Below are 72,089 nucleotides of genomic sequence, written 5' to 3' on the forward strand. Positions count from 1 at the left end.
TGTCCGGATCAAGCTATTAACTAAGGAAGGAGAATCCAGCACCATGGGGGTAAACTATTATTCATGTGATAACGTACATCATAAAAACAACTTAATATACCTGAGGTGCCCCAAGGGTATGAATTATGAAGGCATTTATGGGCGCCTCGTACACGGCTGTGTTTATTCTCAATTTATGGCTGACAGAGTCGAGAGCCGGAAAGCCACTTTGAAACCCCTAAAAAACCTTGTGTTTTATTACGCCGTGGCAGCACTGCACAGTTACAGTAGGACCACAAACGACTCCCCGTGGACCCGCCTGCACAGCCATCCCTACCTTTTTTCTTTTTAGGACATAATTATTTTCAAAAACACTCAGCCTCTCTGGAAGACCACATTCATAAAGGTGATGAATTACTCTCATAAAGACACCTTTTTTTTTTCTCACCAAAAAACATCGAGGAGGAGAATGTTTTGGGGGCTCAAAATAAAGAGCGACCTCGTGGCAAGATGTGATGATCCAAAGGAGGAAGCATTAGCATATTTTGGATAAACTTTTGTACCAACACCCCAACAACACAGGCGGATGTTATCCTGTAATGAGAGAGCAGGCGAGAGAAAGAGAGAATGAGTGAGAAAGAGACAGAAAGCACCATTGCGCTGGTGAGCACAAAGCAGTGGTGTAAACATTGGGTATCAAGTATTCATCCCCCTTGGATTTTTTTCCACATTCTATTGTGTTACAGCGGTATTCAAATGGATTCACACCGAACGAAAAAGGAAAACGCTTATTCCTCAAAAATTTTGTGCACAAATTTGTTAAAATCCCTGTTTAATGAGAATTTCCACTTTGCCAAGATAATCCATCCACCTGACAGGTGTGGCATATCAAGAAGCTGATTAAACAGTAGGAACATTACACAGGTGCACCTTATGCTGAGGACAATAAAAGGCCATTCTAAAATGTGCAGTTTTGTCACACAACATAATGCCACAGATGTCTCAAGTTTTGAGAGAGCGTGCAATTGACATGCTGACTGCAGACATGTCCACCAGAGTTGTTGCCAGAGAATTGAATGTTAATTTCTCTACCATAAGCCACCTCCAAAGTCATTTTAGAGAATTTGACAGTAAGTCCAACCGGCCTCACAACTGCAGATCACATGTAACCATACCAATCCAGGACCTCCACATCTGGCTTCTTCATCTGCAGTGCCATCTGAGACCAGCTACCTGGACAGCTGAAGAATCTGTGGGTTTGCACAAGCACAGAATTTCGGCACAAATTGTCAGAAATCGTCTCAAGGAAGCTCATCTGAGTGCTCGTTGTCCTCACCTGGTCTTGCAGTTTGGCGTTGTAACTGACTTCAGTGGGCAAATGCTCACCTTCGATGGCCACTGGCATGCTGGAGAAGTGTGCTCTACACGGATGAATCCCGGTTGCAACTGTGTGGGCAAGCAGTTTGCTGATTGCCCTATGGTGGCGTGGGGTTATGGTATGGGTAGGCACTCCACCAATCAGGCATTTATGGTAGAGTGGCCAGACAGAAGCCACTCCTCAGTATAAGGCATATGACAGGCCACTTGGAGTTTGCCAAAAGGCACCCAAAGGATTCTCAGACCATGAGAAAGAAGATTCTCTCAAAGATTGAACTCTTTGGCCTAAATGCCAAGCGTCACGTCTGTAGGAAACCTGGCTATATGATCTCACCGGTAATAGATCAGTTGTTGTATTACTTGTGAGGCACAGCTGAGTGAGTATACATTTAAATAATTTGCTTTTTATTTTACTGGGCTGATTTTGCCTGCATCTGATGGTCAGTCTCAGCAGAGGGAGAGAGCAGCCGACTGAGGGTTCGCTTCTCAACATCCCTTCTTTCACTCTCTCCTCCGCTAGACTAACCAAAAAGGGACACTGTCTTCCAGCTGATGGCGAAACTCAAGTTATTTATGCCTTGTGCACAAATTCATATTGTTACTTCTATGAACAGAGAAAGTGAAATTCCTCAATATAAAAAAAAGACCCAAGCCGCTAATAAAAACAATGGAAGCCTATCAATATGCTTTCCTACTCATTCATTACAGCTGCAGTGCTGGTTGTAGCACGAAGAAGGAAGAACGTGCAATTTATGGCATAAAAGTGTTGAATAAAAAGTGTTGCTGAGTAAGAAAAAAAGTGGTGCTGAGTAAGAACTTAAACATGAACTCACTCATAAAAACAGAAGCTCTTTGCTGTATTCGATGACAGTCTCTAGTTATGTTTTAAAACTTCTTCGGGATAGCCCCCTTTTTTTCAATTTCCACCTAAAATGACATATCAAATCTAACTGCCTGTAGCTCAGGCCCTGAAGCAAGGATATGCCAATTCTTGGCACCATTTGAAAGGAAACACTTTGAAGTTTGTGGAAATGTGAATTGAATGTAGGAGAACATAACCCAATAGATCTGGTAGAAGAAAATACAAAGAAAAAAGCTACCTTTTTTTCTACAACAATCTTTGAAATGCAAGAGAAAGGTCCCAGTTCTAGCCATCACCCTGGTTGTAATTCCGATGGTGTCCACAAGATGACAGCAGTGCATGTGCAAAGTTTCAGATTGATAACTTGAAGTGTGCGCGTTCTCCATGACATTTAGTGTGAAGTCACCAAGGTACATTTGGTCAAATCGTGAAGGAGACAGTTGCATTCATATTACATTTTTCTGCAAGAATATAATCAAATCTGTATACTTGGACTTTGATTTAGCTTTTCCAGTATTAGTAGCCATATTATAAGTTCAACATTTGCAAAACAACCAGTTTTCATAACTTCATAACTCTGAAAATTCTTATAATTTTTGTCCAATAGGAAAAGGCATGCTGTCACAAAAGGTTAGCACCTACATTTTGCAGCAGACACGGGGTTTCCAGATACTCCCATAAAGGCCAGCTCATTGGCTATCTAGCTAGCTTTGTTTGACCCCGATTGGCGCTGCATGATTTACAACTGTCCCATTTTGAAATCTCACAGTATTAACGTTGCTGTAGCTTTTATTTATGCCTGCTATATTTCGGCAGACACTGTAATCTGAGCCATCCCATTGGCCAGCGGTAGGCCTATAGTGCACCTGATTATCTCTCCAGGTCGAGTTTGTACCTTCAGACACATGAAATGGTTCAAAATGGGAACACTTCACCTTTTACAGAAATGTTTGGCGATCGACTAGAAATGCCTTGGAGATCGACCAGTCGATCGCAATCGACCGGTTGGTGACCACTGGTATGGACTATGGAATTTCCTTGCCTGCACTTAGGATAGGTGGCTGTCTTTTAATTGACAGTCAGGGGTGGTGATTATTGGCCCATCATTCATAACCTGTCTGCCTTGCACCAGCTCCAGCGACTGTGCCCCTGACATGCCTGGACGAATTAAACATATATTCAGAGTGGGTTGGAAATAATTGGAGGAATGTCAATTTGTGACCATGAATGATGACCCCATGGCTGCAACCAGTCCACATGTCAGACATATAGGCCTACAGGTCTTTGCTCTCATTCACAGACAGAAGGAAAATACAGCTCTGCTGCTGTCATTATTACCTTACCCAATGTTTACAGCAGATCATCATGACACATCGTCAACATTAGCTGTTGACCAGGTCTATGTGTCAACATGTGCTAAACTAAGCATACAAACGTTGACAGATACTCATCATTAATGTGTTTAGATACAACCTGAAATAAACCAATCACAAATAGTTGTGTGGGCTATTAAATAATGCAATTTGACATGGACATTTTGTACAAACCAAAAATGATGATCATCGTTGATAGAAAGTGGGAGAACTGGGAGGAAAGTAACACTTTTAGTTTCCTAATTAGAGCTACAGACACCATATTTGATGACAATGAACTTATATATTTCCCCTAATATTAGTCATTTCTTTTCTAGGGTTTAATTTGAACAAGTTTAAATTAAATAGGCCGAGAATAGAACTACCGCAACGTTACTTTTGTACCTGTCGTTTGGGGCGGGAGTAACACAGCCTTGGGGCGGGAGTAACGGCTAGCGAGAAGCGCACAATATCTGTCTTCTCTCCATGTTTCTGGTTTGTAATGCCCTTTACTTTCAACAAATGTACTATCAGCCATAATTTCATGTTTGTATTGATTCGAAAAATGAATCATAATATTGCGCAACCACACTATTTTGGATTTACTCAAATTGATCACATAATTTTCTCATCTCACTTTTAATAGGAATGTAGTAGGAGATGTTTTTCACCATTTTCAATTACTATTCATGCATAGCTCTACCAATCAGGTGTGCTCCAGCTGTCCTTGTCATGCGTGCTCCTGGTGTCATGATAGAATAAACGTCTTTAAACTCTTCACAAATGTCAAACTCATCATGCTGATCACATTTCCATGGCTTGACATAAGGAAAAGGGTGGCTATTTGAAGAATCTCAGATATAAAATATATTTTGCTTTGTTTAACACTTTTTTGTTTACAACATGATTCCATATGTGTTATTTCATAGCTTTGATGTCTTCACTATTATTCTACAATGTAGAAAATAGTAAAAAAATAAAGAAAAACCCATGAATGAGTAGGTGTTCTAAAACTTTTAACCGGTAGTGTGTATGTAAAAAACAATATTATATAAAAAAAACTATTGATAATCGATTAAGGTTCAAAATAGTATGACCCCCCTTAACTAGGTCTGTGCCCCTCCTTGGCCACCCCATTCAAAATGTTCTGGATCTTCATAGTGAGCACAGAAAACCTATAGGCTTTGCATACTATCCTCCTCTGCTGCCTAGGGCTGTGCCCTAAGTTGGCCAATTCTTCTAAGGGGCCTATGCAAAACTATGAAACACAGCCCCAGACCATTATTCCTCCTCCACTAAACTTTACAGTTAGAACTATGCATTCGGGCAGGTAGCGTTCTCCTGGCATCCGCCAAACCCAGATTAATTTATTGGCTTGTCAGACGGTGAAGCGTGAATCATCACTCTAGAGAACACGTTTCCAATGGCGGCGAGCTTTACACCACTCCAGCCAATGCTTGGCATTATGCTTGTGTGCGGCTGCTCGGCCATGGAAACCCATTTCATGAAGCTCCAGACTAACAGGTCTTGTGCCGACGTTGCTTCCAGAGGCAGCTTGGTACTCGATAGTGAGTGTTGCAACCAAAGACAGATGATTTTTACACACTACACGCTTCAGTACTCGGCGGTCCCATTCTTTGAGCTTGTGTGGCCTACCACTTTGCGGCTGAGACGTTGTTGCTCCTAGATGTTTCCACTTCACAATAACATCAGTTACAGTTGACCGGGTCAGCTCTAATAGGGCAGCAATTTGATAAACTGACTTGTTGGAAAACTGCCATCCTATGATGGTGCCATGTTGAAAGTCACTAAGCTCTTCAGTGTGAACCATTCTACTGCCAATGTTTGTCTATGGATATTTCATGGCTGTGTGATCGATTTTATACACATGTCAGCAATGGTTGTGGCTGAAATAGCTGACTCCACTAATTTGAAAGGGTGCCCACAGACTTTTGGCCATGTAGTATATGTTACTTTGAAGTTGCATGCATTTGAAATTACATTTTAATTCTGTTATTATGGAAATAAATATATTTCCTGTTACCAAGTAATTTATCGTTTCTATGCCTTTAGTTTTCCATGTGGACCATTTCTGAAAAGCAATCCAAGGATTGTTCCATGAGGTTGTTTTCAGGGAGTGATATTGGTTATTGTAGAATTCGTTTAATGTTTTTCCATATTTTTACAGTATTCTTTTAAATATAAAGTTATTCATGTTCTTAGCTTTGAAAATAGACACGTAAAAAGATTCTGGGGATGAGGATGCGCATCTTCAATTTGTACCCATTGTCCCTCTTTAGTGCATTTAACTATATATGGCAAGTAAAATCCTTGGGTAGCGAGTTGATACAGTTCCATGTCTGGAAGGTTAAAACCACCCTTAGACTTTGGAAGATGTAAAACTTTCCTTTTTACTCTATTAATTGTATTTGCCCATATAAAACTTGTTATGACCGAGTACACTTTTTTAAAGAATATCTTCGGTGGGGTAAATGCTATTACCGAAAATAAATGCAAAACTTTGGCAGCAATGCCATTCTAAAGAGGTTTATTCTACCTGTAAGATTTATGGAAAGATTATTCCTTTTGATTAAATTTGCTTTCATATTGTTGAGAAATGGAATAAAGTTATCTTAATATGTTTGTTATCACTTATTAAGCATCCTAAGTATTTACTATTTTTTGTGGTCCACTTCAAGGATTGCTGTAGATTGTGAGTTCATTTTCTTTTTTTTTGCCATTATTTAGTTTTTTTCCACGTACATTTTATACCCCAATATTTTTTGTATTCCAAAAATATTTTTTAGCAAAGGGGGCATTAAGTTTTCAATATTGGTCAGGAATATCAAGAGATCATGTGCAAATTAGTTTAGTTTATATTAATGTATACCAAAGCTGATAGCTGTTACATTTGGGTCCTGTCTAATTATTTCTGCAAGCGATTCAATTGCCAGTGCAAACAGGAGAGGGGAGAGGAGACATCCCTGTCTTGTGCCCCTTTCTAAAGCAATTTCATCAGATAATGTATTAATTTTGTATATTTCTCCTGGTTGTAATTCAACTTAAATAAACGTTTGATACATGGAACAAGAAACTACTGAATTGAGTGACATGTGTGTTGTCATTTATGTAAACAGGGGGGCTACTTTGTCCCAAAGTGTTGAATGTAAATATATGGGAAAGCCACACATTTAATATCTAATATTTCTTATTGGGTGATCCCTGTTTTTAGTGATTGTTTTTTTGTTGAGTGTAAGATGGCTACAGTTTCCATCCAACTGTTGTTTAATTCTGATTTACAGTATATACATTAGTATGCTTTATTTGAGTTTAACCTGTAGTTGTTGGCTCTCTTCAAAAGTAAAATATCATATTCCTGCTTAAGATCAGAAAATGTATTTTCCTCTTTACCTTGTAAAGATTTTTTTTAAGACAGTGATAAAAAAAATCGGATTAAAATGTTGCAGATTAGAAGATAATCATTCCCTTAATGTACGCCTTAAAAGCATCCCAAATTGTATGGCGGGACGGATATTTTCTGTCCTCTATGGCTACATTTGTAATGTTAAAGTTTTTTAGTTTTATGTATTTAATACATTTTGGGCCCAGAAGATGCAGTTCATTCCCCAAATTCTGTCGCTAAGTGTATTTTTTATTGGTGTAATTATGCATGATACCGGAGAATGATCAGATATCACTACATCGTACATTATTTAATCTGGTAAATTGTTGAGTGCATTTGGAAAGAAAATGTTTGTTAATTCTTGTATAGATTTTCTTACTTTGAGAAAAAAGGGATCGTTTTTTGTAGTTGGGAAAAATATCTCCAGGTGTCCTGTAATATATTTGTAGAGATTACATTTTTCAGCCTAAAATAATAGTTCCAGTGTGGATTTGATCTAATATACAGTATCTTGAATTCGGAAGTTGAATTCGGAAGTTTACATACACTTAAGTTGGAGTCATTAAAATTAGTTTTTCAACCACTCCACAAATTTCTTGTTCACAAATTATAGTTTTTGCAAGTCGGGTAGGACATCTACTTCGGTGCATGACACAAGTCATTTTTCCAACAATTGTTTACAGACAGATTATTTCACTTATAATTCACTGTATCACAATTCCAGTGGGTCAGAAGTTTACATACACTAAATTGACTGTGCCTTTAAACAGCTTGGAAAATTCCAGAAAATTATGTTATGGCTTTAGAATCAAATCAAATTGTATTTGTCACATACACTTGGTTAGCAGATGTTAATGCATGTGTAGCGAAATGCTTGTGCTTCTAGTTCCGACCATGCAGTAATATCTAACAAGTAATCTAACAATTTCACAACGACTACCTTTTACACACAAGTGTAAATGAATTAATAAGAATATGTATATATAAATAAATGGATGATCGAAGGCCGAACGGCATAGGCAAGACGCAGTAAATGGTATAGAGTACAGTATATACATATGAGATTAGTAATGTAGGGTATGTAAACATTATATAAAGTGGCATTGTTTAAAGTGACTAGTGATACATTTATTGCATCCAATTTTTAATTCTAAAAATGGCTAGAGATTTGAGTCAGCATGTTGGCAGCAGCCACTCGATGTTAGTGATGGCTGTTTAATAGTCTGATGGCCTTGAGATAGAAGCTGTTTTTCAGTCTCTCGGTCCCAGCTTTGATGCACCTGTGCTGATGCACCTGTGCTGACCTCGCCTTCTGGATAATAGCGGGGTGAACAGGCAGTTGCTCCGGTGGTTGTTGTCCTTGATGATCTTTATGGCCTTCCTGTGACATCGGGTGGTGTAGGTGTCCTGGAGGGCAGGTAGTTTGCCCCCGGTGATGCATTGTGCAGACCTCACTACCCTCTGGAGAGCCTTACGGTTGTGGGCGGAGGAGTTGCCGTACCAGGCGGTGATACAGCCCAACAGGATGTTCTCGATTGTGCATCTGTAAAAGTTTGTGAGTGTTTTTGGTGACAAGACAAATTTCTTCAGCCTCCTGAGGTTGAAGAGGCGCTTTAATCCTTCTTCACCATGCTGTCTGTGTGGGTGGACCATTTCAGTTTGTCCGTAATGTGTACGCTGAGGAACTTAAAACTTTCCATCTTCTCCACTACTGTCCCGTTGATGTGGATAGGGGGGTGTTCCCTCTGCTGTTTTCCGAAGTCCACGATCATCTCCTTTGTTTTGTTGTTGTTGAGTGTGAGGTTATTTTCCTGACACCACACTCTGAGGGCCCTCACCTACTCCCTGTAAGCCGTCTCGTTATTGTTGGTAATCAAGCCTACCACTGTTGTGTTGTCTGCAAACTTGATGATTGATTTGGAGGCATGCAGGGCCACGCAGTCATGAGTGAACATGGAGTACAGGAGAGGGTTGAGAACGCACCCTTGTGGGGCCCCAGTGTTGAGGTTCAGCGGGTTGGAGATGTTGTTTCCTACCCTGCACCCCCCCAGGATCTCCAGATGAATGACGAGTTTAGAAGGTACTATGGTGTTAAATGCTGAGCTGTAGTCGATGAAGAGCATTCTTACATGGGTATTCTTTTTTTTCAAATGGGTTAAGGCAGTGTGCAGTGTGATTGTGATTGCATCTTCTGTGGAACTATTGGGGCGGTAAGCAAATTGGAGTGGGTCTAGGGTGTCAGGTAGGGTGGAGGTGATATGATCCTTGACTAGCCTCTCAAAGCACTTCATGATGATGGAAGGGAGTGCTACGGGGCGATAGTCGTTTAGCTCAGTTACCTTAGCTTTCTTGGGAACAGGAACAATGGTGGCCTTCTTGAAGCATGTGGGAACAGCAGACTGGGACAGGGATTAATTGAATATGTCCATAAACACACCAGAAGTTTCCGATAGGCTAACTGACATAATTTGAGTCCATTGGAGGTGTACCTGTGGATGTATTTCAAGGCCAACCTTCAAACTCAGTGCCTCTTTGCTTGACATCATTGGAAAATCAAAAGAAATCAGCCAAGACCTCAAAAGAAATTTGTAGACCTACACAAATCTGGTTCATCCTTGAGAGCAATTTGTAAATGCCTGAAGGTACCACTTCATCTGTACAAACCATTGTACACAAGTTTAAACACCATGGGACCACGCAGCTGTCATACCGCTCAGGAGGGAGACGCCGTCTGTCTCCTAGAGATGAATGCACTTTGGTGCGAAAAGTGCAAATCAATCCCAGAACAACAGCAAGGGACCTTGTGAAGATGCTGGAGGAAACAGGTACAAAAGTAACTATATCCACAGTAAAACGAGTCCTATATCGATTTAACCTGAAAGGCCGCTCAGTAAAGAAGAAGCCACTGCTACAAACCGCCATAAAAAAGCCAGACTACGGTTTGCAACTGCACAAGGGGACAAAAGATCATACTTTTTGGAGAAATGTCCTCTGATCTGATGAAACAAAAATAGAACTGTTTGGCCATAATGATCATTGTTATGTTTGGAGTAAAAAAGGAGGAGGCTTGCAAGCTGAAGAAGACCATCCCAACTGTGAAGCACTGGGGTGGCAGCGTCATGTTGTGGGGGTGCTTTGCTGCAGGAGGGACTGGTGCACTTCATAAAATAGATGGCATCATGAAGCTGGAAAATTATGTGGATATATTGAAGCAACATCTCAAGACATCAGTCAGGAAGTTAAAGCTTGGTCGCAAATGGGTCTTCCAAATGGACAATGACCCCAAGCATACTTCCAAAGTTGTGGCAAAATGGCTTAAGGACAACAAAGTCAAGCTATTGGAGTGGCCATCACAACGCCCTGACCTCAATCCCATAGAAAATTTGTGGGCAGAACTGAAAAAGCGTGTGCGAGCAAGGAGGCCTACAAACCTGACTCAGTTACACCAGCTCTGTCAAGAGGAATGGGCCAAAATTCACCCAACTTATTGTGGGAAGCTTGTGGAAGGCTACTCAAAATAGTTTGACACAAGTTAAACAATTTAAATGCAATGCTACCAAATTCTTAAAAATACTTGAGGGCAAATATATCAGATTTAACTGTTCAGACACAAGTCGCAAGACCAGGAATCAGATTTGTAATAATGAAGACATCAAAACTATGAAATAACACATATGGAAGTAACCAATAAAGTGTAGTAACCAAGAAAGTGCTAAACAAATCAAAATATATTTCGTATTTTAGATTCCTCAAAGTAGCCACGCTTTGCCTTGATGACAGCTTTGCACACTCTTGGCATTCTCGCAACCATCTTCATCAGCATTTCAATTAACAGGTGTGCCTTGTTAAAAGATCATTTGTAGAATATATTTCTTTCTTAATTAATGAGTTTAAGCTAATCAGATGTGTTGTGACAAGGTAGGGGTGGTATACAGAATATAGCCCTATTTGGTGAAAGACCAAGTCCATATTATGGCAAGAATAGCTCAAATAAGCAAAGAGAAATTACAGTCCATCATTACTTTAAGACATGAAGGTCAGTCAATCCGGAAAATGTTAAGAACTTTAAACGTTTCTTCAAGTGCAGTCGCAAAAACCATCAAGTGCTATGATGAAACTGACTCTCATGAGAACTGCGACAGGAAAGGAAGACCAAGAGTTACCTCTGCTGCAGAGGATAAGTTCATTAGAGTTACCAGCCTCAGAAATTTCAGCCCAAATAAATGCTTCACAGAGTTCAAGTAACAGACACATCTTATCATCAACTGTTCAGAGGAGACTGCATGAATCAGGCCATCATGGTCGAATTGCTGCAAAGAAACCACTACTAAAAGACACCAATAAGAAGAAGAGACTTTCTTGGACCACGAAACATGAGCAATGGACATTAGACCAGTGGAAATCTGTTCTTTGGTCTGATGAGTCCAAATTTGAGATTTTTGGTTCCAACCGCCGTGTCTTTGTGAGACGCAGAAAAGGTGAATGGATGCTCTCCGCATGTGTGGTTCCAACCATGAAGCATGGATAAGGAAGTGTGATGGTGTGGGTGTTCTTTGCTGGTTACACTGTTAGTGGTTTACTTACAACTCAAGGCACACTTAACCAACATGGCTACCACAGCATTCTGCAGCGAAACACCATCCCATCTGGTTTGCGCTTAGTGGGACTGTCATTTGTTTTTCAACAGAACAATGACCCACACACCTCCAGGCTGCGTAAGGGCTATTTGACCAAGAAGGAGATTGATGGAGTGCTGCATCAGATGACCTAGCCTCCACAATCCCCAGACCTGAACCCAGTTGAGATGGTTTGGGATGACTTGGACCACAGAGTGAAGGAAAAGCAGCCATAAAGTGCTCAGCATATGTGGGAACTGTTGGAAAAGCATTTCAGTTGAAGCTGGTTTTGAGAATGCCAAGACTGTGCAAAGCTGTCATCAAGGCAAAGGGTGGCTACTTTGAAGAAAAATATATTTTGATTTGTTTAACAATTTTTTAGTTACTACACTGTGTTATTTCATAGTTTTGATGTCTTCACTATTATTCTACAATGTTGAAAATATAACAAAATAAACAAAAACCCTTGAACGAGTAGGTGTGTCCAAACTTTTGACTGGTACTGTATATCATATTAATTTATCACCCCCCTAATGGTGATAAAGGAACCACTTGGGGTGGAAACTCTGGCACACCCTGTCAAGGGTGATGCCCTAAATGTTTTTCTCCCCAATGCCTAGCCCCCCCCCCCCCCCCCCCCACACTCTGATACAGTACAGTGAAATGCCTAGCACCCCCTACTCTGATACAGTACAGTGAAATGCCTAGCACCCCCCACTCTGATACTGTACAGTGAAATGCCTAGCACCCCCCACTCTGATACAGTACAGTGAAATGCCTTTCTTGCAAGCTCTTTCCCAACAATGCTGTAATCAATACCCGTAGTACTATAAAATAAAATAAATTAGGACAAAAGCACACTAGAAATAGAAGTAAGAAAAACATGAGAAAGAAAGTAAGCTACAGTGGGGCAAAAAAGTATTTGTGCAAGTTCTCCCACTTAAAAAGATGAGAGAGTCCTGTAATTTTCATCATAGGTACACTGCAACCCAGACAAAATGAGGAAAACAAATCCAGAAAATCACATTGTAGGATTTTTAATGAATTTATTTGCAAATTATGGTGGAAAATAAGTATTTGGTCAATAACAAAAGTTTATCTCAATACTTTGTTATATACCCTTTGTTGGCAATGACAGAGGTCAAACATTTTCTGTAAGTCTTCACAAGGTTTACACGCACTGTTGCTGGTATTTTGGCCCATTCCTCCATGCAGATCTCCTCTAGAGCAGTGAAGTTTTGGGGCTGTTGCTGGGCAACACGGACTTTCAACTCCCTCCAAAGATTTTCTATGGGGTTGAGATCTGGAGACTGGCTAGGCCACTCCAGGACCTTGAAATGCTTCTCACGAAGCCACTCCTTCGTTGCCCGGGCGGCGTGTTTGGGATCATTGTCATGCTGAAAGACCCAGCCACGTTTCATCGTCAATGCTCTTGCTGATGGAAGGAGGTTTTCACTCAAAATCTCACGATACATGGCCCCATTCATTCTTTCCTTTACACGGATCAGTCGTCCTGGTCCCTTTGCAGAAAAACAGCCACAAAGCATGATTTTTCCACCCCCATGCTTCACAGTAGGTATGGTGTTCTTTGGATGCAACTCAGCATTCTTTGTCCTCCAAACACGACGAGTTGAGTTTTTACCAAAAAGTTATATTTTGGTTTCATCTGACCATATGACATTTTCCAAATCTTCTTCTGGATCATCCAAATACTCTCTAGCAAACTTCAGACGGGCCTGGACATGTACTGGCTTAAGCAGGGGGACACGTCTGGCACTGCAGGATTTGAGTCCCTGGCGGCGTAGTGTGTTACTGATGGTAGGCTTTGTTACTTTGGTCCCAGCTCTCTGCAGGTCATTCCCTAGGTCCCCCCGTGTGGTTCTGGGATTTTTGCTCACCGTTCTTGAGATCATTTTGACCCCATGGGGTGAAACCTTGCGTGGAGCCCCAGATCGAGGGAGATTATCAGTGGTCTTGTATGTCTTCCATTTCCTAATAATTGCTCCCACAGTTGATTTCTTCAAACCAAGCTGCTTACCTTTTGCAGATTCAGTCTTCCCAGCCTGGTGCAGGTCTACAATTTTGTTTCTGGTGTCCTTTGACCGCTCTTTGGTCTTGGCCATAGTGGAGTTTGGAGTGTGACTTTTTGAGGTTGTGGACAGGTGTCTTTTATACTGATAACAAGTTCAAACAGGTGCCATTAATACAGGTAACGAGTGGAGGACAGAGGAGCCTCTTAAAGAAGTAGTTACAGGTCTGTGTGAGCCAGAAATGTTGCTTGTTTGTAAGTGACCAAATACTTATTTTCCACCATAATTTGCAAATAAATTCATTAAATATCCTGCAATGTGATTTTCTGGATTTTGTTCCCTCATTTTGTCTGTCATAGTTGAAGTGTACCTATGATGAAAATTACAGGTCTCTCTCATATTTTTAAGTGGGAGAACTTGCACAATTGGTGGCTGACTAAATACTTTTTTGCCCCACTGTATATACAGGGTCAGTTCCAAGGTCAGTGCCAATACCATATTTACAATGCGAAGGGATACTGGAGGGGTAGGGATAGATATGTCTACTGTAGGTGTAAGGTGACTAGGCATCAGGATGTATGATGACAGAGTAGCCACAGTATATGATGATTGTATGTGAGTGTGTGTGCACGTGTAGAGACAGTATGAATGTGTGTGCGTATGAGTCAATGAAGTTTGTGTGTGTGTATGTCTGTGTGTGTCTGTGTGTATGTGTGTACTGTCCTCTGTGTGTGCATAGTGAAAATAAAATAAAAGGGTCAATGCAGATAGTTTGTGTAGACATTTTTAAAGCTATTTAGCAATCTTATGGCTTGGGGATAGAAGCTGTTGAAGAGCCTGTTGTTGTCAGACTTCTTGCTCCAGTACTGCTTGCTATGCGGAAGTTGAGAGAACCGTCTAGGGCTTGGGTGGCTGCGGTCTTTAATCATTTTCCGTGCCTTCCTTTCAAACCGTGTGATGTAGAGGTCCTGGATGGCAGGGAGCTCAGCCCCGGTGAGGTACTTTGCTGTCCCCAGGGGGAAGAGGGGCTGTTGCTCATTCTTCATAACTGTGTGCATGTGTGTGGACCATTTTAAGTCCTTTGGATATTGAGGAACTTGAAGATCTCGGCCCACTCCACTACAGCCATGTCGATGTGGATGGGGGCGTGCTCGCCCCCTGTTTCCGGTACTCCATGATCAGCTCCTTGGTCTTATTGACACTGAGGGAGAGATTGTTGTCCTGCACTCTTAGAAAAAAAGGTTCCTTATCGAACCTTAAAGGGTTCTGTCGCTTGCTTTATATATGGAACCCCTCAAAGTTCTATATAGAACCCTACAGGTTCTTCTTCAATGAACCAAAATATATTTTGATGTAGAATATAAATCAATTAAATTATAGACAAAATAATATCAGCATAGTTTGTAGAATGTTTTGTATGCAATGTTTTATATGTGTCACGAGTCCGACCGAGGGTGTTTCCCTTTCCCGGGCAGGTGGCGCTCGGCGGTCGTCGTCACCGGCCTATTAGCTGCCACTGATTGTTTTTCCTTCCCCTCCTTGTATGTTGAGTGGTAGCACCTGTGAATGTGTAATTAGTTTGTCTTTATTAGACAGCCGGCCCGCCTGGTTGTTGTGCGGGATTATTTCATTGTAAACCTTCGGCTCTGTGGTATAGGCACGTTGTGTCCCATTTGTACATTTTGATTCCCTGTGTTTTGGGAACGTAACGTTTTTGTGAGCACCCTGTGGTGCATTGGTGCGATTAAAGGACGCGCAGCATTGAACTCTCTGTCTCCTGCATTTGACTCCACACCCACGACACCCGGAGCATTACAATATGCAAACATAGTTTGTAAATATGCACTTGTGGCCAGGGTGGCATCTCTTTACACGCTGTTGCTGGTATTTTGGCCCATTCCTCCATGCAGATCTCCTCTAGAGCAGTGATGTTTTGGGGCTGTTGCTGGGCAACACGGACTTTCAACTCCCTCCAAAGATTTTCTATGGGGTTGAGATCTGGAGACTGGCCACTCCAAGACCTTGAAATGCTTCTCACGAAGCCACTCCTTCGTTGCCCGGGCGGTGTGTTAAGGATCATTGTCATGCTGAAAGACCCAGCCACATTTCATCGTCAATGCTCTTGCTTCTTGCTGATGGAAGGAGGTTTTCACTCAAAATCTCACGATACATGGCCCCATTCATTCTTTCCTTTACACGGATCAGTCGTCCTGGTCCCTTTGCAGAAAAACAGCCACAAAGCATGATTTTTCCACCCCCATGCTTCACAGTAGGTATGGTGTTCTTTGGATGCAACTCAGCATTCTTTGTCCTCCAAACACGACGAGTTGAGTTTTTACCAAAAAGTTATATTTTGGTTTCATCTGACCATATGACATTTTCCAAATCTTCTTCTGGATCATCCAAATACTCTCTAGCAAACTTCAGACGGGCCTGGACATGTACTGGCTTAAGCAGGGGGACACGTCTGGCACTGCAGGATTTGAGTCCCTGGCGGCGTAGTGTGTTACTGATGGTAGGCTTTGTTACTTTGGTCCCAGCTCTCTGCAGGTCATTCCCTAGGTCCCCCCGTGTGGTTCTGGGATTTTTGCTCACCGTTCTTGAGATCATTTTGACCCCATGGGGTGAAACCTTGCGTGGAGCCCCAGATCGAGGGAGATTATCAGTGGTCTTGTATGTCTTCCATTTCCTAATAATTGCTCCCACAGTTGATTTCTTCAAACCAAGCTGCTTACCTTTTGCAGATTCAGTCTTCCCAGCCTGGTGCAGGTCTACAATTTTGTTTCTGGTGTCCTTTGACCGCTCTTTGGTCTTGGCCATAGTGGAGTTTGGAGTGTGACTGTTTGAGGTTGTGGACAGGTGTCTTTTATACTGATAACAAGTTCAAACAGGTGCCATTAATACAGGTAACGAGTGGAGGACAGAGGAGCCTCTTAAAGAAGTAGTTACAGGTCTGTGAGAGCCAGAAATGTTGCTTGTTTGTAAGTGACCAAATACTTATTTTCCACCATAATTTGCAAATAAATTCATTAAATATCCTGCAATGTGATTTTCTGGATTTTGTTCCCTCATTTTGTCTGTCATAGTTGAAGTGTACCTATGATGAAAATTACAGGTCTCTCTCATCTTTTTAAGTGGGAGAACTTGCACAATTGGTGGCTGACTAAATACTTTTTTGCCCCACTGTATATACAGGGTCAGTTCCAAGGTCAGTGCCAATACCATATTTACAATGCGAAGGGATACTGGAGGGGTAGGGATAGATATGTCTACTGTAGGTGTAAGGTGACTAGGCATCAGGATGTATGATGACAGAGTAGCCACAGTATATGATGATTGTATGTGAGTGTGTGTGCACGTGTAGAGACAGTATGAATGTGTGTGCGTATGAGTCAATGAAGTTTGTGTGTGTGTATGTCTGTGTGTGTCTGTGTGTATGTGTGTACTGTCCTCTGTGTGTGCATAGTGAAAATAAAATAAAAGGGTCAATGCAGATAGTTTGTGTAGACATTTTTAAAGCTATTTAGCAATCTTATGGCTTGGGGATAGAAGCTGTTGAAGAGCCTGTTGTTGTCAGACTTCTTGCTCCAGTACTGCTTGCTATGCGGAAGTTGAGAGAACCGTCTAGGGCTTGGGTGGCTGCGGTCTTTAATCATTTTCCGTGCCTTCCTTTCAAACCGTGTGATGTAGAGGTCCTGGATGGCAGGGAGCTCAGCCCCGGTGAAGTACTTTGCTGTCCCCAGGGGGAAGAGGGGCTGTTGCTCATTCTTCATAACTGTGTGCATGTGTGTGGACCATTTTAAGTCCTTTGGATATTGAGGAACTTGAAGATCTCGGCCCACTCCACTACAGCCATGTCGATGTGGATGGGGGCGTGCTCGCCCCCTGTTTCCGGTACTCCATGATCAGCTCCTTGGTCTTATTGACACTGAGGGAGAGATTGTTGTCCTGCACTCTTAGAAAAAAAGGTTCCTTATCGAACCTTAAAGGGTTCTGTCGCTTGCTTTATATATGGAACCCCTCAAAGTTCTATATAGAACCCTACAGGTTCTTCTTCAATGAACCAAAATATATTTTGATGTAGAATATAAATCAATTAAATTATAGACAAAAGAATATCAGCATAGTTTGTAGAATGTTTTGTATGCAATGTTTTATATGCAAACATAGTTTGTAAATATGCACTTGTGGCCAGAGTGGCATCTCTTTATTTGAATGATGGCCCACGTCAACTCTCTGTCTGACTTCTTTGCAATACAATACAATACAACTTTGTCTATTAGTTACAGCAAACATCAAAAATGAGTCTTCCGCTCCATTCTCAACCCCCATCAAAGAGCAGACCTCACACATACTGTTGAGTCGAGCACAGGTTCAACCTGTGTGCATAGCATGCTGTGGGTTAAGGGCCTTGCTCAATGGCCCAATGGTAGGAGAATGTTTTGAGAATGTGAACCCAACAGCCCTCCACTTGTCAGATCAATTTCTCCTGTTTTTTCCTGTGCCAAACCCAGTATTCAAACGGGATAACTTCCACCCACAGGTTCAACTTCTGCCACAGGTCCAACTCCTTACAAAGTATTTGAGCAGAATTGAGCAGTCGGCAATCCTGCTCATTGCTCATGGAGCGGTGCATACCGCTCCAGCGCTCCACATCCTTTCCTACAGCTCCACTGAAAACCACTCTGCACTCACAGGGACAGAAACTGCCTCTCCAAATTCATGCCATTCATTAAAATCACAATTTAACCAACACCCTTCTATTGTGACCCCCTGGACCTACCATTTGGTTTTGAAGTATTGAAAACAAGCCATATGGTTTGAATGAAAAGTATTTTAATAAACATGAAAAGGTGAATGTAAGAAGCGCTCATCATTTCAAATAGGCTACATGTCACGTCAAACAGCATATAAACACTCTAAATAGGTCAGGAGCCAGACAGGGAGCCAGAGAAAATGAATTATTTAGGCTAGATTATTACAATTATTTCAAGGCTAGAGCCTACAAAGAAATACACTGTGAAGCATTTGTGAGTATGACACACTAGGCTGGTAGGGAGTCAGGAACATTAACCGCTCAGCATTTAAACAGCATTTCATCGTATTAAATCATTATACAATTAAATCATTACAAATCATCATTGCACATAATAGGCTGTGACTTAAATTAAATAATTAAATACAAATTAAATGAAAAAATGCCTTATTAGGCAAATTCATTTGTAGAAACATGAGTTTGGCCAGAGTCTGTGGCATCTGGCACATGCAACGGTGCCTGGAGAGCAGGCCAGCAGTGGACAATGTCCTCGCCGTACTTGCAAAGCCACTGGGGATGCTTAACATCCTTTTGGCCACTCTTTCCAGGCTGTGCAGGGATAGGTAGGCCTAAAAGTTTTTAGGCAAAATAACCAAGTCAAAACGGAAAGCTCCTTGAATGTTGGAATATGCCAGGCCTATTGGGCCAAAATGATGGCCTATTGAATATATAATAGAACAAAAATGATGGAAACTTTTAAGAGATCTGCTTTTTTGTTTATTAATACTTTGCTACAATGACACACTTAATTAGCTCCCCACCTACTTCATTTATTTTAGAATGTGCACAAGTGGAGGCTTCTCAGAAGAGGAAGGTGGAGGACCATACTCCTCAGTGACTTTCGTGAACTTAAAATAGTGAAGAGTTATAAAGATACCCTTTTAGATAAATCTATACTAAATATATTCACGTCACCAAATAATTGATTAAAACACATTGTTTTGCAATGAAGGTCTACATTAGCCTTAACAGCACTCTTTAGGGTATTTTTTTATTTTTTTATTTCACCTTTATTTAACCAAGTAGACCAGTTGAGAACAAGTTCTCATTTACAACTTACAATTTACGACCTGGTCAAGATAAAGCAAAGCAGTGCGACACAAACAACAACACAGAGTTACACATGGAGTAAACAAACGTACAGTCAATAACACAATAGAAAAATGTCTATATATAAACTTGTATATATACAGTGTGCGCAAATGGCGTGAGGAGGTAAGGCAATAAATAGGCCATAGTAGCGAAGTAATTACAATTTAGCAAATTAACACTGGGATGATAGATGTGCAGATGATGATGTGCAAGTAGAAATACTGGTGTGCAAAAGAGCAGAAAGTAAATAAAAACAATATGGGTATGAGGTAGGAATATTGGATGGGCTATTTACAGGTGAGCTGTGTACAGCTAAAACGATCGGTTAGCTGCTCAGATAGCTAATGTTTAAAGTTAGTGAGGGAGATATAAGTCTCCAACTTCAGTGATTTTTGCAATTCGTTCCAGTTATTGGCAGCAGAGAACTGGAAGGAAGGCGGCCAAAGGAGGTGTTGGCTTTGGGGATGACCAGTGAGATATCCCTGCTGGAGCGCGTGCTACGGGTGGGTGTTGTTATCGTGACCAGTGAACTGATATAAGGCGGAAGGAAGTGAGTGAAGGAAGCTTTGTTTATGAAATAGGAAGCCGATTCTACATTTCATTTTGTATTGAAAATGTTTAATATGAGTTTGGAAGGAGAGTTTACAGTCTAGCCAGACACCTAGGTATTTGTAGTTGTCCACATATTCTTGGTCAGAACTGTCCAGAGTGGTGATGCTAGTCGGGCGGGTGCTGGCAGCGATCGGTTGAAGAGCATACATTTAGTTTTACTAGCGTTTAAGAGCAGTTGGAGGCCACGGAAGGAGTGTTGTATGGCATTGAAGCTCGTTTGGAGGTTTGTTAACACAGTGTCCAAAGAAGGGCCAGATGTATACAGAATGGTGTCCTCTGCGTAGATGTGGATCAGGGAATCACCCGCAGCAAGAGTGACATTGTTGATATATACAGAGAAAAGAGTCAACCCGAGAATTGAACCCTGTGGTACCCCCCATAGAGACTGCCAGAGGTCCGGACAACAGGCCCTCCACACTGAACTCTATCTGAGAAGGAGTCGGTGAACCAGGCGAGGCAGTCATTCGAGAAACCGAGGATGCTGAGTCTGCCGATAAGAATACGGTGATTGACAGAGTCGAAAGCCTTGGCCAGGTCAAGGTAAGGTTTTGGTTTTATTAATTTATTGCCACTGGGGCCCGCCAGTGTAACTTTTAAACTGCAAACTTACTGTAGACTGTTCTGCATGATTGTAAAGGGTTTACTAACGTGTTAGTTCTATTAGCTATGTTGACTATGATGTTACTTTAGCTAATATTGTGACAATGGTGTAGGCTGTGTGAGTAGCGGTTAGCAGTTATGTTAGGATGGTTTGGTTTGGAAATGTTTCTTCGCCTGGTCACAGACAGCTGATGTGTTGTGCTTTGAAGTCCACAAGCGAAGGGAAAATGTGAGCACGTAGATGTGAGAATGAATACAATGAGCTGTTTGTATGTGGCTGCTATGAAAGTTAACTGTGTTTATGTGGCCTGGGGATTGCAACTGTTGGACTAATGATTACACCCTAGATTAGCTAGATGCAGGCAACAGTGTGCAAGGCGGTATTGAATGTGTCACTGTCTGTCCATGTGTCACTGTCTTTCACCTCAACATTTTCTCTGGACCTGTGTCATCTAAGTTGTGATCTTTCATTCATAGGCTAGGTTGTAGCAGCCTTATGATGGTTATAGGGACATTTGAGTATCATGTAGTAGCCTAAACCTATCGAAGTTACGTTTAACTAGGTGAATGGAATACGCACAACAGTCATCCAATATGCTGCAATAGAAATAAGGCCATGCTCATTAAAAAAAAAGAATCATCCTCCCTCATCTTAAACGGCACTGACTGCCACTGATGTGCACGTACTAAGTATCCTACACCATTATGCTTTCGGGATATGTCTCTTTTCAGATTCAACAATGATTATTTAGTTGTGGACACTACACCACCGCACTTCCTCTCTTGCTCTTGGTCCTCACCTTGATTTAGCACCTGTGTGTTTTATCAGTTTCTTTTTTAAACTATTTAGCAAACTCCATGACATAGCTAAAACAAGGGGCTTTAACAGCACACAAATAGACTACAAATGCATGCTGAGTCTAGGGTTTGTTGGATGATGGAGTTGATGTGTGCCATAAAACCAGCCTTTCAAAACACTTCAGGATTGCAGATGTGAGTGCTAGACGGCGGTAGTCATTGTGGCAGAAAGTCTTAGAGTTCCTGGGAACAGGAATGATGGTGGTCAGCTTGAGACGTGGGGATTACAGACTGGGACAAGGAAAGGTTGAAAATGAGATTGAATATGCTTGCTGTCTCTGGAATACCGTCCGGCCCGTGGCTTTGCAAGTGTTAACCTCATTAAAAGCCTTACTCACGTCAGCCTTCGGAGAGTGAGATCACCCAGTCCTATGGGTCGACGGGGTCTCTCATCCACGACTCTTTGTTGTTTTTGGAGAAGCATGCATGAAATGCATTGAGTTCATCTGGTAGAGAGGCATCGTTGGACAGATCACGGCTGCGTTGTCCTTTGTAATCTGTAGACTCTGCCAATTGCAATGAGCGTAAGAGCCTGTGTAATAGGACTCCATCTTGTTCCCATATTGTCCTTCTGCTTGTTTGATGGCTCTGCGGAGGTCGTAGGAGGACTTCTTGTACTTGTTCGTGTCCTGAGCCGTATGTAGAATATTTACAAGGATGTAGGCTGGGTAAGTGCAATTTGATAATAAAAATGTCAAAATGGGCTACATGTTGAAGTGCAAGTGTTATTAGTCCAACATTTCGTTAAGTTGCAGAATTGCATTCGGAATGAAAGAGTACTTGGCCCTATTTTTTTAACCTCAGGTAGTCTGTACTTGAGGCGCGAGGGGAGGGACTGGATTTTGGGTTGGAGTGGAGGGGAAGAGTCAAACGCAATTTTGTTGGCCTTCTGGGGGGCTTTGACCAGGTAGAGAGATGACAGCTCTTACTGTTGCTGTCCCATGATTTTTCCGCAAGTCCTGACTATCTTGCCCAAGCTATTTTTCTGTGCAAGCTTTGCATTCCCAAACCAGCAGGTCTGGCAGTAGGACAGAATGCTCTCAATGAATGCTTTATAAAAGAGAACTATGATGGTTAGGTCAACATTGAAAAAGTGCAGCTTCCGTATGAAATACAGTCTCTTGCCTTTCTTAAAAATAATGTCAGTACACTGATCCGAGGACAGCTTGTTGTCAATGACTAGCCCAAGACATTTGTACTCCTCCATTAGTTCAATGGGCTTCCCCTTTTGCAGTGATGGTGTGTGCATGGTAGTGTTCCTTCAAAAGTCAATCATCATATCCTTTGTTTTTTATGTGTTTACATTTAGATGGGACGACTCACACCAAACAGTGAAATAATTCAGAGCCGGTCTGTGCTCGGTCTCATCCCGTTCGAGGAGACTGACCAAAGCAGCGTTGTCAGCATACTTGATCAGGTGGCACCCTGGGAACTGGCTTCGGCAACTGTCGATATACACTATGTACAGTACCGGTGAAAAGACGCTGCCCTGTGGGGTTCCAACTGAAGTAGTGTGTACCTCCAACAGTGTGTTGACAACTCGTACCTGCTGAGACCTTTCAGTTAGGAAGTTGGGGATCCATGTGATAAGCATCAAGTCTGAAGTCTCCTCCCAGTCTGTCTGAGCGGACAAATGGATTGATTGTGTTAAATGCCGAGGCGAAATCTGCGAACATGATACGCATATGGGTTTTGTTGCCCTCCAAATGCATGTACATCAAATGTAAGAGAGAGAGGATGGCATCCTCTGTTCCTCTCTCCTCCCGGTATGCAAATTGGAGGGGGTCAAGTAGGTGTTTGTTGGTGTTGATGATGTATGCTTTGATGATCATTTCAAGAGGTTCAATCTATAGAGAGGTAAGAGCGACAGTCTGTAGTCATTTGCTTGGATAAAGCTAGAGTGTTGTGTAAGAGCTACATCACCTCTTTGTTTCTAGGACACCTCCCTGCATGGGAGGGGCTGCTTGCTATCTTGTTTAAGGGTAACTCTCAACCCCAATTTCAGCCTTTGCCCAAACCCTTCAAATAACATCTTAAAAAGCATTCAGGTGAGAAGTTGTGGGTGGAGGAATTGCTCATAAATATTCATTTTTGGGGTGGGTCACTAAAGCATACTTACCAGAAGTCCACTGGCCAGCTCTGATAATAAAATGATGTGCATCACGAGCAAAGATGCCTCTGGACAGTTAGCTCACAGTGGTAAGGCGCCAAATTAATGACATCTATTGTCACTTGCGGTGTACATTTTTATAACCCATGGTGCAGAAAAATTTGTTGAAATGTGGACTCACATTTATTGCGGTATTGTGTTGGGAAGAGAAGTGCAATCCTCACCTTGAAAATTAAGATAAGAGGCTCAATCCATTTATGCAATAGCTCTTTTTCCATAGGTCAAATTAACTCAGATTGGTCTTGAGTACTTTATAAAAACCTAAAACTACTTCTGTACCACGGCGATCCCTCTCAAAGGCATGCTTTCACTTTTCAGAATTGGAAGTGTGTGGGCACGGGATGAATTGACTTATTTATTTTAATTTAACCTTTATTTAACTAGGCAAGTCAGTTTCTTATTTAAATCCTTATTTACAATGACGGCCTACCCCGGCCAAAACCTAACCCGGGTGACGCTGTTGTACGCTTTGCTCAGTCTTGGCATTCTCTCAATCAGCTTCACCTGCAATGCTTTTCCAACAGTCTTGAAGGAGTTCCCACATATGCTGAGCACTTGTTGGCTGCTTTTCCTTCACTCTGCGTTCCAACTCATCCCAAACCATCTCAATTGGGTTGAGTTCAGGTGATTGTGGAGGCCAGGTAATCTGACGCAGCACTCCATCACTCTCCTTCTTGGTCAAATAGCCCTTACACAGCCTGGATGTCTGTTGGGTCATTGTCCTGTTGAAAAACAAATGATAGTCCCACTAAGAGCAAACCAGATGGGATGGAGTATCGCTGCAGAATGCTGTGGTAGCCATGCTGGTTAAGTGTGCCTTCAATTCTAAGTAATTCATTTTTCATTTCAATAACACAATAGAAAAATCTGTATACAGTGTGTGCAAATGAAGTAAGGAGGTAAGGCAATCAATAGGCCAATAGTGGCAAAGTAATTGCAATTCAGCAATTTACACTGGAGTGATATATCTGCAGATGAGGATGTGCAAGTAGAAAGATAATGAAATGTATATAAAAAAATGAAAATATTACATGGGACAAAAACTGCTGTGCCATCTTGGGAAAAAAACGGTGTTATCTTTTACCAGATCTAATGTGTTATATTCTCCTACCTTCCTTTCACATTTCATCAATCTTCAAAGTGTTTCATTTCAAATGGTATCAAGAATATGCATATCCTTGCTTCAGGGCCTCAGCTACAGGCAGTTAGATTTGGGTATGTCATTTTAGGCAAACATTTTAAAAAAGGATCCATTCCTTAAAAGGTTTTAATCGATCCCGCAAATAACAAAGCTTACCTTCACAACCAAGAAGACACAGAGGAAAGGTTTAGGTAAGTTTTCTTTATGTCTTGTAATTGCACATTTGGAAGGTACATTGAAACAATTAGCTGCATGATTATTTAAATTCTAGTACAACCAACTAGTTAGCTAGCAAGTTATATCTGAATGATGCACTGAAATGAGCTACTCTTGTGGGGATCACTATGGTAGCTCACTATGGCTATTCTCAATAACAAGCAAGCCCCTTATCTGAGAAGCATGTCTGACTGATCACTCAATGAACGCTGATTTCATCAAAAGTGCATTACAGTGGCTTGGAAATGCAATGACATTGTAAAAGAAGTCAAATATTTTGTAGGAACACCTTTAGGAATAATTATGATGTTGCCAGATTGACTTTAGATGCAGTATAAACACAGATAGAAAAATTAGCTATAAAAATCTTTGGTATGTCGTTAGATTGAGGGGAGAACAACTCGGATTTTAGCTAGCTACTGTTTTTGAACAACTTGTTTAGCTAATAACAACATTGCCATCCATTTGACGACATGATAATGATGGCAAAGTTCTTTCCTACTAATCATTTGTCTACTTTATCAATGTCATCATATTTTGTTATTTAGACCAAACAATCGTTTGCCTCCATCTATCAAGACTTTTGTGCACCACTATTGTGCCGTCGGCAGAGAGCGGCTTGAGAATGTTCACAACAATGGTGGAGTTCGTTTTCGTGGCCTGGTGTCACTGGAGAGCGGAGATTGATCATTTTAGACCATTCATTTGATCCTTAGGTGAAATTTCCACCTAACTGGCACACAAGGCCATGCAAAACCAGCTCAACCAATGACATGACGTGACCCAGTGGTGGTAGTGCAACCGATGAATAGAAACATTTGTTTTGGTTTTGTCTATTTTGCCGGCCGGCCATCCTATCCTATTGGAGTTGAAGTTGTGACTGGAGGAGTGGTGGTGTCCACTGGAGGGCAACTTTACTGGACCACATGTAGAAGCTCATCATCATGAAGTTCATCTACACCAACTGATACAAGTGTCCTCTATTAGGTACTACTATAGTGCTAGCTAGTACATGCACGTATGAATTTACATTACTAATCATATTTCCTTAATGTGCAGGGTCCACTTTGACCCAAGAGAACAATCCAGACTAAGAATTTGCAAAAGGTAAGATCATAATGTCAATACAAGTATTATATGGACAGAGTGGACCTGATCCTAGATCAGCACTCCTACTCTGATGGTTAATTCTCTCTCTCCCTCATCCTTTCTATAAATTCAGATTGACCCCATTGTCTATGGATAGTAGATGTGGGTGAGTGGACTACAGATCCGTGACAAGCCGAGCAACAGCAGCTGTTCTCAACTATTGGCAAGGATTTATTTGACCTCCAATCACCTTGAGAGTTACTTTATTCTGCATTCAACACTTCTTTTGCAGGAGAGGTGAGTACCTGTCAGATTCCCCTGCTGTCCTTCACCCCTCGGTGCAGTCTGCTGACCATCAGTGTGGCCAAGAAGAAGTTTGCCAGCCGAAGTAGGAGCCATGTTCATCGCCATGCAACACTCCACTGACTGAGTATTATTCTACTGGATGACTTTCACTTTTACTTGAGTCATTTCCTATGAAGGTACCTTTACTTGTACTCATGTACGACAATTTGGGTACTTTTCCCACCACTGTTGCTGTATGTGTGTAACTCTAGCAGATCCTCTAGGTGCTCCAGCACACCTCGTCCTGTTCTTTAGATCCTGCTAAAACGGTCCACTATCAGCCAGGTGAAGAGGCTCTCCCATGGAAAGGACGGGCTGTAGATGAAAACCCATTCTTTTGGGAATTGCTATAGACCACCAAGTGCTAACAGTCAGTGTCTGGATAACATGTGTGAAATGCTTGATAATGTATGTGATATCAACAGAGAGGTATATTTTCTGGGTGATTTAAATATTGACTAGCTTTCATCAAGCTATCCACCTGAGAAAGAGCTTCAAACTGTAACCAGTGCCTGTAACCAGTTGTTTACTTGCCGAGGATTATAGGCTTGAAGTGACTTCCTTGATCACGCAGGTAGCCAGCCTACGTAAGAAACTGGGGAAAACGCAGTGGAATGTTTACCTTTCTACACCGGACTGCGTTCACGCATGTTGGTTGCACCTCCTGCCTCTCCTCCCCCATCTGATAGCGGAGTCGAAGGAGCACAGCAAGAGGAGCATGGCAATCAATGAAGGTTGCATGTCACGAGCCATGGAAGCAGAAGACAGTGGACTCCCGCAAAGCAGTCTACACTCCCAACAAGAGGTCCGGTGCGGCTACAAACAATGAATAGTTTTGCCGTCCTGGAGTCTGATCTTCCTGCATCTTCATCACTGGGGGTACCTGTGTCTGCAGCCACTGTACCTACTCCTACTCCTTCCCCTACAACTTTGAAGTCGACGTCGGCAACCTTCCATCCCTGCTCTGTATCGAGCAGGGCTTCTCCATCTGTCGGAGGCCTGCATCATCTGGTGAAGTGTGGGAGTGGGCGGATTTCTTCGTCCTTCTCTCCAACCGTGATTCTGGGCAACTACATGGTAAGAAATTTGAATGTTCCTGGTGCAAAAACAATGTCCCGGAGCTCCGGAGCTAGAGTAAATTACATTACTAAGCTGCTCCCGAATGTACGACACCAGGACATCAACATTGATTCTATCGTAGTCCATGTGGGTTTTAATTACATTATGAAGGGCAGCTCTGAACAGTTAAAACTGCATTTCAAAGAGCTGATTGACTCTGCTAGACATGAATAAAATAGCCATCATATATGGCCATGTGCCCTCTCTGAATCGTGGCATTGAACGCTTTAGCAGGATTCTTTCTTTTCACAACTGGCTACGTGATTATTGCAGCTCAATGGGTGTAACTTTTGTTGACAATTTCGATACCTTATGGAAACAAAACAAGTTTTATAAGGAGGATGGGATCCACCCAAATCATTTGGGGTCCTGGATCCTTTCACAGCATTATAAGGCTGCGTTGAGACAATTACTTATCAATGACCCAAGCCCAGCTCAGTTAATCCCTACCATTGTGTCACGGAGTCATCATAATGCTTTAGCAAATGTACATTATACCAGGGGCGTTGATAGGCACAATGTAAGTAACCTAATCTATGTCCCTCTAACTGCCCTGAATGCCTCTACTGATCCTACAGCTATTGTATGCAGCAAGCATGTGTCTATGTACCAGATTTATGCTGTTAGCACTGAGGCAGTGTGCCCTAGTAGGATGTCCACTGTGTGCAGCTCACCCTGCACTAACATAAATAACATGAGAATATCTACTTCTACTAAGCTTCCCAGTAAAGCAATGAAATCAAGTAAGCATCCCAGAAACGTGCTCAAAATAGCCCACTTTAACACATGTAGCTTAAGAACAACTTGCTAGTAACAGATGACATTCATATTCTGACTATCTCTGAAACTCAATTAGACAATACCTTTGATGATACAGTGGTAGCAATACAAGGTTATAGCATTTACAGAAAAGACAGAAATGCCAGTGGGGGAGGTGTTGCTGTTAATATTCAGAACCACATTCCTGTAAAGATTAGAGAGGGTCTCATGTTAAATACTGTTGAAGTAATATGGCTGCAGGTTAATCTGCCTCACCTAAACCCCATTCTTGTGGTAATAGCCTTTATTTCTCAGAACAAGAATAGACTGACAAGTTTCAGAAGAAAATTATTTGGTTCTGGACATTTTGAGCCTGTAATCAAACCCACAAATGCTGATACTCCAGCGGCTCAACTAGTCTAAAGAAGGCCAGTTGTATTGCTTCTTTAATTAGAACAACAATTTTGAACTGTGCTAACATAATTGCAAAAGGGTTTTCTAATGATCAATTAGCCTTTTAAAATTATAAACTTGGATTAGCTAACATAACATGCCATTGGAACACAGGAGTGATGGTTGCTGATAATGGGCCTCTGTACGCTTATGTAGATATTCCATATACAAATTTGCAGTTTCCAGCTACAATAGTGATTTACAAAATTTCTGATCAATTTGATGTTATTTTAATGGTCAAATAATGTGCTTTTCTTTCAAAAACAAGGACATTTCTAAGTGACCCCAAACTTTTGAACGGTAGTGTGTATTGACACACTCCACTTACCAAGACCATTGCCAAAAAAGGCACGCTGTCACCTGATTTTATACAGTCCCTTCAGGAAGTATTCACACACCTTAACTAAAAACATTTCTCAAAAGAAACTAGCTCCCTGCTATACAGAAAATACCCGAACTCTGAAGCAAGCTTCCAGAAAATTGGAACGGAAATGGCGCCACACCAAACTGGAAGTCTTCCGACTAGCTTGGAAAGACAGTACCGTGCAGTATCGAAGAGCCCTCACTGCTGATCGATCATCCTATTTTTCCAACTTAATTGAGGAAAATAAGAACAATCCGAAATTTGTTGTGCCGTGGGGGAGATCTTGTGCTATACTCGGCCTTGTCTCAGGATGGTAAGTTGGTGGTTGAAGATATCTCTCTAGTGGTGTGGGGGCTGTGCTTTGGCAAAGTGGGTGGGGTTATATCCTTCCTGTTTGGCCCTGTCTGGGGATATCATCGGATGGGGCCACAGTGTCTCCTGACTTCTCCCGTCACAGCCTCCAGTATTTATGCTGCAGTAGTTTATGTGTCGGGGGGCTACAGTCAGTCTGTTATATCTGGAGTACTTCTCCTGTCTTATCCGGTGTCCTGTGTGAATTTAAGTATGCTCTCTCTAATTCTCTCTTTCTCTCTTTCGTTCTCTCTCAGAGGACCTGAGCCCTAGGACCATGCCTCAGGACTACCTGGCATGATGACTCCTTGCTGTCCCCAGTCCACCTGGCCGTGCTGCTGCTCCAGTTTCAACTGTTCTGCCTGCGGCTATGGAATCCTGACCTGTTCACTGGACGTGCTACCTGTCCCAGATCTGCTGTTTTCAACTCTCTAGAGACAGCAGGAGCGGTAGAGATACTCTTAATGATCGGCTATGAAATGCCAACTGACATTTACTCCTGAGGTGCTGACTTGCTGCACCCTCGACAACTACTGTGATTATTATTATTTGACCATGCTGGTCATTTATGAACATTTGAACATCTTGGCCATGTTCTGTTATAATCTCCACCGGGCACAGCCAGAAGAGGACTGGCCACCCCTCATAGCCTGGTTCCTCTCTAGGTTTCTTCCTAGGTTTTGGCCTTTCTAGGGAATTTTGCTTCTACACCTAGCCACCGTGCTTCTACACCTGCATTGCTTGCTGTTTGGGGTTTTAGGATGGGTTTCTGTACAGAACTTTGAGATATCAGCTGATGTACGAAGGGCTATATAAATACATTTGATTTGATTTGAACCTTTTCCAAAATGTTGGAAATTAATCAAATTAAATATCTTGAATCAATAAGTATTCAACCCCTTTGTTATGCAAGCCTAACTAAGTTCAGGAGTAAACATTTATCAGATAATATGTTGCATGAACTCACTCTGTGTGCAATAATAGAGTTTAACATGATTTTTGAATACCTCATCTCTGTACCCCACACATACAATTGTCTGTAAGGCCCCTCAGTCGAGCAATGAATTTCAAATAAAGATTCAACCACAAAGACCAGGTTTTCCAATGTCTCGCAAAGAAGGGCACCTACTGGTAGATGAGTTCAAATAAAAAAGGAGACATTGAATATCCCTTTGAGCATGGTGAAGTTTTAATTACACTTTGGATGGTGTATCAATGCACCCAGTCACTACAAAGACACAGACGTCCTTCCAAACTCAGTTTGCCGAAGAAGAAGGAAACCGCTCAGGGTTTCACCATGAGGCCAATGGTGACTTTAAAACACTGGAGTTGCTTACAAAGTAAACATTGATTATTCTTGAGTGGCCTAGTTACAGTTTTTACTTAAGTCGGCTTGAAACAACCAACTTAAGTCGGCTTGAAACAATCAACAACCAACTTGACCGAACTTGAACAATTAAAACAATCAGAAAAAAATAAACACACTCTCACTGTCAACTACGTTAGTTTTCATCAAACTTGACATCTGTAAATATTAGTATGAACAAAACAAGATTCAACAACTGAGACATAAACTGAACAAGTTCCACAGACATGTGACTAACAGAAATGGAATAATGTGTCCCTGAACATAGGGGGGGTCAAAATCAAAAGTAACAGTCAGTATCTGATGTGGCCACCAGCTACATTAAGTACTGCAAGTACTGCATCTCCTCCTCATGGACTGCACCAGATTTGCCAATTCTTGCTGTGAGATGTTGCCCCACTCTTCCACCAAGGCACCTGCAAGTTTCCGGACATTTCTGTGGAGAATGGCCCTCCGATCCAACAGGTCCCAGATGTGCTCAATGGGATTGAGATCTGGGCTCTTCACTGACCATGGCAGAACACTGACATTCCTGTCTTGCTGGAAATCACTCACAGAACGAGCAGTATGGCTGGTGGCATTGTAATGCTGGGGGGTCATGTCAGGATGAGACTGCAGGAAGGGTACCATATGAGGGAGGAGGATGTCTTCCCTGTAATGCACAGCATTGAGATTTCCTGCAATGACAACAAGCTCAGTCCAATGATGCTGTGACACACCGCCCCAGACCATGACGGACCCGCCACCTCCAAATCAATCCCACTCCAGAGTACAGGCCTCGGTGTAACGCTCATTCCTTCGACGATAAACATAAATCCGACCATCACCCTTGGTGAGACAAAACCGTGACTCGTCAGTGAAGAGCACATTTTGCCAGTCCTGTCTGGTCCAGCGACGGTGGGTTTGTGCCCATAAGCGAAGTTGTTGCCGGTGATGTCTGGTGAGGACCTACCTTACAATAGGCCTACAAGCCCTCAGTCCAGCCTCTCTCAGCCTATTGCGGACAGTCTGAGCACTGATGGAGGGATTGTGTGTTCCTGGTGTAACTCGAGCAGTTGTTGTTGCCATCCTGTAGCTGTCCCGTAGGTGTGATGTTCGGATGTACCAATCCTGTGCAGGTGTTGTTACACATGGTTTGAGGGTTTATTGCCCTGGACACATTCTTAACGACCGTTCCACAGGTGCATGTTCATGAATTGTTTATGGTTCATTGAACAAGCTTGGGAAACAGTGTTTAAACCCTTTACAATGAAGATGTGTGACGTTATTTGGATTTTTAAGACTTATCTTTGAAAGACAGGGTCCGGAAAAAGGGACGTTTCTTTTTTTATTTGTGCTTTAGTTGTCATCAGGTTTTTGCAAAAGTTACAAAGTTTTCATTTTGATTTGTGTAGACCATTGACAAAACATTTTAATTCAATCGATTTTAAATCCCACCTTGTATCACAACAAATTCTGGAAAAAGTCAAAAGGTGTGAATACTTTCTGAAGGCCCTGTAGTAAACCTTGAGGTGGTACGATCACGATTTCAATGGTAGAGTTGAACCGCTAGGGGCAAAAATAGCTAGATTTACTACTAAAAGACCAAAATATATAACTTTTGCAACAAACTGTCAAAATGAAGACCAGAATTGACGTATTTCACTATAACTAAGCCTAAAACATTTGGTGTTTTTTCATGAAAGTGAATTCATGAAAATGACTCTTTATATACATGGCCGTGACAATGAACGAATCCAATTCTCTCTGGAGGTACAGTAATGTGGTCAGCATTTAATGGTGAGGTATTCTAGATTCTAGATCCTGTACTTTGCTACAATCACACCATGAGTAGATGGTGGTGAAACATACACCTACATCATTCTTTTTCCCTGAGAGTTCTTTCTTCAAGCTCTCACAGTCTCACTGCAGAAGTAGATGTTCGTCCACGTTCTCCAAACGTAAAAATGTCGAAGTTGCTCCATTTGTCAAATTTCTACGTATTTTTGTTGTGCCTGCTGCTCTGTATTGTTCCATTTCTCCAAACGTCAAATTTTGAAGTTAAGAGTTCATTTTAGGCACTTATTCCGAATCGTTAAAGGTTAAGGCAGGGTTTCCCAAGCTTGGTCCTCAGGACCCCAAGAGGTGCACGTTTTGGTTTTTGCCCAAGCACTACACAGCTGATTAAAATAATCAACTAATCATCAAGCTTTTGATCATTTGAATCACACGTTATAGTGTTCGGGAAAAAAACACATTGTGCACCCCTTGGGGTCCCGAGAACCAAGATTGGGAAACACTGGGTTAAGGTTTGGGATTTGGTTAAAACAGGATGTGTAGGTACTTATTCCAAATGTTTAAGGTAAGGGTTAAGGTTTGGGATAGGGTTAAAACCAAAAATTAAAAACCAGTGTCCACAACTGGGATCGAACATGAAACGTTCTGATCCAGAGTCATGGGGTTAGGGGTGTATGATCGAGTGAGTTTATTAATTCATTCAACTCCACCTATCATGTAGTTTCAGTGTGAAATTGATGTTGATTATCAAAACCTTAGAGTGGAGATGAAGTTGAACACTGCATCGGGATGGATGTCATCAGGCATTATGTTGCAGTTAGAGCTTGACATAAAAACACAGACAGACACTGGCTGAAAATGTGCCGGTTTGGGATTTTGCTGGTAGACCAGTAGAGTATATCGGGCAGATATACATTTTTCATAAATCTTCGGTAGAGGAGAAGAAGAAAGTGACTGATGGAGTATCCGTTTGGTTTCCCTAGGGAGCACTGTTTTGCTCTCCAGTTCACTCATAGTCATAGATGACTTGGCTGCCTCTCTAGGGGGAACAGCAGGAGCAGAGACACCCTTTGGAGGAAAACTCAGCTTCCTCTGTGATTTAAGGAGTTGTGTGAAGATCAAAGCCATGGTCCAGTCCCCTCAGTCACCAGTCCTTAGGGAAAAGTCAGGGGTGTTGAGAAATGAATGGCCCTGGAGGGGGTCGATGAAAGAAAGACAAGCAAGCAGCTGGAAAACATAACATTACGGAGTTGTACAGGTGCAATTCTCCCCTGAATCCCATTTATAAATTCAGTCCAATATGCTGCAGTTAGTTGTAGAGAACATATCTCTATAATCAACTGAATGTCATAGAGGGAAGCGGTAGAAAACGTAACACTGAGCTGACACCATTGTCAAAATGGTCTGAACAGTAAGAGAAAACATTGTGGTATAAGCGATTCAGCTAAGAGTAACTTCTCTCAGTATTGTTTGCTATACTGTGTTAGCTGAACCTTTTATGTTTATCTTCACAGCGAACACATTTTTATTCCACCAGAAATGTTTGTTTTGTGTAGTGATGAGACACATTTATTTGTGCATGATGTGTGGGTGCTTAGGGGGGCACGGTGGAGAGAGGTCAGTAGAAGATAACAAGTGTTTCGGAAGCTTTGTTTCTGCTTCCTGAGAAGTTGATCATTAGTTTAAAATTGGAATTCATCAACCTCCAGTACATCCCCGGTGTGGGAGTCTGTGAAGTTAATCTTAATGAACACTGGCTTCCCCCTTTATGCTTTGTGGTGCACAGATGGATGAGATGGAGAATAGAATAGAATATGTACAGTATGCATGTCACGACAAAATTGAACATTTTGTTTAACGATGTTAGGAGCAGCCCAGAGCGCTGATCTTTTTTTTTTATTACCTTGATAGGTGTGTTAATGCTTGCTGCATTGTGGGTAACCCCTGATGCCTACTTGGCGTACCCCTTCCCCAGGGAGCGCTGACAGGGAGGACCAGGCTGGCTAATTAGAGGGTGAATGTGTTGGGCGGGGTTTGCTCATTTCTAACCATTCCATTGGTCCTAAGGAGAAATCTCCACCCACCCGGGGCACTGGGCCATGCAAAATGAACTCACCCAATAATTCACCCCAGGCTGGGCTTCCACCCCCGTGGCTCCACAGCTTGAGCTCCGTGTGATCACAGCTACCATACCAGCCAGGAGTCAAGGTTAGTGGTAATGATAGAATGCAGCCGCTCCAACAATAGCTCAAGATTGGCCTTCCCAGTGGTTTTGGAAAGGGAGTAGAACCGATGAGGATAGAATGAAGCCTTCACTGGTAGCGCCGACAGACAGGAGTTTTAAGTAGTGCTCTAGCCTATATAAGGCCCTTTGCTGGGATTTAAGATGGTCTTTCTTAGAAGTGCAGTGTACAAAATGTATGCAGGGGTCTCGGAGAGTAAATATTGAATAAGTGCAGCTCAATCGCAATGAAAGTCAAAAGCACCTCCGCGGGAGCAGTTGGCCCCTTCAATTCTGTGGTGGTACGCTGACCTCTCTGCGTTAGCATTATTTTAGCTGAGGAGAGTGGGGGTGTGGTGGTGTAGGTGAGGGATGGGAGTGGAAGGGGGATGTGGTGGGACACGCTGACAGCCTGCGGTGCAAACAAGGCAAGTGGAGCTGGTCGGAGAGGCCCTTCTGCTCAGCCAGGTCCCTGTGATGCTGTCATGCAGAAGAGGAGGAAGCAGAGGAGCAGTGTATGTATACAGCAGCAGCCATCAGGAGTGCCAAAGCCTGGGGCCCTCACTGGCAGACTCGGTGTGCAAACCTTGACTGCACTAAGACAGCCCACAATGAACAAAAGGCCTGCCTGACTTAAGACAGCGCTTTGGCATCGTGCTGGTTTTAGAGGGAAAAGAGCTTAGCTAACTTTAACCCTGTACGCACAGTTTTTAGCCTATGAGATCAGCTTGATGGAGATCAACCCAGAGAGCACGCCCCCCCCCACACCCCCCCCCACACTTTTCATAATATATGTCTACATGTCATGAATTACTCACAAAAAGAAAGGCCAAACTATGTCTAGGAGGCAAGTTTTGCTGTCAGTGAGTATGATACATAATTTTTTTATTTGTATACTATTTTCCACTCTGTGGTTCAGTTAAGTTTGAATGTGGATATTGTGTAATTGTTTGACAGGTTCTGTGTAATGGAGTCATGAGGTGATGAAGGATGCTTGTCACTGCTGGGGTCAAGTGTGCCTCTGTCTGCAGCTTCTCAGATAGGACTATTACAGTCTGGATCTGTCCATTGGCTCCTCAAATGACTAGACTAGAGTGTGAGAGTCGGCCGTGTTGTCCAGAGTCTGAGAGACTGTCCATCTCCTCAGATAGAGGAGGAAATGAAAAAGGAAATTAACTTGGTGGGGTCACGTTATTAAAACAAGTACATTTGGGAATCTTGTAATATCAGCCGTCACGCCAGGACACTGTTGTCGGAATTCTTTAGAGATGCATTTTATACTCCCCCACATCATCTCTGTCTTGAATAGAAGAAGACTCCGTCTTTGTCTATCCCTGAAGTCACCTCACTCGTCAGAACGTAGGTTAGCACTATAAAGACAATGGCGTACGGAGATGCAAACGGACTGGTGCTCCATGGACATGGAGGGTGGTCCTTGAGTGTTGCTCCGCGTTGAGCTCTGCTCTGTAGTGCCGTGTTCTAATTCACCTAATTCACCTCTGATTGGTCAGATTCTTTTCAAACAGATGAAAGGGAAAATATATGGTAGTGTTTAAATTTTTATGTCAGACTTATAGACTTTAGGCCTTTTCTTTCATGTATTAATATGCCAGTGGACATCTGAGCGCAGGAGATTATGGACTGAACATCAGCCTAAATATGAATAAGTCTGCTTGTGTTAATGTGATGTGGATCTGTGCTTTTCATCTTCCTAAGTGTTAGACAGGGAGAGAGAGTCATTCATTAGGGTTAGCCCATGACGAGGCCCTTGATGATTCAAACAAACCACCTGCTACTTCGCTGGAAGCTCAAGCTTTCTTATAAAGATGCATGTCATGTGGAGAACTGTGTTGTATATTATGAATAATGCAGTTGATTTATTTGATATCAAATTGGTCAGTGGAAGTTTTACACAAGACTGCATGCAATGCTAAGGAGTGTATCTGGCTGGCAGCCACAGCAGGAGGGGTCACTACTCCTAGTTCAGACCGAACCTTCCTCTGTTGTGCTATACTGAACAAACCAACCAACATGTAAAGAGTTGGTCCCATGTTTCATGAGCTGAAATAAAAGATCCCAGAATTGTTCCATACGGACAAAAAAACATATTTCTCTCAAATGGTATGCATGCATTTGTTTACATCTCTGTTAGTGAGTATTTCTCCTTTACTAAGATAATCCATCCACCTGACTGGTGTGGCATATCAAAAAGCTGATTAAACAGCATGATCATTACACAGGTGCTCCTTGTGCTGGGACAATAAAAGGCCACTCTTAAATGTGCCGTTTTGTCACACAACACAATGCCACAGATGTCTCAAGTTTTGAGGGAGCGTGCAATTGGCATGCTGACTGCAGGAATTTCCACCAAAGCTGTTGCCAGAGAATTGAATGTTCATTTCTCTACCATAAGCCGCCTCCAACGTACAGTAGTTATAGAAAATGTGGCAGTATGTCCAGCCGGCCTCACAACCGCAGACCAAATGTAACCACGCCAGCACAGGACCTCCACATGCAGCTTATTGACCTGCGGGATCGTCTGAGACCATCCACCTGGACAGCTGATAAAATTGGGTTTGTACAACCGAAGAATTTCTGCAAAAACTGTCAGAAACTGTCTCCGGGAAGTTCATCTGAGTGCTCGTGGTTCTCACTAGGTTCTTGGCCTGACTACAGTTTGGCGTCATAACTGACTTCCATGGGCAAACGTTCATCTTGGATGGCCTCTGGCACGCTGGAGAATTGTGCTCTTCACGGATGAATCCCGGTTTCAACTGTTTACAACCGGGCAGATGGCAGACAGCGTGTATGGCGTTGTGTGGGCGAGCGGTTTGCTGATGTCAACATTGTGAACAGAGTGCCCCATGGTGGCGGTGGGATTATGGTATGGGCAGGCATAAGCTACAGACAATGAACACAACTGCATTTTATCGATTGCAATTTGAATGCACAGAGATATCGTGATCAGATCCTGAGGCCCATTGTTGTGCCATTCATCCACTGATCGGCACCTCATGTTTCAGCATGATAATGCAGGGCCCCATGTTGCTAGGATCTGAACACAATTCCTGGAAGCTGAAAATGTCCCAGTTCTTCCATGGCCTGCATACTCACCAGACATATTACCTATTGAGCATGTTTGCCAGTTCCTGCCAAAATCCAGCAACTTTGCACAGCCATTGAAGAGGAGTGGGACAACATTCCATAGTACCACAATCAACAGCCTGATCAACTCTATGTGAAGGCTCTGCATGAGGCAAATGGTCGTCACACCAGATACTGATTTGTTTTCTGATCCACACCCCTACCTTTTTTTAAAGAAATCTGACCAACAGATGCGTATCTGTTTTCCCAGTCATGTGAAAACCATAATGAATTTATTTAATTTTACTGGTTTCCGTTTACTGTACAGTAACTCAGTAAAATTAACTGTAACTCAGTAAAATCTTTGAAATTGTTGCATGTTGCATTCATATTTTTGTTCAGTGTATATTAGTAGAGCAGTGAAAGCCTGACAGACTGGTGACTTTTGAGCAACTTGCATTGCAAAATGAACTCTTTCATTCATTGTGATGGAAGACATTCACCCTACCTTCTCTCTTTGCCGTTGACCACTCTGTCCCAGCGTTCTGGGAAGTTCTTAAGGTCCTTGGATGTTGGGATGACATGCAGTTTAATCTAATACCTAAATGGTGTTGGGTTTTGGGCTACCCATCATTGACTGGAGCACCCCCCCCCCCCCCCCCCCCCCCCCCCCCCCCCCCCCCCTCCACCAGGTCCCAGAGAGAGGGTCCTGCTGGTGGAAATCTGCCACTGAGATGGAGCAGGGGATGCAGTGTGAGATACAGAGCTCCTGTGGTTTTAAATAGAGGAAGTGCCCCCGGCTCAATTACTGTCTCATAAAAATGGGAAGCGCCATAATTGAATGTGACATGAGCAAGCTGTGTGTGCAGAGCTGTGCCAGGTCCTCTCACATTCAGGATACATCTCTGAAAGTGATCTGCCGGAATGTGCACACACCGACATGCGTGTGGAAGTGTAATCAGAGAAAGTGTCCTTATGCATAATGGATCAATTGCACTGGAAGAATCGTTCAATGTGAGTGTGTTGGAATTGTCTGGTTGAGGTCTACTGCATGTGCATGTGCGTGTGCGCGTGTGCGTGTGCGCGTGCGCGTGTGCGTGCGTGCGTGCGTGCATGTGTGTGTGTGCGTGTGTGTGTGTGTGTGTGTTTCCAGCACTGTGGCGGGCCAGGCAGGTGTCTGTCTGACAGGCGTGTGATGAGTTGAGCCTTGTGTTGAGCCTGTCTAAGCCTGGCGACTGGGCTCCCTCACTATCCCAGTAAGCTGCCTTGGGTCTGCTGAGCTGATTCAGACCTGCCTCTATCTGCCACCTTTGACTGCAGGAGCCACTGGAATACCAACGACCCAACGTCCCCCACAGTACACTGCTTTCTACCATCTATGCATATCTGATGCTTTGTCACCTGATCTGAATTGCACTGACTTTGTGAGAGGCCCTGTGTGATTAGTGTTTAGCTGCACTGCACACACACCTCACACAGTCTGTAATGTAATCTCTGCACACACACCTCACACAGTCTGTAATGTAATCTCTGCGCACACACCTCACCGTCTGTAATGTAATCTCTGCACACACACCTCACACAGTCTGTAATGTAATCACTGCACACACACCTCACACAGTCTGTAATGTAATCTCTGCACACACACCTCACCGTCTGTAATGTAATCTCTGCACACACACCTCACACAGTCTGTAATGTAATCTCTGCACACACACCTCACACAGTCTGTAATGTAATCTCTGCACACACACCTCACACAGTCTGTAATGTAATCTCTGCACACACATCTCACACAGTCTGTAATGTAATCATTGCACACACACCTCACACAGTCTGTAATGTAATCTCTGCACACACACCTCACAGTCTGTAATGTAATCTCTGCACACACACCTCACACAGTCTGTAATGTAATCTCTGCACACTTTGTGTAAAATGGAGCTCATTGACTGCTTATGTTCATCAAATCAAATTGTATTGGTCACATACACATGGTTAGCAGATGTTAATGCGAGTGTAGCGAAATGCTTGTCGGACCCATGTCACATGACCCTTTATAGATCCTTCATAACGGCTTTCGGATCACTTGAACTTTGTGTACCTTTCTCTGTCTTAGATCCTGTGGTGATTTACAGAGAGCACTCCATCCCTCCAGCACTCCTTGTTATTGCAGACTGCATGCGTATCCTAAGGCAAGAGGCTGTGTAGAGTGTATACATGGCACAGCAACTCTGGTGGGTTCATCTAACAGTAAGTAAGAAAGTGCTGCATTCACAACAATGTGAACAATAGCAGGTAGCGAACAGTGGGCCAGTGAAATGTTTATTCAGCACATTAAAGAGTAATGAGTAGCCTCTTCCAATGACTAAGACCACATTACCAACATGCACTGAGTTAAGATAACCCCACTCCAAGGTTTAATGGGTTACTTGGATAAACATAAACAACAGTATAATGAGCTATGTCCAATATTTCTTTGTTTTCTGTATATAAAGCAAAAAATAATTCCGTATAGGCAGAAATATGATTGGCTACAGGCAAGAGATGAAGTCATATTTTGCAAACAAAGTTTCAAAAGGACCAGATTTAACAGCATTGTTGCTCCTATCGTCTCTTCACATAGCCTTAACACTTAGCCTTACCACCTAGCCTTAACACATAACCTGAACACATAACCTTAACACTGCCACATCTTTAGTCATCTCACACACACACAGACACACACACATACACACATGCATACGTGGGAACACGCACACACACACTTTTAGCATTGTCAACCCTCTCTTCCTGAACACACTATTAAGACTGTCAACATTTTACACACATGCATCCTGTCTCCTGTTGTTCCCTTTGTGTTGTGTGTCTCCTGTCTGGAGGGCTAGGTGGTATGTTAAGTGTATCAGTGGAGAGTGGAGGGCTAGGTGGTATGTTAAGTGTATCAGTGGAGAGTGGAGGGCTAGGTGGTATGTTAAGTGTATCAGTGGAGAGTGGAGGGCTAGGTGGTGTGATGTGTGTGTCAGTGGAGAGTGGAGGGCTAGGTGGTGTGTTGTGTGTGTCAGTGGAGAGTGGAGGGCTAGGTGGTGTGTTGTGTGTCTCCTCTCTGGAGGGCTAGGTGGTATGTTAAGTGTATCAGTGGAGAGTGGAGGGCTAGGTGGTGTGATGTGTGTGTCAGTGGAGAGTGGAGGGCTAGGTGGTGTGTTGTGTGTGTCAGTGGAGAGTGGAGGGCTAGGTGGTGTGTTGTGTGTCTCCTCTCTGGAGGGCTAGGTGGTATGTTAAGTGTATCAGTGGAGAGTGGAGGGCTAGGTGGTGTGTTGTGTGTGTCAGTGGAGAGTGGAGAGTGGAGGGCTAGGTGGTGTGTTGTGTGTGTCTCCTCTCTGGAGGGCTAGGTGGTGTGTTGTGTGTGTCAGTGGAGAGTGGAGGACTAAGACAATAGAGTGTGTACTGGATCCCAAGCCACACAGCTAGAAATGCTCTCACAGTGTCCTGTTTTTACTGCTTCATCAAAAAAGTGGATCATAACTTTGTCTGCAAAAGACAAGCTTGCAACGTCATCATATTTACTGCCATGCAAGTTAGGTTTTTGTTCTAATTATTCTACATTTTGCTTATGCGTTCAAAATCGTCCCCTTTTCCCGGGCAGTGAGCACATATGAATGGATAAGAAGCAGTTATCGAGCAAAAAAAGGTGAATTCAATAATTACCTTATAAGGACCGAAACTGGGAGACAAGAAGCAAGTACAGGGAGTGAACATTCAATGAAAAACGGACATCAAACAAAACACGTACAGCGTCTGGACAGGGGGAACAAAACAACATTACAACAATAATGATGACACAGGGAACAAAACTGAGAAACAGACAGATATAGAGGGGGCAATCAACAATGTGAAGGAGTCCAGGTGAGTCCAATGAGCGCAGATGCGTGTAATGATGGTAACAGCTGTGCGTAATGAAGGGCAGCTTGGCACCCTTGAGTGCCAGAGAGGGGCAGCGGGAACAGGTGTGACAGTACCCCCTCCCTCTAGGTGCGTCACCCGGCTTCTCACCTGGATGAGCCTGATGGGCCGACCGAGGCATGGGCGCTCAACTAGCCGGCTGAGGGGTAGAAGCTCGACGAGCCGGCTGAGGCTTGGGAGCCTGACGATCCGGCTGAGGCGTAAAAGCCTGGTGATCCCGCTGAGGCGTAGGAGCCCGACAAGCCGGCTGAGGCATGACGTGGGATGGGAACCTGCCAAGCAAACTGAGGCAAGGAAACCTCTCAAGCCAGCTAAGGCGTGGAGCCAGACGAGCCAGCTAAGGCATGACGTGGGATGGGAACCTGCCAAGCCAACTGAGGCAAGAAAACCTCTCAAGCCAGCTAAGGCGTGGAGCCCGACGAGCCAGCTAAGGCACCCCCAGTTCCATCGGCGGCGGCTCCCAGACCTGACGTCACCACCCTGATGCTTCAAATAGTGGTGTCGACGCTGGGAGACGAGAAGCAAGTACAGGGAGTGAACAGTGAATGGAAAATGGTCATCAAACAAAACACTAACAGCATCTGGACAGGGGGAACAAAACAACATTATGACAATAATGATGACACGGGGAACAAAACTGAGGAACAGACAGATGTAGATGGGGAGCGGGAGCAGGAGTGACATACCTGTATAGCCCAGGGGTTTTTTCAGTAGCAGTGTGTGTGTTTTTCCGTTTTCATGAGTATTGACATGTTGCTATCTATAAACTCTATAGAGCTGACTGTGAGAACCTTGGAAGGTCATAATAGACGATCAGTGGCGGTGGAAGAAAAGTGCCTTGAACTAATAGCTAGCTCATCACTGGAACCTCTTCAGACACACCCAATTTACCATGTTAAGTCATTTAGTCACATCCACTCCCCATAATGCATTCCCTGCTAATGCCCAGTTGCTGTTTGGGAATTAAGGTTAATCATCTCCTCATTCATCAACGCTGAGAGGGCAATTACTGTGTGGAGTGCAGGGTAGGATCCTGTTGGAGAGCCTGGGCTTATTTTAGTCATCACACACACACACACTGACTGCACACAGACTTTGTAATTACATTATAATAAAGTGCAATTAGTCAGTGAAAGGGAGCATATGCTGCTGGTGACAAGTAGTAATCTCACTCCCTCCCTGCTTATACTCCCCCTCTCTCTTTCAGCTCTGTGTACCCACTGCCCACTCCATGCTCCTGATCCACTGAGAGACTGTAGTGGACTGCTACTTTAATAGGTGATATTATAAACCACTATTGTCCACCACTAACTCCAAACCAGACCCCAGTTTCGCACCTTGTTTGAAAACAAAAGACATAGCTAAGCTATGAGTTATAGTCAAGTATTGTATTAGAGTGTGAATTTGACAATGTCGCAGAAGTTTTTCCAGTGTGTGCTGAGTGCTGTCAACAGCCAGTTAGTGGTGGGTTGTCTCTTCTGCAGAGGTCAGGGTGACATTAGTGTGATATCAGGAGAGTACTGTGTGTGACTCTGTGACATGAGGAGAGAGAGAGAGGGCTGGTCACACGGGGTGGGCAGGGCCGAGCATGCAGTGTATTTAACGAGCCTGCTCTAATCAGTGTTGATGGAGTGTGAGGGGGGGGGGATGCTAATCTGGGTCATTGCATATGTAAATGCACAGCTGGGATCTTCGCAGTGCCAAAACAAATCAGCCAGGGTGTCTGAGTGTCACCCAACATTACGTCCAACATGGCAGGCGGACAGGAGACTTAAACACATCCCACGGTCGCGCTCTCCCATCCCCAGGCACCAGGGATTAGTGCAATCACAAACAGTGTCAATATCAGGCTTCATCATCATATCAGCCCCTCTGCCCCATACACTCACTATGTAGGATCGCATGGAGGGACGGACCTAAATGCTTCGAAAGGGTTTTGTAGGATTAACTACACGTGTACACAAATTGACGGTGGGCGGTTTACTTGTAGAATGTATAAATAAATGACAATATCTGATGTTCATGCATCAATGCATATCTACGTGTGTGTGAGTATTTTTTGATATACAGTATGTAATGTTAGTTCCAACAGCCTCCTCTCTCATTCCATTGCAGTTGATCTCATGACCTCTTAGCCTCTGTCTCAGCCTCTCTCTCTCTGGGGCTGAAGTACTGTCAGCAGCCACTTACTCTGTGGAGGGCTGTGTCACTCTGGGTTTGCCTGCTTTGTGGGAACCTCCAATAGTCTTTGAGCACTAATTACCTCAAGTGTTCTACCTACCTAGCTAGAGATAGATGGCTCTGCTGGGGATTGGTGCAGACAGGCATGGAAGACAGTTCAGATATACTACACTGTCTCTCTATGTCTTTAACTAGTGCTTCACCTCAGTCACTTACAATAGATCTACTGCAGCTGAGCCGTCTCCCTCACATCCCACAATCTCTCTCTCTCTCTCTCTCTTTCTCTCTCTCTCTCTCTCTCTCTCTCCCTCTCTCTCTCTCTCTCTTTCTCTCATATCACATAAAATACAGCTGACTCAAGTGTGTGTATGTTTGTTGTCAGGTTTGATTCACCCCCGTTGATGATCGTGCGAGAGAGACCAGAGGGAGCCGGGCAGCCCACGGTGCCCTTTTCCTGTGATCACACATTACAGTGAAACAGACTCATGTCAGACACAACAGCAACACGGCGATGTGCACAAAGGGCAGTATCAATCAAGTGGGCTATTCATCTGTCTGGGGCCATAACACCCCCCCCCACCTTGTCTGTCCCTCCTACCTGTCTGGCTGACAGGTGCTTGATATACATAGTCTGGCAAGAGCTCTCTCTCTCACTGCTCTGCTCTGCAATTGGTGGGTTCATTTGAAAAGAGGCTATTCAAAATTAGCCACATGTACATGCTTAGGTTTTTAATAATGACTGTGATGTTGAGCATAGATGAAAAAGGCTTGACATAATAACAGCTGAAGCTAATAGCATGCTGTCTTGTACATACATGCATGTGATGTCCCTACTTAGTATAATTTCGCCCGGTCATACTGAGTGTCACACTCGAACCCTTTTCCGTGGTAGGATTCACTGGCCAAAGGTCCAGTTACCGTAAGGACGGACATAGTGACGAATGCCTTCTCACTGTTGGTTCTCCCAAATGTGTTCTTTATTGTCGTGATATGGAGGACATTTCCACCATTGATATTTTATCTGGTTTATAACTCATCCCACATGGCTATAAATGACACATTTCATTGTCGTCCGGCTGTGCACAACAACATCTGGTTACTACAGTATAAAGTGAGACAACTACAGAGGACGAGAACACAACAGCACAATACGTGGGAATAATCTGTAAATAATTCGTTTCAAACAATGTTCTATTTATTTATGCACTGAATCGTTAAGACTTGTGAAAGATTACCATGGGAATGACCCTGAAAAATGGAAATAACCTTGATTTGTTTAGGCTTGATTTGGACATAATCTGGACTGCCAAACATTATATCCTTTAGAGTGTTAACAGGCTGATGGGAGATCTCGGTGTCTTATTGTCGAGACATTAAGCGAATGTGGAAATGAACAGAAAAAAAGACAGGGGATCGAAAGTGCATGGGAGAGCAAGAGAGAGAGAGAGGCAGAGACACACAGAGAGAGAGAGAGAGAGAGAGAGGCAGAGACACACAAAGAGAGAGAGAGAGAGAGAGAGAGAGAGAGAGAGAGGCAGAGACACAAAGAGAGAGAGAGAGAGGCAGAGACACAGAGAGAGAGAGAGAGGCAGATACACACACAGAGAAAGAGAGGGAGAGGCAGAGACACAGAGAGAGAGAGAGATAGAGAGAGAGAGAGAGGCAGAGAGAGAGAGAGAGAGAGAGAGAGAGGCAGAGACACACAGAGAGAGAGAGAGAGAGAGAGAGAGAGAGAGGCAGAGACACAAAGAGAGAGAGAGAGAGGCAGAGACACAGAGAGAGAGAGAGAGGCAGATACACACACAGAGAAAGAGAGGGAGAGGCAGAGACACAGAGAGAGAGAGAGATAGAGGCAGAGACACACAGATAGAGAGAGGCAGATACACAGAGAGAGAGAGAGGCAGAGACACAGAGAGACAGAGAGAGAGAGAGAGGCAGAGAGACACAGAGAGAGAGGCAGAGTCACACAGAGAGAGAGAGAGGCAGAGACACACAGAGAGAGGCAGAGACAGAGAGAGAGAGAGAGAGAGAGAGAGAGAGAGAGAGAGAGAGAGAGGCAGAGACACACAGAGAGAGAAAGAGGCAAAGACACAGAGAGAGCGAGAGAGAGAGGCAGAGACAGAGAGAGAGAGTGGCAGAGACACACACAGAGAGAGAGAGGCAGAGACACACAGAGAGAGAGGCAGAGACACACAGCGAGAGAGAGAGGCAGAGACACACAGAGAGAGAGAGAGGCAGAGACACACAGAGAGAGAGAGGCAGAGACACACAGCGAGAGAGAGAGGCAGAGACACACAGAGAGAGAGAGAGAGGCAGAGACACAGAGAGAGAGAGAGAGAGAGAGAGAGGCAGAGACACACAGAGAGAGAGAGAGGCAGAGACACAGATAGAGAGAGAGAGGCAGAGACACAGAGAGAGAGAGAGAGAGGCAGAGAAACACACAGAGAGAGAGAGTCAGAGACACAGAGAGAGAGAGAGAAAGAGAGAGAGAGAGAGAGAGAGGCAGAGACACACAGAGAGAGAGAGGCAGAGCCACACAGAGAGAGAGAGGCAGAGACACAGAGAGAGAGAAAGGCAGAGACACACACAGCGAGAGAGAGGCAGAGACACAGAGAGAGAGAGAGAGAGAGAGAGAGAGAGAGAGAGAGAGAGGCAGAAACACAGAGAGAGAGAGAGAGGCAGAGACACAGATAGAGAGAGAGAGAGGCAGAGACACACAGAGAGAGAGAGAGAGAGAGGCAGAGACACACAGAGAGAAAGAGAGGCAGAGACACACACACAGAGAGAAAGGCAGAGACACACAGAGAAAGAGAGAGAGAGAGAGAGGCAGAGACACACAGAGAGAGAGAGGGAGAGGCAGATACACACACAGAGAGAGAAAGGCAGAGACACACAGAGAGAGAGAGGCAGAGACACACAGAGAGAGAGGCAGAGACACACAGAGAGAGAGAGAGGCAGAGACACACACAGAGAGAGGCAGAGACACGCAGAGAGAGAGAGAGAGAGAGGCAGAGACACACAGAGAGAGAGAGAGAGATAAAGAGAGGCAGAGACACACAGAGAGAGAGAGAGAGGCAGAGACACACACAAAGAGAGAGAGGCAGAGACACAGAGAGAGAGAGAGAGAGAGAGAGAGAGAGAGAGAGAGAGAGAGAGAGAGAGAGAGAGAGACAGAGACACACAGAGAGAGAGAGAGGCAGATACACAGAGAGAGAGAGAGGCAGAGACACAGAGAGACAGAGAGAGAGAGAGAGGCAGAGAGACACAGAGAGAGAGGCAGAGTCACACAGAGAGAGAGAGAGGCAGAGACACACAGAGAGAGGCAGAGACAGAGAGAGAGAGAGAGAGAGAGAGAGAGAGAGAGAGAGAGAGGCAGAGACACACAGAGAGAGAAAGAGGCAAAGACACAGAGAGAGCGAGAGAGAGAGGCAGAGACAGAGAGAGAGAGTGGCAGAGACACACACAGAGAGAGAGAGGCAGAGACACACAGAGAGAGAGGCAGAGACACACAGCGAGAGAGAGAGGCAGAGACACACAGAGAGAGAGAGAGGCAGAGACACACAGAGAGAGAGAGGCAGAGACACACAGCGAGAGAGAGAGGCAGAGACACACAGAGAGAGAGAGAGAGGCAGAGACACAGAGAGAGAGAGAGAGAGAGAGAGAGGCAGAGACACACAGAGAGAGAGAGAGGCAGAGAGACAGATAGAGAGAGAGAGCCAGAGACACAGAGAGAGAGAGAGAGAGGCAGAGAAACACACAAAGAGAGAGAGGCAGAGACACAGAGAGAGAGAGAGAAAGAGAGAGAGAGAGAGAGAGAGGCAGAGACACACAGAGAGAGAGAGGCAGAGCCACACAGAGAGAGAGAGGCAGAGACACAGAGAGAGAGAAAGGCAGAGACACACACAGCGAGAGAGAGGCAGAGACACAGAGAGAGAGAGAGAGAGAGAGAGAGAGAGAGAGAGAGAGAGGCAGAAACACAGAGAGAGAGAGAGAGGCAGAGACACAGATAGAGAGAGAGAGAGGCAGAGACACACATAGAGAGAGAGAGAGAGAGGCAGAGACACACAGAGAGACAGAGAGGCAGAGACACACACACAGAGAGACAGCCAGAGACACACAGAGAAAGAGAGAGAGAGAGAGAGGCAGAGACACACAGAGAGAGAGAGGGAGAGGCAGATACACACACAGAGAGAGAAAGGCAGAGACACACAGAGAGAGAGAGGCAGAGACACACAGAGAGAGAGGCAGAGACACACAGAGAGAGAGAGAGGCAGAGACACACACAGAGAGAGGCAGAGACACGCAGAGAGAGAGAGAGAGAGAGGCAGAGACACACAGAGAGAGAGAGAGAGATAAAGAGAGGCAGAGACACACAGAGAGAGAGAGAGAGGCAGAGACACACACAAAGAGAGAGAGGCAGAGACACAGAGAGAGAGAGAGAGAGAGAGAGAGAGAGAGAGAGAGAGAGAGAGACAGAGACACACAGAGAGAGAGAGAGGCAGAGACACACAGAGAGAGAGAGGCAGAGACACAGAGAGAGAGAAAGGCAGAGACACACACAGCGAGAGAGAGGCAGAGACACAGAGAGAGAGAGAGAGAGAGAGAGAGAGAGAGAGAGAGAGGCAGAAACACACACAGAGAGAGAGAGGCAGAGACACAGATAGAGAGAGAGAGAGGCAGAGACACACAGAGAGAGAGAGAGAGGCAGAGACACACAGAGAGAGAGAGAGGCAGAGACACACACACAGAGAGAAAGGCAGAGACACAGAGAAAGAGAGAGAGAGAGAGGCAGAGACACACAGAGAGAGAGAGGGAGAGGCAGAGACACACACAGAGAGAGAAAGGCAGAGACACACAGAGAGAGAGAGAGAGGCAGCGACACACAGAGAGAGAGGCAGAGACACACAGAGAGAGAGAGAGGCAGAGACACACACAGAGAGAGGCAGAGACACGCAGAGAGAGAGAGAGAGAGAGAGAGGCAGAGACACAGAGAGAGAGAGAGAGAGAGAAAGAGAGGCAGAGACACACAGAGAGAGAGAGAGAGGCAGAGACACACACAAAGAGAGAGAGGCAGAGACACAGAGAGAGAGAGAGAGAGAGAGAGAGAGGCAGAAACACAGATAGAGAGAGAGAAAGGCAGAGACACACAGAGAGAGAGAGAGAGAGGCAGAGACACAGAGAGAGAGAGAGAGGCAGAGACACACACACAGAGAGAAAGGCAGAGACACACAGAGAAAGAGAGAGAGAGAGAGAGGCAGAGACACAGAGAGAGAGAGAGGGAGAGGCAGATACACACACAGAGAGAGAGAGACAGAGACACAGAGAGAGAAAGAGAGAGGCAGAGACACACAGAAAGAGAGAGATGCAGAGACAGAGAGAGAGAGAGAGAGGCAGAGACACAGAGAGAGAGCGAGAGAGAGGCAGAGACACACAGAGAGAGAGAGGCAGAGACACACAGAGAGAGAGAGAGGCAGAGACACAGAGAGAGAGAGAGAGAGAGAGAGAGGGGGGGCAGAGACACAGAGAGAGAGGCAGAGACACACAGAGAGAGAGAGGGGCAGAGACACAGAGAGAGAGAGAGAGTCAGAGACACACAGAGAGAGAGGCAGAGACACACAGAGAGAGAGGCAGAGACACACAGCGAGAGAGGAAGAGACACACAGAGAGAGAGGCAGATACACACAGAGAGAGAGAGAGGCAGAGAGACAAGGAGAGAGAGGCAGAGACACACAGAGAGAGAGAGAGGCAGAGACACACACAGAGAGAGAGGCAGAGACACACACACACAGAGAGAGAGAGGCAAAGACACACAGAAAGAGAGAGAGGCAGAGACACACACAGAGAGAGGCAGAGACACAGAGAGAGAGAGAGAGAGAGAGAGAGAGGCAGAGACACACAGAGAGAGAGAGAGGCAGAAACACACACATAGAGAGAGGCAGAGACACACAGAGAGAAAGAGAGGCAGAGACACAGAGAGAGAGAGAGAGAGAGGCAGAGACACAGAGAGAGAGGCAGAGACACACAGAGGGAGAGAGGCAGAGACACAGAGAGAGAGAGAGGCAGAGACACACAGAGAGAGAGGCAGAGACACACAGAGAGAGAGAGGGGTAGAGACACACAGAGAGAGAGGCAGAGACACAGAGAGAGAGAGAGAGAGAGAGAGAGAGAGAGAGAGGCAGAGAGACACAGAGAGAGAGAGGCAGAGACACACAGAGAGAGAGAGAGGCAGAGACACACACAGAGAGAGGCAGAGACACACAGAGAGAGAGGCAGAGACACACAGAGAGATAGAGAGACGCAGAGGCACAGAGAGAGAGAGAGAGGCAGAGACACAGAGAGAGAGAGAGAGAGAGGCAGAGACACACTCAGAGAGAGAGAGAGAGAGAGATAGAGAGAGGCAGAGACACACAGAGAGAGAGAGGGAGAGGCAGAGACACACACAGAGAGAGAGAGAGGCAGAGACACACACAGCGAGAGAGAGAGAGGCAGAGACACACAGATAGAGAGAAGCAGAGACACACACAGAGAGAGAGAGAGAGCGAGAGAGAGAGAGAGAGAGAGAGAGAGAGAGAGAGAGAGAGAGAGAGAGAGAGGGGCAGAGACACAGAGGGAGAGGCAGAGACACACACAGAGAGAGAGAGAGAGAGAGAGAGGCAGAGACACAGAGAGAGAGAGATAGAGAGAGAGGCAGAGACACACAGAGAGAGAGGCAGAGACACAGAGAGAGAGAGAGAGAGGCAGAGACACACAGATAGAGAGAGAGGCAGAGACAGAGAGAGAGAGTGGCAGAGACACACAGAGAGAGAGAGAGGCAGAGACACACAGAGAGAGAGGCAGAGACACACAGTGAGAGAGAGAGGCAGAGACACACAGAGAGAGAGAGAGGCAGAGACACACAGAGAGAGAGAGGCAGAGACACACAGCGAGAGAGAGAGGCAGAGACACACAGAGAGAGAGAGAGGGGCAGAGACACACAGAGAGAGAGAGAGGCAGAGACACAGAGAGAGAGTGGCAGAGACACACAGAGAGAGAGAGAGAGAGAGAGGCAGAGACACAGAGAGAGAGAGAGAGAGGCAGAGACACAGAGAGAGAGAGAGAGAGAGAGAGAGGCAGAGACACACAGAGAGAGAGGTAGAGACAGGGAGAGAGAGAGAGGCAGAGACACAGAGAGAGAAAGAGAGAGAGAGAGAGAGAGAGAGAGAGAGGCAGAGACACAGAGAGAGAGAGGTAGAGACACACAGAGAGAGAGAGACAGAGACACAGAGAGAGAAAGAGAGAGGCAGAGACACACAGAAAGAGAGAGAGTTAGAGACAGAGAGAGAGAGAGAGAGAGGCAGAGACAGAGAGAGAGAGAGAGAGAGAGGCAGAGACACACACAGAGAGAGAGAGGCAGAGACACACATAGAGAGAGAGAGGCAGAGACACACAGAAAGAGAGCGAGGCTGAGACACACAGAGAGAGAGAGAGAGGCAGACACAGAGAGAGAGAGAAAGAGAGAGAGAGGCAGAGACACACAGAGAGAGAGGTAGAGACACACACAGAGAGAGAGGCATAGACACACAGAGAGAAAGAGAGGCAGAGACTCACAGAAAGAGAGCGAGGCTGAGACACACAGAGAGAGAGAGAGAGAGAGGCAGAGACACACAGAGAGAGAGAGAGAGAGAGAGAGGCAGAGACACACAGAAAGAGAGAGAGGCAGAGACACACAGAGAGAGAAAGAGGCAGAGACACACAGAAAGAGAGAGAGGCAGAGACACACAGAGAGAGAGAGAGAGAGAGAAGCCGAGAGACATAAATAAGGAGAGAGAGACAGAGATGCTGGCCCCTCAGGTTGTCAGTGTCATGCTCTTGATCCCGCCTCCTGCCTCTGCTCCTCTTTAATAACTTGTCAGATCGATGGCGCTACATCTGCTGCTCGTCTCTGCTGCGCTGACGGCTCCCCAGGCAGCTTGGCTTTTACTGCTGCACAAATGAAGTAGGTGACATTTCTGCCACTTTTACAAGTCGCAGTGGAGACAACGAGAGAGAGAGAGAGGCTCAGGTTACATGTGTTTGTAAAGGGAACAACAGGGATTGTTAAAAAAAAAAGCTGATGGGAGGTTTGGATGTTGAATGTGGACCATATGCTTGCTTGTAAGCTTTTGGCTCTATGTGTTGTAGTTGTAGTTGTAGTGATGTGGTGGGAGAGGGGTGTTGAGTTGCGAGTACAGTAGAAGTGAGGATTGGTGGAGGGGGCTGAGAGCCCTCCATGTATCTCTGTATCGCTGAAACTGTCAGAGGCCATTTTCCTGCTTCCCACTGTACCACTGAAATGGAGGAAGCAGATCCATGAACCTGCATTAAAATCAATGTGGGCAGCCAAAACATGAAATTGACGATGCGCCTGGCTAGGCAGGCAGGTGTTGGCTCAGTATCAGTGAAAAGAGGAGGTTCATTGAAGTCCGCTGGAGTGGGACGCTCTCTTCCTGAGCTTCGCAGGCAGCGCGGGGGTGTTAGGGGGCCGTGGGATTCGAGTAGGGGTGTGAACGTGGAGGGTGGTTGTGTGGTCCTGTGCTGGCCTCTCTCCTGCCCTTTTGGCGAGGTGTACAGGGCCAGGCCTGTCATATGCGAGCCGAACAGGCCATCTGAGCAGTGACCTCACCATAAGGCAGCTGTACTCTACAGTCATTGACATGCACAGTGCAGTGTGTGTGCCGAGCTGGGAAACACAGCCTTTAACAACAGTATTACACTACTCATAAATACAGACACACACACACACACACACACATACACACTTAGATGCACTTTTCACACTTAACACGTTGTGGTACACACTCAAACACAGATACAGATATAGGGGCATGCATATACAAAGTTCATTATAGTCAACTTGCTGTCCTGCACAATGTGTACTCACATCTTACTGCATCCTAGCTATTTGTCTCCTAGTCAAGTCAGTTAATGGTTGAAATCCAAAAATGTTTTCCTGAGGTGTGTGCTTGTGTGTGTGTGCTTGTGTGTGTGTGCTTGTGTGTGTGTGTGTGTGTGTGTGTGTGTGTGTGTGTGTGTGTGTGTGTGTGTGTGTGTGTGTGTGTGTGTGTGTGTCTGGGCTGATGTGGAGTGTTCCTGACTGCCTGGCCAGTGCAGTGCTGTGTTCAGCAGTAGCCGTGCTCCAGCAGTCGATAGTGCATCCCAGCTGTGGCAGTTGAGACAGCAGCTCAGTGAGCGAGCCCTCATTGATTCCCTATAAGTCAGACTGGTGGAAAGGTCTCTCGAGCTCGGTGGCATTTCACAGAGCACAAACCCCACAGGTCAGAGACCCCTGCCCTGCCACAAGGGCCACAGGGGCCAGCAGGCCCCACACCTAAGAGCCCCATCCTCATTAGAGCAGCATGGGACCAGCTACAGTTGCTATCGATACTCAGACAAAACGGTGGTATCTGTGTACGATACAATCAAAACAAGCCTTAGTCCACTGCTCGAATAAAAGAGTAAAAGAAGAAAGAAGATCATGACCCACAACCTAAATCAAGTGCATTGTCAGGCATATCAGTGTGCAGTTAGAGGCGACAAAACTCTTGATCACCTTTACTCCACACACAGAAACGCATACAAGGGTATCCCTCGCCCTCCCTTTACAAATCTGACCATAACTCTATCATCCTGATTCCTGCTTCCAAGAAAAAACTCAAACAGGAAGTACCAGTGACACGCTGAGTGCAGAAAAGGTCCATGAAGCGGATGCTAAGCTACAGGACTGTTTTTCGCTAGCACAGACTGGAATATGTTCAAATCAAATCGTATTAGTCACATCAAATCACATTTTCACAATTCACAATTCTATTAGTCACATTAGTGTCCTCTCCCACCTGGATAAGAGGAACACCTATGTGAAAATGATGTTCATTGACTGCAGCTCAGTGTTCAACACCATAGTTCCCTCCAAGCTAATCACTAAGCCCTGGGACTGAACACTTCCCTCTGCAGCTGGATCCTGGACTTCCTGACGGGCCTCCTTCAGGTGGTGAGGGTAGGCAATGAAACATCCGCCACCCTGACCCTCAACGTGGTTGCCTTCAGGTGCTTAGTCCCCTCCTGTGCACCCGTTTCACCCACTGATGCGTGGCCGCGCTCAACTCCAAGACCATCATTAAGTTTGCTGACGACACCACGGTGTTAGGCCTGATCACGGACGACGATGAGACAGCCTAATGGGAGGAGGTCAGTGACCTGGCAGTGTGGTACCAGGACAAGAACCTTTCCCTCAATGTCAGCAAGACAAAGGAGCTGATAGTGGACTCTGGGAACTGCTAGGCATCTGACCATAATGCACCACGGCGAGTACATCACTGGGCCAGTACATCACTGGGCCGAGCTCCCTGCCATCTAGGACCTGTATACCAGGCGGTGTCAGAAGAAGTCTCCAGCCACCCAAGTGGGTCCCCGGACTACCTGCATTGACCCCCCTTTGACTTTAGCCCTACCTATATGTACATATCTAACTCAGTTATTTCGTACATCATGTGTATAGCTCATTGTGTATTTATTCTTTGTGTTATTATCTTTGCATTCTTTTTTCATTTTTCTCTCTGTATTGCTGGGATGGACCAGTAAGTAAGCATTTCACTGTTCGTCTACACCTGTTCAGGCAGCATGTGGCCAATACACTTGGTTTGATTTAAAATGGTGGCCAATTTACACATCCGTAATGAGCATTCCTACTGCTAAAGTCAATCAAACAACATTTGTCACAATTTTTAAAATATAATATAAAGAAACTAAGCAATGAGTCATGTTTGATTCTTTCATTCAGAGTTTCATTGGACATGTACAATAGTTTCCTCAGACTAAGTGCATTAGTATGCGAGCTGTGTTCTCTGCCCACTGTCTGGAGCGTGGAGGATCTGTGGTGCTCCTCAGGTCAGAGGAGGGTTAAGAGGGTTTGCCAGAAGCATTGCCCCCAGCAGGCTGAGCCCTCTCTGGGCACAGTTCTCTGATCTGCTCCCCCCATCTCCATGCCCTGGATGGAGAGGAGGAGGGGATACAGAACCACACTATTGATGTTCAAGAGGCAAAGTGTAGCCTGCTTTTCAACTTTTCGCTTTTGTATTTTTGATTAATTATTCACATTGTTTTTTCACAGTCTATTTTGAGCAACACGAGTCCAAATCCAAGGACACAGTGATCAGGGGAATATTCAGATACAGCTGCCTGAGGTTGTGTCCTTCACTGGAACAGAATGGAGGATTGGTCCTCTACACTGATTATGGTGAGGCCAATGTGATGTGGTGCCACAGGCACTATGGCAGTGTGTTTAGTACCATAGATGTCCAGTATGGGTGGCAGGTAGCCTAGCGGTTAGAGAGGTGAGCCAGCAACCAGAGGCTTGTCAGTTCAAATCCGGGGTCCAACTTGAAAAATCTGTCGGGAAGAGAGCTGGCAACTGTAGGGTTGATAGTATCAAATCCAAGATGCCAGTGTTCCTTGCCCTTTCCTGCAGTCTAGTAGCCTCATGGGTGGAATTCTATGAATATTTTTCATAATTAATAAACATTATTTTTTAAATGCCTAAAATCTGGTGTTTCTATGTTAAACAGTTCTGTTATATTTCAGTCTTCTATGATGTATATAAAGTGTAATATTGGCTTGCAAACAAAAAAATCTATACATTTAATCTCTATAAACATGGTACATGTTTTTTTAAGCCCATAACCATGTGTGCGAGGTGTTTAACTACTTCCCTGAATGAACTTGTGGATAGCATTTTTATGTCTCTGCCTCCAATATGAAGGAAGTTAGAGGTAGTTTTGCGAGCCAATGCTAAGTAGCATACTAGCCGTTACCATAGAGGTTCAGTCATTGTGATAACGCTAGTTAGCAATTGCGCTAACGCTAGTTAGCAACTTCCTTTAAACTGCACGACAAAATCCTGAAGTATCCCTTTAACCCCCGACAACAACAGCTCCCCCCGTGCCCATTGTGGCAGCCCGCGCACCTCTCCAACACTCGGAATGGGATAAAAGCGTAAGTAAACATTTGGTTGGATCAATACAGTGATCATAATCTTGCTCCGCTAGGAGGTGTGGACTGTGGTTGAACATGCAGGTGAAGGGCAAATGGCAACCCAACATCCTCTCACAGACTACTGCTCCAATAACCAAACTAGGATGATAATTACAATGCATGCCCGATACATTGCTTCATGTGGATCGCTACAGTAGTATGGACATAGGAATTAAGCCTAAGGGAATCAAACCCTGGCCCAGGGCTTATTAACAGTAATGGCCATGAAGTACCATTCATAAGGAAGCCCCTTCCTCACCACCCACACCCCCACTGCATCACCACTGACAGCTCGTCTTTACACCCCCCAAATGAAGCTCTTTGTTAGGGGTGCAGTATCCTGTATCCTCCCTCTCTGAGCACCATGGTGCCACACAGTAAAGGGCAGCAGAGGGACCCACAGCCTAAATGAGAGGCTTAATGAAGGCCACAACACAACCAGCAAGGCCTCTATGAAGTATAATGACAGTCTGTATACTACCCTCTATGTGACTGGAGACTTTCTGCTCTGGTTTTTGTTAGTTGTGTGCTTTGCATTGCATGGATAATTTCTTCAGTACACAACATAGCCATTTTTCATCAGGACCATTGGAAGCGTAGTACTGCAACAATGTATCAGGGAGACTTTTGTAAAGGTCAGGATTGCCACAGTATGGCCAGTGTGCTGCTCTACCAGTGTGTTCAGGCCACTGCTAAAGCAGAAGAGAGGTTGAGATTCGTCCAATTTAATTTACAACTCACATTTCCTATACTGCAGTGAATGGCATCAATGGCTTTGTGATTGGTTGGTTATAATATGTTGCTCCACTAGTACTGACAGGCATTGTAGGGATTATTAAGTGTGTGTGTGTGTGTGTGTGTGTGTGTGTGTGTGTGTGTGTGTGTGTGTGTGTGCGTGTGTGCGTGCGTGCCTGCGTCAGTGTGTAAGGCCACAGTAGCAGAGCCAGTGCAGATCATTATGAGGGATGGTGTGTGTGTCTGTGGCCTGCTCCATTATGTATGAAGCTCAGGGGAGTCTGGCCAGTGGCGTGTGAGAGAGACGCCCAGGAGCAGGCCATGCTGTCGGACACATGTCAGCGCAGTCACACCACCTCTCCACGGACCGCAGACTCACTCCTCACACTCCTCAAACATACACACCGCTCAGTAGGCTGACAAATCTGTACACGCTCCCTGTCAGAGAAAAGTAAATGTGATCCATACCATGCCCTGGATACACTGCAGTTTACTTAGTGAATTGTTAAATATGTTGGAGGCTGGTGGAAGGAGCTATAGGAGGACGGGCTCATTGTACAGTCATGACGAGGGTGTTTCATTTGGGGATCTCATGAAGGACAGGAAACACACATAACTGTATCTCTTAAAGTGTACATTTCCCAGTTGTCAAGGTTTATATCTAAATATTGTGAAACGTATGTGATTAAACATGAAACTATTTGTGAAACGATATAACGTGATGTTAACCTTCTGTATGAGAGAATGGGTTTTCATATAAAGTTAAGCAAATCAATGGCCACACCCACGTGAGCATAGACATTACGTCGGCGTCATGGACCAGCCCTTTTCTAAACCAGAGTATAAAACCACCTGTGACGAAATGTACATTTCATGCCAAAGAGAACCACGGTAAGCAAGACGTCTCGAATGGTTAAGAAGTCAGAGAACACCGGGACGTCGAAGCATTTGTTCTATGAGAATATTTCCGAATGGTACTCTGAAGTATCCATTCTAACCACCTACAATCAAGAAAGACATTGTGACTTCTGGAAAGCGGGACGATCGAGTGTTTTCAACAGAGAGACAACAACGACACACAGGCATAAATATGTTCATTGGAATTTCTTTAAGAATGAGTGGCCGTTCATGTGCAAAGTATTTTCATGTCGATGAGTACAATTATCCACTGTGAGTAGTGAATTCATTTTGTCATTCCCGCTCTTTCTCAGTCCCCACCCCTTTCCTTTGTCTACTGTACCAAGCCGTCATATCAGCTTAGCCTACTAGGGACTCTTCTATCATTATTAGTAACCAACATCTACTGTTTGTTTGTTATGTATTTCTGTGATTATTTAGTTAGTTAGTAGATAAATAATTAAGCAAATTTGTATATAGCTGATTCATTATGAAAACTAGGGTTCATGCAGATATACCAATAATTTTACGACGTTTTGAATGAGACTAATGAGGTTACAATTAGTAATTCATTAATAGAAGACTAATTGATCAGATATTAAAATATCTGAAGAGTTATATTCGGAAAATTATAACTTTGTAATCTCAACATTTTCCGTGGTGCCCCGACTTCCTAGTTTAATCACGTAATAATTAAACCTAGAGAACTGATTTGATATAAATAAGTCTTCACATTTAATGATAGTTCAGACACGACAACAGTATGGGTTTGTATATGAACTGTACATAAAGCTGGTTGTCAGTAGTTTATTGTTGGCATTAGTGTTAATTATGTGGATTGTTCATGCTGTCAAGCCTCATTAGGCAGCCAAAGCTAATTGGCCTCTGAAAAGGTGGAGTGGAACGGGTTAAATTGAACACATGAATAAATTATTATTTTGATGTTAAGCAGTTTTTTAGAAGTCAATAAGGTGTGTGTGGGTGTGTGTGTGTGTGTGTGTGTGTGTGTGTGTGTGTGTGTGTGTGTGTATGTGTGTGTGTGTGTGTGTGTGTGTGTGTGTGTGTGTGTGTGTGTGTGTGTGTGTGTGTGTGTGTGTGTGTGTGTGTGTGTGACAGTTCTTTAGTTGGTCTTATTAAACTGTTATTATACTCTCTCTGCACTCTCTCCAGGATGTTAAAAGCCAACATGCAACTCATTCCTAAGAGGACAATATGGAAATAATTTGTTTACGTTGCCTTGGAGCATCTGCCCTCTCGCTGGGTATTGCATAAAGGTAAACCTCAGGAGGCTGAAGAAATTTGGCTTGGCCCGTGAAACACTCACAAACATTTAAAGATGCACAATTGAGAGCATCCTGTCGGGCTGTATCACCGCCTGGTACGGCAACTGCACCGCCCGTAACTGCAGGGGTCTCCAGGGGGTGGTGCGGCCTGTCCAACGCATCACTGGGGGCAACCTACCTGCCCTCCAGGACACCTACAGCCCCCGATGTCACAGGAAGGCCTAAAAGATCAACAAGGATATCAGACACCCGAGCCATGGCCTGTTCACCCCGCTATCATCCAGAAGGCAAGGTCAGTACAGGTGCATCAAAGCTGGGACCGAGAGACTAAAAAACAGCTTAGATCTTAAGGCCATCAGACAGTTAAATAGCATTCACTAGCCGGCTACCACCCGGTTATGCAACCCTGCACCTTAGAGACTGTTGCCCTATATACATAGACATGGAATCACTGGCCACTTTAATAATGGAACACTAGTCACTTTAATAATGTTTAAATCATGTTTACATACTGCATTACTCATCTCATGTATATACTGAGATGAGTAAGTATATATATACTATATATACTGTATTGTATTCTACTGTATTTTAGTCAATGACACTCCAACATTGCTCAATCTAATATTTATATTTTTCTTTATTCCATTCTTTTACTTTTAGATTTGTGTGTACTGTTGTGAATTATTTTTAGATACTACTGCACTGTTGGAGCTAGGAACACAAGCATTTCGCTACACTTGCAATAACATCTGCTAAATATGACCAATACAAGTTGATTTGATTTGACCTGCCATCCTTTATTCCTACCAATCGCTATTCTCACTGTCTTCTTTAGCCATTGGCTTCCTAACTCTCTTCAGAGACTGAGGAACGGGGATACTGTATATTGTTACCATTTTTTTCAATCACTTTGGTGTAATTTTCACAAGTTTATGGTACATTTCCACAACTCTCAGCACAAAAATCTAAATGCAATATTCAATGTGCTTTGATGTGATTTCCTTCTCATTTGTTAAAAATACAATAAACTATCACTTAATCAAACTACTCAAAATTATGAAAAAGATCCCAGCAATTTTCCATACTCACCAAAAGCTATTTTTTCTCTCAAATTTAGTGCACAATTTGTTTACATCTCTGTTAGCAAGGATTTCTCCTTTGCCAAGATAATAATCCACTTGACTGGTGTGGCATATCAATAATCTGATTAAACGGCACGATCATTACACAGTTGCACCTTGTGCTGAGAACAATATAAGGCCATTCTAAAATGTGCAGTTTTGTCACACAAAACAATGCCACAGATGTCTGAAGTTGAGGAAGTGTGCAATTGGCATGCTGACTGCAGGAATGTCCACCAGAGCTGTTGCCAGAGAATGTAGTATTTATTTCTCTACCATAAGACGGCTCCAATGTCGTTTTAGAGAATTTGACAGTACTTCCAACTGGCCTCACAACCGCAGACCATGTGTAACGATGCCAGTCCAGGACCTCTACATCTGGCTTATTCACCTGCGGGATTGTGGACACCTGGACAGCTGATGTAGCTGTGGGTTTGCACTACCAAAGGTGGCTACTAGAGAAATGTGCTCTTCGCGGATGAGTCGCGGTTTCAACTGTACCGAGCAGATAGCAGACAGTGTGTATGGCTTCATGTGGACATGGTGGAGGTGGAGTTATGGTATGGGCAGGCATAAGCTTCAGACAATGAACATGACAGAGTGTTCCAGTTCTCGACAATATCCAGCAACTTCACACAACCATTGAAGAAGAGTGGGTCAACATTCCACAGGTCACACTCAACAGCCTGATCAACTCTATTTGAAGGAGATGTGTCGCACTGCATGAGGCAAATGGTGGTCACACCAGATACTGACTGGTTTTCTGATCCACACCCCTATATTTTTTTAAAGGTAGACTACATGACCAAAAGTATGTTGGCAACTGCTTGTCGAACATCTCATTCTAAAGTCATGGGCATTAATATGGAGTTGCTGCTATAACAGCCTCCACTCTTCTGGGAAAGCTTTCCACTAGATGGTGCGTTTATATTTTTGTTTTTGATAACTGCTGAACACTGTAAAATTCAATATTTTTTACATCAATTTACATTGGAAAGTAAAACCAATTAATATATGGATGTGCCTGTAAATACTACAATATCATTCTCCGTCAGCCAGTGTGCTTCAATAGGACAAAGTGGAAAGAGATTCTATGGGCTACCATTTGGAATTATGGTGCAGTGTACAATGCACTGCTGAAATAGCTGGGTTGTATTTAAGCAATAAGGCCTGGGGGGGTGTGGTATATTGGCCATATACCACAAACCCCTGAGGTGCCTTACTGCTATTATAAACTGGTTACCAACTTAATGAGAGCAGTAAACCAAAATATTTTGTCAAACCCGTGGTATAGGGTCTGATATACCACGGCCAATCAGCCAATCAGCATTCAGGGCTCGAACCACCCAGTTTATAAACAATCATATATTTCTACTCATTATCTGAATTTGATTAATACACTGTAAGTTGATTCGTTTCAAGCAGAGAGACAGGTGGTTCTGTATCAGTTGAGTCACAAGGTCACGTGGGAAAGTGACTTTGTGACGCGGTGCTACATTTGTACAGTAGCCAACGTCTTTACAATAGACTGCCCCTGTTTCTGATGATTTGTCCTACAGTATGTACTGTATAAGGATAATGAAACGGTAAGACTGACATATTCTTCAACATGCTCACAACCTGCCGTTGGAAACAAATGATCAAAAAAAAAGAATGCATGTCAAGTTCTAGTAAAATACTGTGAAAAATGATATTTACCTACTATTCTCTCTATTCGACACTTCAAAAAGAACAGTTTTGAAATGTGTAAGTTTAATTTTTTTGCTATTGGATTAAATGGTATTTAAAATGACTAAATGGTGAGCCTATCATTATCTGATGTATTGGTGACTAAAGGAAATGTTCACGTGGTTTTTCAAGGAAAACTTAAATTTTGAATGAATAACTCAGTGGTGAAAGATGTGTGAAACCCCAATGAATGCAAATCAAAGGTTCTGAACATACGATAGGGGGAATTACAAGTGTTACCAGTTTAGAGTTTTGTACTCAGAATTGTTTTAATAAACCACTTACATCAGAAAAATGTGCCAAAGTGATTGAAAAGGAAAACTGTAAAAGACTAGTAAATTATTCTGGCAGGCTATGAGTGAGTAATGAAGGGAATAACATGGGTAAGAATAGTTTTGTGTGTAACTTATAACATAGAAAGTTATAAAATCATCACATTAGTCAATGGGAACTGTTGTTATCAAACAAAGTGTGTAGCTCAGTACTTCAGGGAGCATATTTGTGTGTGTTCTTTTGTGTCTGCTTGTTTCTGTGTGTGTGTGTGTGTGTGTGTGTGTGTGTGTGTGTGTGTGTGTGTGTGTGTGTGTGTGTGTGTGTGTATGTGTGTGTGTGTGTGTGTGTGTGTGTGTGTGTGTGTGTGTGTGTGTGTGTGTGTAAGAGGACTGGAGGATGAGGTCCCGAGGGGTTGGATTACCCCTCTGCATGCCCCAGGCCAGAGCAGCTCTGGGGGGGATTACTCTCAGACCTGCACCCTGGCTGGATTATACTGCTGGGCCTCATTTCCATCTCCTTGTTTACCTCAGCCCACCAGAGGAAATGCTCAGCTGCACAAAAAGAGCTAATTGATGCTATGGAAGCTATGGAGAGATGCACAGTATTCAAGCTTTATTTCTGGGCTTCGCATTTTGGGATTAAGGCAGGCGGGAATGAGTTCTCAAAATAGGCAGAAACATTTTCAGTCTGTCAAAAATAGAGACATACTGTTGTCTTGGTTTATCCGTGTGTAAGATGTCTTATGTGTGTGTGTTGCATCTGTGTTTTGTGTGCCATGGCGTGTGTCTGCTGAGTGCATTCTTGTCTGTGCGAGTGTGTGTGTGTGTGTGTGTGTGTGTGTGTGTGTATGTGTGTGTGTGCCCCTGTATGCCCCTGTATGCAGAGGTCTCATTATTCTCCAGGGTGGTGTACAGACATGGCCACAGTGTGATGAAGACAGTTGGCAGACCTACTCCGCAGCTCTCTAACGAGCAAGTGATGGCTAGAGCCGCCTCGTTCCCCTAGCAACCACGCTGAACTCTGACCCCCGAGGTTGGCAACCTGTATATATTAGGATCACAGGAGTATGCAAATCCACTGCGAGTCCTTTCCCACCTTCTTTCATCCGTTCCAGTGTCCTTCTTGTTCCATCCAAGACTTGACATGTGTGCTAACAGTGCCCTTGCTCTGAAGGGCAGGAAGCAGAGAGGTGGGCGAGGTGGCTGCTATGACAGGTGAATTGTGCAGCCCAGAATCAGCCCAGAATCAGCCCTGGGTCTATTAGTGATTGCAAGTGTGACAGGTGCTCTGGTCTGACTGAATCTTGCAGGCTGCTAATGTGGGGGGTTTGTCCTCTCGGAATAACCCTGGTTAAAGGAGAAATGAATTGTGGTGATGAAATGGACATATTCATTTGTAGATAATGTGGTGTAGATAAGCAAATGTTTTATAAAAGAGTTTTATTTGATGTATTCTCGCCTTCTTTGTGTCTCTTTCCAACCAATTATCCAGGATGTTTTTGTCTCGCTTTTGTCTTTGAGTCGCAGACTCCTTTGTAAAGAATGGGCTTTATGATTAAATTAGTACTCACATTCAAGTGTCTTAGTAAATAGACACACTAATACAGAATAGCCCATTGTATTGTATTCCATCTCAAGGACAAAAAAAGGTGTGATACACAGTATTTTAAATTAGCTATCTCTTTTCACCCCTTATTCCATAAGGGTTCAATTCACTGTCAGACAATTATAGGACAACATAAAATACTGATACAGTATGTCTAAGATGAGTGAATAGATGGACATTGTGCATGTGTTTAGATAGTGTTTACAGATCTGCAGTCACAGAAGGTCCATCCATGCTATCAGAGTTTAACAAATACTAGGAACAACTTCCTAATATTGAAATATTGAGTTGCACCCCCCCCCCCCCCCCATTCGCCGGAGCTTGGACTCTCAAGGTGTCGAAAGTTGACTCCATTGCTTCCCACAGTTGTGTCAAGTTGGCTGGATGTCTTTTGGGTGGTGAAACATTCTTGATACACATCGGAAACCCAGCAGCATTGCAGTTCTTGCCACAAACCTGTGCACCTGGCACCTACTACCATTCCCCGTTCAAATGCACTTCAATCTTTTGTCTTGCCCATTCACCCTCTGAACCCTCTGGCACACATTCTGTACACTATCCATGTCTCAATTGTTTCAAGGCTTCAAAATCCTTCTTTAACCTGTCTCCTCCCCCTTCATCTACACTGATTGAAGTGGATTTAACAAGTGACATCATAGCTTTCACCTGGATTCACCTGGTCAGTCTATGTCATGGAAAGAGCAGTTTTGTACACTCAGTGTATATTGTATAGCTTACCTGGGCTATTAAGAGCCGGTGTTAATGCTTTGTATACTCAGTGTATTGTCTTACCTTACACGTTATCCCTAGATGTTTCAGGCATGAATGGCTATTGTTAACCTGTCATGATCACTAGGTCTGATATGCATTTGTTTCTCTAGGAACAAACCATACTCTCAAAGGAGACATGACAGTACAGTCTCCTAATCTGACATGGGATCCCTGGTCTGCCTGCTTGATGAGGTAGGACGGTGAGGTAGGTTTATGCTGCTATAAAAAATAATATCAGTGTCCACTTGTGAGGCTGAAAGTGATCACAATACTGATGTCTGAATATTTAAACCAACTTTGTTATACAGTATATCCCAAAACTCTCTCTCACACACACACACACACACACACACACACACACACACACACACACACACACACACACACACACACACACACACACACACACACACACACACACACACACACACACACACACACACACACACACACATGCAAAACCTTCTCATTTGAGGCAGCATGTTGTTCTTGCAGTAAGGAGAATTGGATTTCCTGTCAGGCCGTCTTGTCTTGTCTCTGTTGGGCTCTATGGAAAGTCAACTAAATAATAGTTTAATTCTGTTAACAGACTACTCTCCCTCCGCGCTCTGCGCCGGCCGGGCTGGCCAGGCTCAATGGAGCCTGATTTCTGCTCTGACAGGCTATGCAGCCTCGGTATGTTCTGTGTGCATGGAACACATATCACTGCTTGGAGCTAAATAAAAAATCAATGAGAGGGAGGTTGGCCGGTTAGGGAGTGTGTCCGCTCGGCTGGAGTCTAACAGCATTTTAACTCTCCACTGACTGAGGCTGGGGGAGCCCACATCGATTCCCCCCCACCCCTCCCCATCGCTCCCTGTTCTCTTTTATTAAATCAGTTTGGTTGGTTGGTGTGTATTTGCGTGTGTGTGCATGTGTGGGTGTTTGTGTGTGTGTGTGTGTGTGTGTGTGTGTGTGTGTGTGTGTGTGTGTGTGTGTGTGTGTGTGTGTGTGTGTGTGGCATACCTATAACAAAAATCTCCCTCTTTATCTCCAGTCTAGAAAGTTGGGATGGTTCCTGCTGGTGATTTCTGTTCTGTGGTCTGTGTAGTATTCTGTGTTTTTCATAAGCTGGCCTGTATAAGGCTGTGTTTCATTCTTAGACCATCTAATCAATGATAAGTTGCATCTTACCGGAATCTTGAAATAAAAGTTCCTGGGTTACCACACAATGTTATAACCACACTTCTCCCTTCCGTGGCCTCTCTCTGCCGTTTAACACGGACAGCGTCCGCCATATGAGTCACCCATACCTCTGTTGTGCTTTACAACGCTCTGCCAGATCCATATGAGTGAGGAGCTGAACGCTGATCCCGGAACAGCTCCACAATGTCCCAACCAATCTCGTCTGCTTCTCATTGCCAGCTGCTGACTTGAGATCAGCCCATTACGGCTCTGTAAAGACGTTAAAACACAGTAATCTCTTCACCGAGGGTCTCTCCTCTCTCTCTCCCAGGCAGGCAGACAAGCGGGGGGAAGTGGAAGCGCCAGCAGGTTGATCAAAGAAGGGGATTATGGTTTCTGATGACTTCCACTGGCACTCTGGGCCCAAACCATGCATTCCGAACTTAGGTGGTTACTTACTACTTACATGTAGCTACACCACAGCAGATAAAATAGACATCTCCCACTGAAGAAAGAGAGGGACTCGTGCTTTAAAAAGACTTCACTAGTTCCAAAAAAAGCTGTTCAGTTTGAACATCCATTAATTTGTCCTATTTCCTCCCTATGGCATGGCGCTTTGGTGTGTTGAGCAGTGTTGTAGTTTTGTCACCAGATGCATGTTTGGCACAGTGTTGGCTCAGTCATGTCTGTCTGAGGATAGCAGCGCACCTGCTAATTAAGATCGTAGTGTGAGATTGGAGAGGCTGTGTAGGGAGAGGGGAAGGGGGAGGGAGCAGTGGTGTCAGAGGAGGCTAGAGTAGGGACAGAGCCAGCAGGGATAAGGGCAGGGTCAGAGATTGGGCCAAAGTCGAAGATTAACCAGGACGGTCTGTGATCATAATCAGGACTGTGCATGCCACATGGAACATTCTGGGTATGCCGTAAAAATATCATGTGCATTTTGGAAACATATTTTCTATTGTGAAAAAGGAGTCTTTAGAAACATATTATCTAACATTCCCAGACCACTCACTCATTCTAATGAATAGCTATATTCAGAGAAACCTTTAAAGAACTAAATTTGGGTTGAATGTGACTTTTCCAGAGTCGAGTGCGATGGTGTCCTCTCACCCTGGCCCGCACCCCGTTCCCCTCCTGACTGGCACTCCCTGATTATAATAATGAGCTGTAGTCACAGAGCAGAGGTCAGAGGCCACAGCCATGATCTGGTGTCTCCCCATTAAAAATGGCTGAGACAGACACAGCAGCCATTTCCAGTCTAATCATTTTGAACCAAAATTAGGGGGCAGGATCATGAAGATCAACTCACTCCAGTAACAGTCAAAACAGAATGCTGTGGTAGATTTGATTGTACGTTTCCATGATGATTATATAGGATGATGTAAAGAGGAGTTTTAATCAGAAAGCAGAGTGTGATTAGTAGCATCAACATAGGTCTCGTCTCAGTGATGTCCTTGTTCAGGGGGATGGGGGGGGGGGGTGACAGAGTGACAAGGGTGATTATACAGGAGAGGTCAGCAGGAGACACGAGGGGGGGGGGGGGACATGGCTGCTGTAGCCACGCTGGCCCCAATGTCACAGGCACCCTTCAACCCTCTCTGCCACCACACAGACACAGTGCCTGTAGCCATACACAAACACACACACAAACACACACAGAGACTCACACACACAGCCTGGGGGGAAGTGACAGACACACCAGGAGCATTTCCAGACTGCTGTGAGAAGAGGAGGTTACAGTAGCTATGTCTTTTTCAGAGCAGCAGCAGCAGCTCCATAAAGGCTGTGTCAGAGTTGTAGCTCAGTTCATTCTGCTGTCAACATGGGCTCCTCTTTACTGCCTCTCACAGCCAGGGGAAGGAAGGAATGCTACAGTGTAGAGAGAGAGAGATAGGGAGTAAATCAAGCTGCCTGCAGAGTAGAGAGGTTGTGAAGTCTCTGCACCCCATGTTCTTCCTGTGAGGCGTGGCTATTGATTGTTGTGTGTGTTGCTTCTTGTGATCCACATCAAGCCTTAGGAAGAAGTAACAATATGTGGCTCTGGGCCTGGGGACTGCAGGTAACTGGGAAGCCAGTGCTCTACTATCTACTGTAAGTGTTTCCTGGGTTGGTTAGATAGTCTTGTGATTATGAGTGGCATGAATTACTCCATTATGTACTGTAAACATTTATTTTGATTGATGATTTATGGGAGATAAAGATGCATTTTACATTCTATAGTACAGTAAAGATATATCACAGTCAAGGAGCTTAGCTTACAGCATTGTAGATTACATTTTGCTAGCAAAGCTGGCATTCTGATTCTAGGAAATGGACTGTGGTTGGAATGTTCTAGTTGCATTGCTTCGATTGCCGTGGTGATTTCTCCTCTGTGTGTCCAGACATCTCCCCTGGTTGTGCCCTAGTCTGTGTGGACATGAGAGGAGCTAATCTGACCCCCGCTCATCTTCACTCATGCGACGCAGTGGTCCATGCCCTTGCTGCGTTCCATCGCCCCACCGCTCCCCGTCTCCCATTAAATTCAATTAATGTGATGGTTGATCAGTGGCTGGACTACTCTGTCACAGGCCCTAGTGCAGTATTTATCTGATTACTCTTAATGGGAGAAAATGTGATAAACAAATTCAATTATCTCTGACCTATTTCTATGGAGGGTTGGGCGTGGGATTATTAATTTCATTTTTAAAGGATGGAAATGAAGACCCCTAATTACCTTGACACATCCTGGATAGACATGGAATAACAAATAGATGACATATTTAACAACTGGACATGTTGTAAAATGCCACAGTCAGACTGATGAGTGATATATTGGCGAGATACACCCCCACCCCCCCTTCTCTCATACTCAGTGGCCATCAATTGTTCATGGAGACGGTGTGGACTCACTTCATCACCCAGTATTGATGATGGGAGTCATGGCGATATGTATTCCTCCAGCAGCCTCTGGAATGATGAAGACAGATACATATAGATTGAATTAAATCCAGAGTTGACTATATTAAGATTGAGGGAGGTCATTTAAGATGAATGCTCACCATGCAAGCCCAGCCCTTTTATGAAGAACAGTGTTACTCTACACTGTCTGTGGAAAAGCATGGGCTCCCTCTGTTGGTGGCTCTTCAGAAGCAGTGGTCCTGCTACAGAACATTACAGTTGTAGTCGTAGGGGAGACACACTGGTGCAGTGACTGTCATCTGAGACACATGAGATAGAGAAGTGTTGGGGTCAAAGAGAAAATACATCTTTAGAGATAAAGAAATAGACTTCATTCAACCTCCACTGAGAACCAGTGACTGCTGCTGTAAGACAAAGAATGTTTCCTTCTATTGAGCTGCTTACTTGAATGTGCACCCTTGTGTGTGTGTGTGTGTGTGTGTGTGTGTGTGTGTGCATTACAGTACATGCGTCTGTGCGCTCAGATACTTGCAACCACATGTTTGTGTATGTATTTGTTTGTGGGGATGGTGTGTGTGTGTGTGTGTGTGTGTGTGTGTGTGTGTGTGTGTGTGTGTGTGTGTGTGTGTGTGTGTGTGTGTGTGTGTGTGTGTGTGTGTGTGTGTGTGTGTGTGTGTGTGTGTGCGTGCGTGCGTGCGTGTGTGTGTGTGTGTGCGTGTGCACTATGTCTCAGAGAGTTCACTGACTCCAAAGGATCGATGAAAGGGGGAGATTCTGAGCCAATTATTTTCAGCTTAATGGTCCCTGGGGTGGGGGTGGGATCCATTCTAGACAAGCCAGCTCCTCCATCTCCACGGTAGCAGACGTGAACCCAGCTCTCTCTCTCTCTCTCTCTCTCTGTAGCAGACAGGAAACACAACCAACACCAGCCAGCCACAGCAGAGCAGCTGGGAACTGTAGCATCTGAGTGTCACTGTCAGACAGACGTACTGTAACTCTTCACCTTAGTGTGGCCACTGGGCCCAATAGTGTTAGAAGGTAGTGACATTTGGCGAGTGACAAAGCTCTCTGAAAAATACAGTAGGCACTAGTGAATCATCTAAAACACATACTTTTTCAACTCCTAAATGCTCCTCAATTGTATCTCCAGTGTTCCCATTCATTCTCCAGTGTAGATATTTGGGTTGAATGAAATGAAACGAGAGAGCTTCCTCTGATAATCGTCTTTAGGGATGAGGTGTGTGAGCACGTGCGTGTGTGTGTATTTCTGTGTGTGTGAACAGCCTGCCGGGAGGGATGTGGGCCCAGTATTGTCTCCTATTCCAGGTTCTCTAGCAGCGGGATGGATCCAGGGGATCCTCTTTAAAGCGCTCCCACAGGGCTTCTCATAGGCACTGTTCAATGAGGCGCCGCTGGCGACACTTTCCCCAACAGCTTATAGCTCATCAACTATTTAGATATGCACTTAACGCTCCTGGGGAACTAAACATCTAGCTACCGGCTGGCTGGCTGGCTGCAGAGAAGGTGCTCAGGTACCAGAGATAAGATGTAAGTGAAACATGCAGTTGGTTGCTTGTTAGATGTTTTGTTGGTGCATTAAACAAATAAAATAAAATGTTATTTGTCACATGCTTCATAAACAACAGGTGTAGACTAACAGTGAAATGCTTACTTACGGGCCCTTCCCTACAATGCAGAGAGAAAGAAAATAGAGAAATAATAGAAAAGTAGAAAAGAAACACGTAATAAATACACAATGAGTAATGATAACTTGGCTTTATACACGGGGTACCAGTACCGAGTTGATGTGCAGGGGTACGAGGTAATTGAGGTAGATATGTACATATAACTAGGAATAAACAGACCAGGCAACAGGGCAGATAATAAACAGTAGCAGGGGGGGCCTTCCGAGTGGTACAGTGGTCTAATGCAAGGCATCATAGTGCTTGAGGCGTCACTACAGACCAGGGTTCGATCCTGGGCTGTGACACAGCCGGTCGTGTCCGGGAGACCCATGAGGCGGACCACAATTGGCCCAGCATTGTCCGGGTTTGGCCGGCCAGGATTTCCTTGTCCTATCGCACTCCAGCGACTCCTGTGGCGAGCCGGGCGCCTGCACACTGACTTCGGTCGCCAGTTACACGGTGTTTCCTCCGGTGTGGCTGGCCAGCGGGTTAAGTGTGCAGTGTATAAGAAGCAACGCGGCTTGGCAGGGTCGTGTTTCAGAGGATGCATGGCTTTCGACCTTCGCCCGTTCGTATGAGAGTCGCAGCAATGGGACAAGACTATAACTACCAATTGGGGAGAAAAAAGGGGTAAAAGTACCAAAAAATAAAACAATAAACAGTAGCAGCAACCAATTATGGGAACGCAATGAAATCTGCAGGACAAATGACAGTATAGAGGGAGGAGTTGATCTGTAGAGTGGGGACTGTGGTATCCGCCTCTCTCTGTATAGCAGTCTCTCAGTATAGTGCTGAGTATCCCTCGGCGCATCCTTCGAAGTGTCTGTCTGCTCAAGGCTCCAAACTGTCCCCCATCTCCCTCTATCCACACCCCCTCTCTTTCAGACTCCCCCCTCAGCCCTCCTCTCTCCATTCCCTCCATCTCACACTTGTCCCCAGACTCCCACAGGCAACTCCACGAGGGGTCGCATGATGAATGTGCAGGCAGTAAGCTGTGTGTGTGTGTTGGTCAGAGAATGATGACCACAGCAGCCAGAATGATCACAGTGGGATTCATTATGGTGACAGACACGGCCGCCTCTAAAACACTGACCGTGTTTGCGTGTGTGTGTGTGCGTGTGTGTGTGTCTGTCTGACAGGCCCTCCACTAAAACGGTATCTGAGTGGGACAGAATAAACAGCGCCCCTTGTGTAGGTTTGATCAATTATTGAGAAAGCAGCGTCGACACTGTTTATGCCCGCACCTGCTCTTCCCAGTGCTTAAAAGATGATTTATGTGTTATGGCCACATTGAATTTCAGGGCTATTGGGACGGTGCCTTTTGGGACACAAAGTGGTGGTTACAAAGTGCTGCAGCCTCATTTGGGAGGCGGCACCGCGAGAGAGACTGAACCAACCAAAGTCCTGTCCAGAGAGCAGTTACAGCGCTTTGTTCCTCTCCCCCTCACATGAGTTGTGGACACATCCCTCTGTTGAGGGAGAGAAGGGAAGGCTGGGACAGTGTAGCGTGTTTCTGATATCACAGGAGAACATACCAGGATTAGTTGAAGATCAAAGCTGAGGCCTTCATCACTCCTTACATCAAGGAAACAGAGAACTAGTGGTGGAAGTTATTTGATCATTTAGCGCGAGTTCTCAAAGGGAAAAGACGATTATTAACACAACAAAACAGGTCCCCTAGTTGGA

Source organism: Oncorhynchus clarkii, chromosome 30 (genome assembly GCF_045791955.1).
Source record: "Oncorhynchus clarkii lewisi isolate Uvic-CL-2024 chromosome 30, UVic_Ocla_1.0, whole genome shotgun sequence".
Lineage (NCBI taxonomy): Eukaryota > Metazoa > Chordata > Actinopteri > Salmoniformes > Salmonidae > Oncorhynchus > Oncorhynchus clarkii.